This window comes from Phaenicophaeus curvirostris, chromosome 13, assembly GCF_032191515.1.
Source record: "Phaenicophaeus curvirostris isolate KB17595 chromosome 13, BPBGC_Pcur_1.0, whole genome shotgun sequence".
NCBI lineage: Eukaryota > Metazoa > Chordata > Aves > Cuculiformes > Cuculidae > Phaenicophaeus > Phaenicophaeus curvirostris.
Genome location: NC_091404.1, coordinates 2,490,045 through 2,559,487, shown reverse-complemented (window position 1 = coordinate 2,559,487; position 69,443 = coordinate 2,490,045). Strand labels below are relative to the sequence as shown.

The following is a 69,443-nucleotide window of genomic DNA, read 5'->3' as shown; positions in this document are numbered from 1 at the left end:
TGCCTCAGGCCCTGCTCGTCCTCAAATCCCCATCTGTCCCGGGCTAAACAGGAGCAGATCTCCTGGCCTTGATGGGATCGAGCCCTTGGTCACACTCTGCCTTACCCGAGGAACTCAAGTCTGAGAGTGGTGCTGGAGGCTTTTGATGGAGAGGGGCTTCTGAGCCAGAAAGACCTCACACAAGTCAGGAGTAGCAGATTATCTTGCCAGGATACCCGGGAAAATCTTCCCTTGAGGAACTCGCCGGCGTCTGTCCAGTCAGGGCAGCTCTGGCCCCAGTGTTGATTTAGGGCTGTTCCCTTGCGGTGAAACCCTGGCATCTGGGTCAGCCCACCAAGAGATTCTGTGTTGGATCCTGGGGCCTGAGGGGTTTTATTTGTTTTTATACACATAGAAAACGGTCACTTTTTTCTATTTTTATATGGTTTTGCATTTTCTATTCATGGGGAAATCTGGTGGGCTGTTCTTTTCCTGGTGTGCGTTGTCCTTTCAAGCGCGTGGTTTCCCGTTCCGATGGGGAAAGGCGATGATCGCTGCTGCCGCCCCTGCCCGTGCGGAGCTGGTGAAGCACCACGCTCTCCATCCTCCTGTGCGGCTGCTCCGCGTTCCATCCAGGGCAGGGCTGGAGCCCAGCCCCGCTCCACGGCCGAGACTCCCTGTGGCCACGCTGGGATGGCTCTGTGTTAACTCTGCTCTGTCACACTCTGTTGTTTCTGGGTTATAAGCTTTAATTTTAAGTTGAATTTATGGACTTTGGTGATTTCTCCCTGTTGGAATTGTTGCCCATGTCTTAAACCAAATCCCAAACTGAGGCTTTTCTGACCCCCTGGGCAGGAGATGCTGCTGGTTGGTGCCCGGCGATGCTCTCAGAACCAGTCACCAATTTCCCCTCTCCTCGGTGCTCCCTGGCTGGGCTGGAGCTCGGCTTTTGCCTTGCGCAGGCAGCATCGCTTGCTCCGTGCCTGAGCGTCGTTCATTCCAACAACCCTGGGCTCTGCTTGGGATCAGTGGGGCTTTTCTGCCTTCTTCTCTCCTGCCACTCTGGGCTTGAGCCTGGGGAGCTGCAGCCTTGTCCTGCCTGCGCTGCCGGCACCCCTGAAGCATTTTCCTGGATCAACACCCCCTTGAACTTTGGGCTCAGGAGCGCAGGGAGAGCTCATTGGTGTCTGGGACCCAATGGAAGTTGCTGTGTCTGCTCCTGCTTTTTGGTTTGATGTAGTTGGACAACGTGCTGCGTTGTTCGCCCGACTCCGGAGGAGCTGAGCCCCTGCAGATCTTGCAGCCCTGTGAGGGGCCGGAGGGCTGGAACAGGCTCTCTGCAGCCGGGCACGGGTGTGAACGGAGCCCACCAGAACCGTGTCTGGTGGGTGTGCGAAAGGCAAGTGGAATGCTGAAAAGCTGGAAGCCGACAGCCAAAAGGAAATGTTTCCCCTTCCCCACGGCGATCGCCACCCAACCTTTGGCTCCACACAGGTTTTTGTGTCTGTCCGTTAACCAGCTCTTCACGTCATGGTGCTTTCTTCTTCTACAGCTTTTCTTCCATGCGTTTCCCCCTCCCGGGAACGGGGTCTGGGTGGGCATCTCGCTCAGCAAACATTCCTGGGTGCTCGGCCCCAGTGCCCCTTCCCTCTGCCCTTGATGTCGCGTCTCCTGCTCTTCTCGCCGTGTCGGGTCAGCCCAGAGCTGCACGTGCATGACGCGAGAAACGAGAATGTAGAGAAGCCTCAGTCTTGAAGGCTAAGGGGGTTCTCCCTTGTCCCAGGTGGCCCCGTGCCTCCCCGTGGCCATCCGGCTGCGGAGCTGCTCTGCGGGCGCCCTGGGAGCAGAGGTGGCTCCTCCGGGGGCCTCAGCTTGTCTGAATGTCGGGGTTTCTCCTTTCTCTTTCTGGTCTCACTGGTCCTTTAAACTTCTTAATGTATTGATTGTGGTTTACAATGAATGTTCCATTCACTGAATTCTCATGAATAAACTTCAGATTTTTAGAGAACCTTGGACTTCACTTGGGGCTTGGGTTTCCCTCCTTATTTCATGCTTCATTTAATCTTTTCCCTTTCCCCTTGTAGAATTGTTTAGGTTTGAGAAGACCTTTAATATCATCAAGTCCAAACTGTTACCTAACACTGCCTAATCCACCACTAACCCATGTTCTTGAGCACCTCATCCATATGGACTTTACATCCCTCCAGAGATGGAAACTCCACCACTGCCCTTGGCAGCCTCTGCCAGCGCTCTTGTCAGTAAAGAAGTTCTTCCTAATCTAACGTAAACCTCCCCTGGTGCCCTGGAAAACACAAGGCTGTGTAGTTTCTCTTTATGCCTTTAGATTTCTTGGCGCAACTTCATCACTACCTATCTGAAAAATCCATAGTGGGTCACAACCTGAGGGCTGTACCGAGGCAGGAATTTTACTCTTCACATCTTTAACCCCGGCTCCAGGGATGCAGCAGAACTCCCTAAGGAGTGGGTCGGGTCAGCAGACTGGGCTCTGTTCCCCTTGGAAGCATCTCTCGTGACAGTGACCTGCCTTTCTTCTTTACAGAAGCAGTTTGTACACTGAGCATGGACTCGGTGACATCCCCGCTTTGATGAGCCATTGTCATCCTTGTTTCCACCAGCAGAGCCTTGTGTTGTTCCACACAGGCACCAGGGACGGTGGGGTGGTCACCGAGGAGGCGGGTGGGCTGTGTCACCATTCTCCTGTGTCCCTTCCGCCACCATGTTCAGCCAGGAGGAGAGAGGATGGGGAATCCTCCGTATCCTGTGTCCTGTTAGCCTGTCCCAGGGAAGGCCAGTGCATTTCCAGTCTTTTCCTCTCACCACACCCCAGTGCTCCTCATCCAGTCCCATCCCACGTCACCGAGCAGCTCCTTGACGTGGGGTCAGCTTCTCAGGGGCGCTTACTGCTCTGGCCTGTGGTCCGGCACTGAGAGGAGTGAGTTCCCGACGGAGCTGTGTTGGGGATGCTGTGGCCATCCATGTCCAAGCCTGGAGCACCTCCTGTACAAGGACAAGCTGAGAGAGTTGGGGTTGTTCAGCCTGGAGAAGAGAAGGCTGTGGGGAGACCTTAGAGCAGCTTCCAGTGCTGAAAGGGGCTCCAGGAAAGGTGGGGAGGGGCTCTGGATCAGGGAGGGCAGGGACAGGATGAGGGGGAACGGTTTTCAACTGCAAAGAGAGGAGATTGAGATGAGGTTTTGTTTTGCTGTGAGGGTGGGGAAGCCCTGGCCCAGGTTGCCCAGAGCAGGGGTGGCTGCCCCATCCCTGGAGGTGTTCAAGGCCAGGTTGGATGGGGCTTGGAGCCCCTGATCCAGTGGGAGGTGTCCCTGCCCGTGGCAGGGATGGAACTGGGTGGGCTTTGAGGTTCCTTCCTACCCAAACCACTCCATGATTCTTTGACTTCCAGTGGCATCTATGGAAGCAGGAAAACCAGTGGTGGTTTTGCCACTGCCCATCAGCTGCCGGCCTCACTGGTGGGCTCCTTGGGATGGCAGAAAAGGGGTTGAAAGGTTGGATTTCATTTGAGTTTTCCTTGTGCAATCACACAAGGGAATTTGCCAGCATTCGTATTTCACAGCATCCCTCTCCTGGGCTCTTTGCTTCTCCAGGATGTGTCTGCTCCGTGCTGTCTCCTGGAGCTTTGGGAGGGCCCTTGGGCACAGGCACGGGCTCATGGGCACCACTGAGAACAACATCTGCCCCCCGATGTCACCGACAAACAGCTTTTCCCTCTGGTGGCATTTAATGAACGGCCTCTCCAGCATTGCTGGGGGATGAGGTGCTCAGAGGTGCAGCTCGGGTGAGGAAGCGCGTGGTCTAATGTGGGATGGCACAGGCATGGAGGCAAGATGAGGTGTCTCTTCCCTGTGCACCGGGGTCTCTCAGAGAAACCCGTCTTTCTGCATTGCTCTGCTTCCCCCTCTTCCTCTGCCTCTTCAGTGCCCAGCCCAGGTGGTTTCGTTGCTGGATTTCAGAAGGGAAGCTGAAATGTGATTTGCTAGAATTCCCTAAGCCAAGTGGGAGTGAAGAGAAATGACTCGAGAGCGATGGGGATGCATCACCCCATGTTTGTACAGGGCGGGTGGGACCTCTGCTGCCATCAGGGCAGCTCCCAGCAAACCCAACGCTCCACAAATCTTCAGCTCTCCGAGAACCCACGACTCCCGGGGTGCAGCAAGGTAAGACTGGAGCAAGATGGGTGACACGCAGCAGGGTGAGACCCTGACTCTGGGCTCAGCTGTCTCCAGAGCAGCTCAAATGAAGCAGCTGCGGCAGACAGGACTTTTGCTCTGGCCGAACACTTGTATTTATGATGAGCCCATCTCTGTTTGCCAAGCGTTGGCTCTGGGGTGCTGCAGCGCTGCCCTGGCAGTGATGATGGGCATCTCCGTAAGGTGCTGGAAGCAGGAGCATCTTCCCACCCTGCCTGCTCCAAGCACCTCCTGAGAGCTCGCCTCCATCCTGGCTGCTTTACACATTCCTTGGGTCCCTCCCAAGGGTTCAAAAATCAGCAAAAGCTCAGGAGAAGAGTTCTGCTTCCCTTCCCTCTCTTCCTCAGGTTAAAATTGAATTTGTAAAGAGCCGTAATTATCTGTCATGCCTGACGAGCTGCTACATTAATGAGGCCAAAGCAGCTGTGGAGGGACCCCTGGCTGCATTGTGGATGTACTGGGGAGACTTTGTCCTTTATGACTCCATCCAGGCTGGAGGGAGGGACGAACCTCTGCAACAGGATTTGGGGTCTGTGAGGGTGTGTATTGCCTCTCCTCCTCCTCGCACCACCCAGCCCCCTTGGATGGGAGCATCATCTCAGAGAATTGTGACTTTTCTTATACCGCTTCACTCCAAGCTACCTCTGCTTTCCCTGACCTTCTGCCTCAGGTGACTTCCCCATTCCAAGCCTGAATCCTTCACTATTTTACTATTAGATGCAAACAGGCTCTATCATGGCCACTGATTTTGCTCATGGACCATCAGATGTAACTGATGATCACCAGCTACCAGGGAAATAAACCCATAACAGGCTTGCACAGCCACCAGCCACTCTCACCTCACCGTAGATGCCTGTAGCGGATGAAAAGATTCAGAGCTGGGGACGCAGCTCAACGATTATGTGGGTACCCTGGGCATACAGCAGCACAAGGAGCTCCTCAGGATCCAGCATCCCTGCAAACAAGGCCCTGCTGTAAAACCACGTTGGGAGGCAGCTGTCATCATGGAAATGTATTTCACACTTTGAAGTCATTCGTTTTTTACTCTTTTGCCTCCAAAACCCTGAAACAGCAGCATGGCTCCACAAAGGAAGACACGGGTATCCGGAGTAGGATCGCAGAATCATAGATTGTCCTGAGTTGGAAGGGACCAACAAGACTCATCGAGTCCAACTCCTGGCCCTGCACAGGACACCCCAACGTTCACACCGTGGGGCTGAGGGCCTTGGCCAGATGCTGCTGGAATATTGTCAGGCTCGGTGCCGTGACTGCTTCCCTGGGAGCTGTTCCAGGGCTCCACCACCCTCTGGGGGAAGAACCTTTTGCTGATGCCCAGCTTCACCCCCACCCAGCACATCTTCCTGCCATTCCCTCAGATCCTTTCCTTGGTGTCCAGAGAGAAGAGCTCAGCACCTGCTCCTCCTCCTCCCCTAGTGAGGAAGCTGCAGACCTCGATGAGGTCTCCCCTCAGTCTCCTCTTCTCCAGGCGGAACATACCACGTGCTTTCAGCTGCTCCTCACACGCTTCCCCTCTCAATCCTCCATCAACTTGCAGGTTTCCTCATGGCTCTCACTTCTTGTGAGCTTTCTCTTGACTGAGGGAGGGGTGAGACAAGCATGGCCTCAAGCTCCACCAGGGGAGATTTAGGCTGGACAATAGGAAAAAATTCGTCACAGAAAGGGTCATGGGGCACTGGCAGAGGCTGCCCAGGGAGGTGGTTGAGTCACCTTCCCTGGAGGGGTTTAAGGGACGGGTGGATGAGGAGCTAAGGGGCATGGTTTAGTGTTTGATAGGAATGGTTGGACTCGATGATCCAGTGGGTCTCTTCCAACCTGGTTATTCTATGATTCTATGATTCTATGAATTAGCAGCCAGCTCATTAATCAGTGCAGCTGTTGGGGATTTGTGCCCAGAAAGCTCTTTTGCCTCTGCTTCTGCTGCCCAGCCTGGCCCAGCACACTCGGCTGTGGTTCCATCTTTACCTCCCTCAGCCCTTGCTCCAGGCAGAACTCTCTGCTCTGGGCAGTGAAAGCTCAGCAAGTGCCAGTCGAGGTACAAAGCTGAGGTTGAGGTACAAATGTCTGGCAGAGGAGGGACCTGCGGCTCAGGGACCTCCTTAATGAGATTGGTGGCCTGGGAGAAACCCCTGCAGGCTGGCAAAGCCCTCGGTGACCCCTGAGGGCTGCAGAGATGGGGAAAATGGGATAGAAAATAACTTTTCACACCAGAAACTGGTAACAGTGAAGAGAAGCGGGGCTGGGTGCTTTGGGACAAAAGCAGGGAAGGAGCAGTTTGGTTGCTGTCACATCGAGCAGGGCTGCATTGCACCCCGAGCATCCTTGGCGTGGGGCAAACCCGCTCAGCGCATCTCTCACTCTGACCTGGCTGTTCCCCTGCACGGCCCAATCTGTAAAGGTGTTTGGAAGAGCCACTGGCAGAGCCTGGATCTGCTGCTGGGGAAAAGGTCCTGAGCCTCTGACCGACTCTTGATTCCCTCCAGAGATCCTGCGGCCGAGCTTTAGCATCATACGCGGCTCCTCTCCCACAGGAGTCTCTGCCAGCCGGGACGAGCATCTGCCTCTCTCCGGCTGCTCCCCGACATCCCGGGATAATCCCTGTTCTTCACTCCCACTGGGCTCAGCAGTTGGCTGCAGCAAAGCCTTCGCTTTTCTTTTAAATCCCCTTTCACCCCCAGCCCTCGCTGCCAGGTGGGGTACCCATGATGAGCCCAAACTCATTGGGTGAGGATTTAAAATGAGGGAAGAAGGGGAGTTGTTTGCATTCACTCTCCGTCAGTGCCTCTTAAGAGGTTGCCCTCATTTGGCATTCTCAGGCTTTCCTGGAAGCCCCATGAGATAAAGGGGGACGCGGTGCTGCTTGGCCGTGGGGCTGCGGGTGCTCCAAGGCAGCAGCTCCTGGCAGAGACCCACGAGTGACCCAGCGACGCTCCCCATCCCTCTCATCCCGAGGGGAACGCTGAGGTGGCCTTTGTGTCCCCTGTCCCTTGGTGGCAGAACCCATCTCCATCTTCTGTTCCACGTCAGGCGCTGCCAGCGCTTTGCTGGGAGCTGATTTAACTTCTTCCCAGTGCTCGTGGCCTCTTCCCCGTTCAGCTCAAGTGGAGCTTGTCACGCCCCATCCCACCGTGCCGGAACGGGGCCATGAGTGAGCAGTCGCAGCTGGTGGCTCCTGCTGGGCCAGCACGGCCGTGGATGGTCCCACATACCCATCCTGGGGACAGGGATGCTCCAGCCTTGCTGCAGCAGCCGGATTTGGGGGTTGTGGCATCACCACGGGGCTCTGGGTCCCCCTGTGTCTCAGCCCCGAGGTCCTGCTGCCATCTCCAGAGCGGCCACCGGCCCCGGGTGCCACTCGTGGCGGGGGCTCCTTGCTGGAGGCTTAGTTTTAATCCCTCTATTTTTAGTACGAGGCTGAAATCTGGTTTATGCTGGAGGGATTTGGGGAAAAAAAGAAGAGGTATTTTCTTTCTGGTGCATGAGCTGCTGCTGGAGGGGTTTTTTGGGGTGTGGTGGGGTATTTTTGTTGGATTTGACTGTTAGAAAGGAGGGGAATGCAAAGGGGGATTAAGCCAAAAGGAAAAGCAGCCAAGTGGATGTTCCAGACACTTTGGACATGGAAAACCCAGCAGCAGCAGCAGAAGCCAGACCAGCCTCCGTCCTCCTGCTCCCCAAAACCCACCCGCTGGAGCCGGGCAGACCTTCCCCAAGCAGGGGAGCCCCTGAACGGGGGTGGAGATGGGGTTTGGAGCCGCCAGAGCTGGGGAAGCAGCCAGAGAGCTCAGCTTTTGGGAACAAATTTTTGGTGAAGCGTCTGGAGCACAGAGGTTCTGGGAGTAGCTGTGGGACCTGGGGCTGTTCAGTCTGAGGGGAGATCTCAGAGCTCTCTGCAGCTCCCTGAAAAGAGGTTGAAGGGAGGTGGGGGTTGGCCTCTTCTCCCTGGTAACCAGTGACAGGACAAGGGAAATGGCCTGAAAATGCACCAGGGGAGATTTTAGGTTGGATATTAGGGAAAAATCTTTTATTGAAAGAGTGGTGAAGCTTTGGATGGAGTCTCCATCCTTGGGATGTAAAAGACGTGGTGCTCAGGGACATGAGTTAGTGGTGGATTTGCCACTGCTGGGTTTAGGGTTGGACTTGATGATGTTAAAGGTCTTACGCAACGTAAATGACTCTGTGATTCAACCTCTTCTGTTGTCCTGTCCCATCAAAAAAGCCACTTCATTTGCTAATAAACAAGACATGGGAAGAGAAAAGGAAACGTTCTCTAAAAATCTGAAGTTTATTCATGAGAATTCAGTGAACGGAACATTCATTTTAAACCACAATCAATACATTAAGAAGTTTAAAGGACCAGTGAGACCAGAAAGAGAAAGGAGAAACCCCGACATTCAGACAAGCTGAGGCCCCGGGAGGAGCCACCTCTGCTCCCAGGGCGCCCGCAGAGCAGCTCCGCAGCCGGATGGCCACGGGGCCACCTGGGACAAGGGAGAACCCCCTTAGCCTTTAAGACTGAGGCTTCTCTACATTCTCGTTTCTCGCGTCATGCACGTGCAGCTCTGGGCTGACCCGACACGGCGAGAAGAGCAGGAGACGTGACATCAAGGGCAGAGGGAAGGGGCACTGGGGCCGAGCACCCAGGAATGTTTGCTGAGGGAGATGCCCACCCAGACCCCGTTCCCGGGAGGGGGAAACGCATGGAAGAAAAGCTGTAGAAGAAGAAAGCACCGTGACGTGAAGAGCTGGTTAACGGACAGACACAAAAACCTGTGTGGAGCCAAAGGTTGGGTGGTGATCGCCGTGGGGAAGGGGAAACATTTCCTTTTGGCTGTCGGCTTCCAGCTTTTCAGCATTCCACTTGCCTTTCGCACACCCACCAGACACGGTTCTGGTGGGCTCCGTTCACACCCGTGCCCGGCTGCAGAGAGGCTGTTCCAGCCCTCCCGCCCCTCGAGGGCTGCAAGATCTGCAGGGGCTCAGCTCCTCTGGAGTCGGGCGAACAACGCAGCACGTTGTCCAACTACATCAAACCAAAAAGCAGGAGCAGACACGGCAACTTCCGTTGGGTCCCAGACACCAATGAGCTCTCCCTGCGCTCCTGAGCCCAAAGTTCAAGGGGGTGTTGATCCAGGAAAATGCTTCAGGGGTGCCGGCAGCGCAGGCAGGACAAGGCTGCAGCTCCCCAGGCTCAAGCCCAGAGTGGCAGGAGAGAAGAAGGCAGAAAAGCCCCGCTGATCCCAAGCAGAGCCCAGGGTTGTTGGAATGAACGACGCTCAGGCACGGAGCAAGCGATGCTGCCTGCGCAAGGCAAAAGCCGAGCTCCAGCCCGGCCAGGGAGCACCAACGAGAGGGGAAATTGGTGACTGGTTCCGAGAGCATCGCCGGGCACCAACCAGCAGCATCTCCTGCCCAGGGGGTCAGAAAAGCCTCGGTTTGGGATTTGGTTTAAGAGATGGGCAACAATTCCAACAGGGAAAAATCACCAATAAATTCAACTTAAAATTAAAGCTTATAACCCAGAAACAACAGAGTGTGACAGAGCAGAGTTAACACAGAGCCATCCCAGCATGGCCACAGGGAGCGGCTCAGCTGTGGAGTGGGGCTGGGCTCCAGCCCTGCCCTGGATGGAACGCGGAGCAGCCGCACAGGAGGATGGAGAGCGTGGTGCTTCACCAGCTCCGCACGGGCAGGGGCGGCAGCAGCGATCATCGCCTTTCCCCATCGGAACGGGAAACCACGCGCTTGAAAGGACAACGCACACGAGGAAAAGAACAGCCCACCAGATTTCCCCATGAATAGAAAATGCAAACCCATATAAAAATAGAAAAAAGTGACCGTTTTCTATGTGTATAAAAACAAATAAAACCCCTCGGGCCCCAGGATCCAACACAGAATCTCTTGGTGAGCTGACCCAGATGCCAGGGTTTCACCGCAAGGGAACAGCCCTAAATCAACACTGGGGCCAGAGCTGCCCTGACTGGACAGACGCCGGCGAGTTCCTCAAGGGAAGATTTTCCTGGGTATCCTGGCAAGATAATCTGCTACTCCTGACTTGTGTGAGGTCTTTCTGGCTCAGAAGCCCCTCTCCATCAAAAGCCTCCAGCACCACTCTCAGACTTGAGTTCCTCGGGTAAGGCAGAGTGTGACCAAGGGCTCGATCCCATCAAGGCCAGGAGATCTGCTCCTGTTTAGCCCAGGACAGACGGGGATTTGAGGACGAGCAGGGCCTGAGGCAGTGAAATCCAACCTCTCTGCGGCACGCTGGATTTACAGCTGGGTTGTGCACTGACCAGTCTGATTTCTTTGAGTTAATGGGGCAGAATGAGCCAATAACCCAGCACATCGTCTCCAAAACCGCTGTTAGAAAACTCATTTTGGACCAAGAGAGCCTTGCTTCAGTGAGTTCACATCGAATGAAGAGGAGATACCTTTGGTACCAAGTCAGATAACCCAGTCTCGGCTGCATCGCCATCACACATTCATGTCCAGGTTGCACTGAGGCTTTCCACGAGGAACCTGAACAGAACATTGTGCAAGCCCTGAACCCGACAGAGACTTTGGTGGCACATGGAAAAAGACTAATTAATAGGCAGTAATGAGCTGCTGCTCAGGCCGAGCACACTGAGACCACCCGTCCTCATGGCAGCGTCTCCGGTGCCGCCAGCAGCCGGTGCTTGTGGTTCATACGCTAGGAGAGCGGCGAGATGGGCCGTGCCGAGCAGTGACTCCATCCTCACTCTGAGCAGGAGGGGAGCCCATTCCAATTAGGCAACGTTCGTTAGCAGCCGCTCGCATGCTGCACCAACGAGGCCAGGGGATCCGTCGCTGGTGACCATGCTCACTGTGGGGATGTGGATGCGGATTGGCAGCGGCATCAAGAGCCGGATTTGTCCCACAGAATCCTCTCTGGTTACACGGAGCACCTGGAGAAATGAAAGATGGCTCGGCAGGGTCCTGCGGGAACTCCCTGCGGCAGCTCCCGTAGGAGAACACCGCAACACCAAGGTCTAAGCCCATGGACACAGGGACACGTCTGCTCCGGCCTCGGCTCTCCGGGCAGGACAGAAAAGAAAAAAACCTTGGACAAGCAGAGCTGGCTCTGCCATTCCCTGCTCCTTCACACACACAAGGACGGGGCAGCGAGGAGCCTCGGCTCAGGGGGAAACGATGGGACCTCGCTTTGCTTGGGGGGAAAAACAAACCAAAGCAGCTCCTGGTGCCAGTAAATCCAGCGATGCCGCGAGCTGCCGACGTGCCCAACCACAGCCACGTCCCTGCGAGAAAGCAGCAGAGGGGTCACTCGTCAGGGACAGGAGGCAGCTGGAAAAGCAGGATAGGGCTGGGCAGAGCAATTCCTGCCCCGCTCTTTGCTCAGGAGAGGGGAGAAAACTCTGCTCTCTCCAGCCCACGATGATTTCTTGTAAAGCCACAAACTCTGCTGCAGAGCAAGGCAGAAATGGGGCAATGCGGGACGAGGGGAAACCAAACTCCTCAGTAACGGAATGAAAAGCAGAACACGGAGCTGGGACAGGAGGAAGATGCAGCTCTGGAGGACACGGACAGGCAGCTTTGGTTTGGAGACAGTTGAGATCGCGGAGGATGTGGGAGAGTCTCAGGATCAACGGCCTGAGGAGATGTTTCCAAGACTGTCTCCGTACTTCAGACTCTCCTCCACGCTCCACCCAAGAGGGAAAAGAAATCCAAACCCTGCAGCAACCTCCAGCTTTTTTCTTCTCTCCAGTGAGGAGGAAGAAGTTGTGAAGCCTAATTTAGGCTGCGTTACACCCCACAGCCCATGAACAGAATACTTTCTGCTGTGAGTTTATGCAAAGAAAACACCTGTAAACAATTAAAACCAACCCAAACACAAGCTCCCTTTTAGGAGAGCGATGGCACCGCAACCTCGCAGCTCCAGGCGCCTCGCAAACCCAGCTTATCCCAAAGCCCTCGACTGTATTGCCATGGTGTGGGAGAGGTGAGGGATGAGGGACAGATATTGTGGAAGGATTCAGCCAGGAATTGTGCACCATGCAGACAGATCACGACCAAGAAGGGCTGACCCATTGCTCTTAACAGGGACACCAGGGCTGCGCTTCTGTCCAAGCAAGTTAAAGCTACACCTGGAAAATGCCTGCAGCCTCATAAAAGACCCCTGCTTTCCCGAGGGGCAAGGGAAAAGTACCATAAATAAAATTACCACAACATTCCCCATGCGGCTGACTCTGCTGTCCTCGCTCTGCCAAAACCCAGCACCCTTCCTCCCAGACTCCCCAAACCCAGGCCCGGATGGACGACATTCCCAGGGAGTCTGAACCAAAACCTGCTCCAAGAAGATGAAGAACAAACGGACTTTCCCTCGCCCAAACCGGCCATGCAGCCAAGGGCGCTCCCAGCTTGGACTCCAGCGGCAACGGGCGCGTCTGCCGCATGGTGGCTCAGGCTGGAAAACAAGGCAGAGCTTCAACATTAACGTATGAACCCTGGAGTCAGCTCCAAACCCCACCTGAGCATCCACAGCGGCCGGATCCCGTCCCACGGCTGCGGGAAAGGAGCTCACCCTGCTCAGCCCAGGTCTCAATCCCAGTCACTCGCACGTGGCTCGTTCGTGTTTCCTCTCCCCTCCCAGCACTTTCCAGCCCTTTCTGCTCCCTCCCCAAGCAGCTACTCAGCTCCGGTGACATTCACGGCAGGCACTGTGTGGCCGGGGAGGGCTCTGCCTTTCAGGGCGTCTCCGCAGCGCTCCGGGCTCTTGCCGGTGTCGGAGCTAACGCTGGGATGCTGCCGCACGCCCTGGGCGATGCCGATGGGGCGGCACTTGGCACGCTTCTCTGGGGAGGAAGCGAAACCGAAGCTCGGGGGCAGCTTGGGCTCCGGTTCTCCTGAGGGGAACACACGGGACACAGTCTTGGCGCTGCCTTCTCCGTGGAGCCGCGAGGAGCCGCCCGCCTCCCGGGAACAGCGTCCCTCGCTCTGCAGGGGCAAACTGCAGGGCCTGAGCGGGGGCCGCCCGTCCGAAGTCTCTCCAGCGATGCTGCAGGGAAGAGACGGGAGAGGGGACATGGTGCCCGGCTGCTCCAATGGCTCCCACGCGCTCTCCATCCCTGCGGATGCAGCCAAACCCCAGAGCTCACTTCCCCCGGCAGCCGTAGAGCCGTCGTGCTGGAGCTGCTGCGAGCCCGGCCAGCTCGAGCCACCTTCGGGAGCCACCAGCGCGGCCTCCTCCTTGCTCCGGCTCCTCCTCGCTCCGCACGAGTCCTTTCTGCCACCCTCCCGCTTCACCCAGAGCTGGCCGGGCTGAGGGCCGCTCCGGCCAACCTGCAAACCCGCCAGCTCGAACTCCAGGCTCTCGGTGTCGAGCGAGCGGCTCCTGCGGTCGAGGGAGAGCGGTGCTGGCCCGCAGGGGCTCAGCCCGTGCAGGCGCAGGTGTCGGGGCAGGCTGGCGACACCCCAGCTGCCGCTCGCGAAGGAGCCCGGCACCCACCCCGGGGACGCGGCCTCCTCACACTCCGCCAGCGACTCTTTGCGGACGAAGCCGTCGTCAAAGGCCTCAGCGATGTCCTCGCCGCCGTTCAGCTCGGGATGCTGCTCGCATTCCCCTTCCCCTTCCTGCTCCACATCGACCACATCAAAGGTGACCATGGTGGGGAGGGCAGGGAGGTTCTGGGTGAAGGAAGAGCCGGAGCCGGAGCTCCCCAGGCTTTCCGAGAGGCTGGAGAAGAGGGTCCCACTGCTGGTGAACTCCACCAGCGCCTGCGAGAAGCTCACCGCGTGCTCGGGCTCGCTGACCTCCAGGGGCTCTTGGGGGGCGTCCGCTCCGCCGCCGCGCTCCTGCTCCGCGAGTCTGTAGCCAGGGAACAGCCCCGCTTCGGCTGGGGCTGCGCCGCCCTGGAGGGAGCCCCCAAACAACCCACAGCCCGCGTCCGAATTGAACCCCACGCTCTCCTGCGGGAGCTCAATAAGGCAACTTCCTTGGGCTTTCTGGCTGCCGTAACAGGATTCTGGACACGGCGTCTGAGAGAAATCCCTCCACTCGGGATTTTCAGCTCGAGCTCCCAAACCCCCACTATTCACACCCCTGTGTGGGGCGTGCGAGCCCACCGGCTCCCCGCCAAGGCCGCTCTGGTTCTTGCCGACGCAGCTGCCTGCTCTGCTCTTACATTCAACCCACGGCTTCTCCCGGGGACACTTCTCCTGGCTGGGAACACCCAGGCGCTTCAGGACCGGCTCCCTCTGCAGCTCCCAGTACAGCAGCTCCTTCTGAATGGCCACCAGCCGCTCCTCCTCCGTCTCCATCACCCCTCGCTTCTGATCCAGCACCGGCACCAGCCTCTCCTCAGCAGGGAGGCACAAGTCCAAGAAGTAGCTGAAGATCTCTGGGCGCGAGACTTTGCTCTCAAACAGGGATTCCTCCCCGTGAGAGGGACTCAGGAGCGCATCGAACTCATAAAGTGCATCCCCGCTGTAGCTGTCTCTGGGCAGACGGTCCTTCTTCATCTCCCCGAGCCCGTCTCCGGCTTCGTCCTCCAGACCCGGCGTGGCGGAGTCGTAATACCCCTCGTCGCTGTTCGGGGCGGACTCCTGCTGGTCGCTCTGCGGCGTCAGGAGGTCCACGCCGTCCATCGCCTCCCCCACGTAGGGAAGGGCTCCTGCCTCGTGCGAGGCGTGGGACTCCAGACTGCTCCTCGACACCTGCGCTCCGTAGCTCCTGTCCCCGGCCGCTCTGCTGTCCCACGGCTGCGGGAGGAACTCCTCCGCCTCCTCCGGGACGGCCATCTCCTCGCCGCCGCCCTGGAAGGTGACCAGGCAGGAGCTCCGTTTAGCCGCATCGCGGCTGTGCTCCACAGAGAGGCTGCTCTCGGCGATGTCGGGCTCAGCGATGTCGTCTCCGCACCCTGTCAGGGAATCGAAGCTCTTCAGGGAGGCAACGTCTCCCAGGATGAGGTTCAGCAAGTCCCCAGAGTGAAGGCAGGTGGGGTCGGTGTCCAGGAAGTCTGGGTGAAAGGCCAGCAGCTGATTGCCGTGGTCAAACTCTGCACAGACAACAGTGTCAGCCTCCGATTTCATACCCGGATCGTCCCCCTGTCCTGCCATCACCTCCGTGTCTCCCTCGCAGCCGTCTCCATCAGCCGGCAGAGCGCCGGACTGGGCGGCCTCCCCGCAGTCGCCAGCGCTGCCCACCGAGCGCTCATCATCCACGCTCCCTGGGCCGGCACCAGGCAGAGGCGCAGCTCCCAGAACCCTTCCCTCCACGGCCCCTTCGCTCGCCAAGCCCACACCGGGGGCTTTGCCGGCCTCCTCCGAAGCCCCGTGCCACTCGGGGAGCTCTGCTTTCTCACCCTCGGCAGCCTTGCTCTTACGGTGACGCCGGATGCTGTTAAAAAACCCTCTCAGGCCTTTCTTGGCTCTGGGGCAGGAGGACTTCTCCCCGCTGGGCTTCTTCTCACAGCCCTCGATGCTCCCGGGCGGAGAGCTGTCCCGACGGCCCAAATCCAACTTGGTGCTGGGGGCCAAGGCCACGTGAGCGCTCTGGGAGCTCGGCAGAGGGCAAGGATGCGAGTCCCCGCTCCCCTCCAAAGGGCTTTCCGGCTGTCCCGCGGCGCCCTTGTCGCAGGCCGCAGCGCTGAGCCCATCGTGGGTCTGGCATTTGCTGAGGCCCTTCTTAGAGGCCGCTTTCCCCTGCCCTTTGCTCCGGCCCCCAAAGAAGCTGGGCAGCGTGCAGATGCTCCTCTTCCCTCCAAAGAGTTTGAGCGCCGTTTTCTTCAGCTTGCCGGGGGGCAGCTGAGGCTGCTGCGGCTCCGTGGCCCCCACGCAGGCGTCGCTCTCCTCCTGCCTCCGGGCGCTTCCCTCTCGCTGCCCGCGCTGCGCCCGGGGCCAGGCAGGATCCTCCGGGCTGCCCGGATCCATGGTGGCCCCAGCGGCTGCATCAGCTGGGAACGGCGGCTCCGGGAGCTGAGTCCTCTCGCGGGCGCAGAGATCGGAGCATCGCAGCGGATCTAAAGCAGAGAGAAAGGGGAGAGCGGTGAGGAGACAGCACGTGGTGCAGAGCCAGAGGCAGACGTGGTGCAAGGAGGGAGATTCATCGCCAGCCAGAGCTGCCAAAGCCTCCGACCACTCCCCCACCTGAAGCCAGGAACGAAAACGTCGCAAGGCTTATATTTACCCACATGCCAGGGCAGGAAACCCACGTGTCCCCATCCCCGCTGCCCCACGACAGGCAGCTCTGATCCTTCAGCCACCTGGCTCCAAGCTCTGCTCACTCCCAGCCGCTTCCAGCTCCCCCAGGCCCAGCACTGAGCTACAGGAGCATTTGGATGGAGAGCAAACGAGGACACAGCCTCACACCGAGCAGCACCCAGGGACAAAGCCCTTGGCTCCAGGGGGTTTCAAGAGATTTCACTTGTTTCTACCATCCCCTGTCCAGCGGGAAAGGATCGCATCAAATATATCCCCTGGGAACCTCCCTGACCAGATTATCTCAGGTTTTAAATCTGATCCTGGATCGGTGTCAGAACCAGCAGAACTAAACCAGCTACTTCTCTCCTGCAGAGGCCAGGGTGGAGAAAGTAAACGCAGTCAAAGCCGTATAGCGCAGCAGAGCCACAGTGCCTGAGGCCCCGCTCCGACTGCTGCGAGGCCACTGGACCCTTCCCGAGTGTTCAGCAAGAGATCCCCAATTAAAACACAGCCAAGTGACGGCTCCAGCTCCTGCCGCCTCTGGTGCTCAGCACCCAACTCAGAAACACAGCCAGAGCTCAGCCGGCTGGCAAACCTCCTTGCCACCAACCACCCCGGGCTTCTCCAGCTCCGCCTGGAGCCCTCAGTGCCTCCAAATCCAGGCTCTGCCAGGAGCCCTCGGTGCCTCCAAATCCAGGCTCTGCCAGGAACCCTCTGGAGCCCTCGGTGCCTCCAAATCCAGGGTCTGCCAGGAACCCTCTGGAGCCCTCGGTGCCCCCAGGTCTCTCTGGAGCAGCGCTGGCTTTCCCTGGAGCCTCTCTCCATAGACCTGGTTCAACAGGCCTGAAGGAAAACCAGAGGCGGGAGCCGCACTCACGGCCAGCGCAAAACCAGAGAGCGTGGAACAGAACCGGGATTTGGGGAGCCCCATCTGAGAAGCAGAACAAAGCCAGGATTTCAGGAGCCCCGTCAGATTGCTGTTTGGCTCCAGCTCTGCCCCCGCGCCAGCATCGCCCAGCACGGCCCTGGGCAGGCTGAGGCCGAGGGTGCTCGGAGGGGAAGATGCAGGAACCTCGCTGGGGGGGAACGGGAATGGGGGGAGTGGGATGAGGGGAAAGGGGAGGAGAGGGGAGAGGGGTGGGGGAGAGTGGAGAGAGGGGATAGGGGAGAGGAGAACAGGGTTAGGGGAGCGGGGAGCAGAGATGGTGGAGAGGAGAGAGAAGGAGAGGGGTTCGGGGAGAGAGGAGTGGGGAGAGCAGAGAGGGGAGCGCAGAGAGGGGAGCAGAGATGGTGGAGAGGAGAGAGAAGGAGAGGGGTTCGGGGAGAGAGGAGTGGGGAGAGCAGAGAGGGGAGCAGGGATGGGGGAGAGGAGAGAGGGGAGGAGAGCAGAGAGGAGATGGGGTAGAGGGGAGCAGGGAGAGGGGAGGGGAGGGGAGGAGGGAGAGGGAAGGGGAGAAGAGAGGAGAGAGGTGTGGGAAGAGGGCTGTGGGGAGGGGAATGAGGAAATGGGAAAGAGTGGACAGGGGAGAGGAGAGCAGGGATAGTGGGGAGCAGGGATGGTGGAGAGGAGAGAGGGGAGGAGAGGGGAGAGGTGATGGAGAAAGGGCGAGAGGAGAGGGGAGAAGAGGGGCAATAGCAGAGGAGTGTGGAGTGTGGCTGGGGGAGAGGGGAGGAGAGGGGAACAGGGATGGAGGAGAGGGGAGAGGGGAGGGAGTGGTGGGGAGAGGAAAGTGGGGAGAAGAGGGGAATGGGGAAATGGGAGAGAAGGGATGGGGGAGAGGAGAGCAGGGATGAGGGAGAAAGAAGAGGAGAAGGGAGGGGTGATGGAGAAAAGCGAGAGGACAAGGGAGAGGGACGTGGTGAGGAGAAGGACGAGCAGAGGGGAGTGTGGAGTGTGGCTGGGGGAGAGGGAAAGGGGGCAAAGAAAAGGCAACGAGAGGGGGGAGCGTGGGGAGGAGCGGGGAGAGAAGAGGGAGGGAGGAGAGAGATGAGGGAAGGCGAGGCCGGAGCGGGGGCCGAGGGGCGGGGGCCGGGGCGCTGTGGGGGCTCAGGCCGGGGCGGAGGCGCCGCGGGTCCCGCTCCCGCACTCACCGCTCGGGCCGGTCCCGGCGCGCGGGGCGGGGGGGGGGCGGGGCCGCCGTGACGTCACGCGGCGCGCGGTGACGCGAGGGGGCAGATCCCGTGACGTCACCGGGCGGGGGGGGGGCGCCCCGAGTGAGGGGAGGGGCTGGGCTGGACGGGACCTCAAAGCCCACCCAGTGCCACCCCGTGCCCTGGGCAGGGACAGTCCCACTGCATCAGGGGCTCCAAGCCCCATCCAACCTGGCCTTGAACCCCTCCAGGGATGGCTGGGCAACCTGGGCCAGGGCCTCCCCACCCTCACAGCGAAACATTTCTCCCTAAGATCTCATCTCAATCTCCCCTCTTCCAGCTTAAAACCGTTCCCCCTCATCCTGTCCCTGCCCTCCCTGATCCAGAGCCCCTCCCCAGCTTTCCTGCAGCCCCTTTCAGCACTGGAAGCTGCTCTAAGGTCTCCCCACAGCCTTCTCCAGGCTGAACAACCTCAACTCTTTCAGCCTGTCCTTGTCCAAGAGGTGCTCCAGCCCTCAGATCATCTCGGTGGCCTCCTCCAGGCTCATTCCAACAGCTCCAAGTCCTTATGTTGCAGACAAAATCCAGTCTGAACCTCCCCTGGCACGACTTGGGTTAGTTTCCTCTTCTCCCATCCCTTGTTCATTGAGAGAAGATACCAGCACCCACCTCACTCCAACCTCCTTCCCAGGAGCTGCAGAGAGGGATGAGATCCCCCCTCTCAGCCTCCTCCAGGCTAAACAGCCCCAGGTCCCTCAGCCGCTTCCACAACCCCTGTTCTCCAGCCCCTTCCCCAGCTCTGTTCCCTTCTCTGGACACGCTCCAGCCGCTGCACTGAGGGGCCCAAAACCGAACCCAGGATTCGAGGTGCAGCCTCACCAGCACCAAGTCCAGGGGGTCAATCCCTTCCCCGCTCCTGCTGGCCACTCAAGCCAGGATGCCATTGGCCTTCTTGGCCACCTGGGCCACTGCTGGCTCATGTTCCTTTTCCTCTGGGCAGCTTTCCAACCGCTCTTCCCCAAGCCTGGAGCTGCACAGGGTTGTATGGACCATCCCTTCACCAGTTCGTGTCAGCTGCTCTGGCTTTTCAGCTTTTGGTGAAAATTAACCTCTTCCCAACCAGAACCAGGACAAAGCAGCTGGCTGGAGTCACTTGTTTAGCATCATTCCTCCCAAAATAGGTTTTTTTAGTCCCTTCCCAAGCAGGGCACTGCCAGACCCATCATTGCCACCTCCAGCCCCTCAAGCCTGTGTGCTCCAGGTCAGAGAGGTTATTGTGGTGAGATGCCAGTGTGAAGCTGAGCATGAGCCAACCTCAGGCCCTTTGGGAGAACATCTGGTGCTGCTCTGCTAGACCAGGTACATTTCTTCTTGGTTTATAAAGCTCCAACAAACTTAAGCTTCCCAGCATGCTGCGGCATTCAGGTGGAACTCATCAAGTTTCTAGAACACAGCAGACCAGCATTTCCCCAGCAGAAGACAGCTCCAGAATTGCTACTGCGGATGTTGAGGGCATCCACCCTCCTGCTGCCCCAATTCCTTGTGCCTTCAACCCACACTCCAGACTTGGCTTGAAATTCCACAGCTGCAGCATTTCCCTGCCTCCCTTTCTAATGATGCCGGGTTCTTCTGCTTAAAGGATATTTCATGGAACAGGTCACAGTAGTAAATAATAAGAACAGTAACAATAGTTTTTATTAAAAAAACTCAACCTACTCAGTCACAAAAGACCCCTTGGACAAAACATGCAGCTGGTCACTGGGTCTTCTCCAGGCTGACCTGGAGAAGAGGAGACTGAGGGGAAACCTCCGTGCACTCTGCAGCTTCCTCACATGGGGAGGAGGAGGAGGAGCAGATGCTGAGCTCTTCTTTCTGGTGTCCCATGACAGGACCAAAGGAATGGCAGAGAGATGTGCCAGGGGAGGGTGAGTTTGGACATAAGGAAAATGTTCTTCTCCAGAGGGTGGTGGAGCCCTGAAACAGCTCCCAGGGAGGCAGTCACGGCGCTGAGCCTCACAATATTCCAGCAGTGTTTGGCCAAGTTCCTCAGCCCCACGGTGTGAATGTTGGGGTGTCCTGTGCAGGGACAGGAGTTGGACTCAATGATCCTTATGGGTCCCTTCCAACTCAGGACATTCTATGATTCACTTTTGAGGCAAATAAAATGATGCTTCTAGACAGGGCTGAGGTGAGGAGCTGAGAGCTGGGAAGTCTGGGGCCTCTGAGTCCTCATCCCAGCCCCTGTCAATGCTACTACCTGGGAGCACTGGGCTGTGCACTGGTGTGTGCTGGGGGTCAGAAGCTCGGTGCTGCAGCAGCGATGGCCGGGTCCAGCCTCCCTTCTGCCTTCTCTGGGCTGCCAAATGGAGGAGGCACTTCAAAACCTCTCTGGGAAAGAGGGTTTAGAAGCAGCAGAGGCTACACTGTGAGGGAAGCCTGCAGGCACAAAGCCTCGTCCTGCCTCCCTACTTTCCCATTCCTTAGGACGGGAGGAGGTAAAAGCAGCTTTTGCCCCTCTTCCTCTGCCTTCCACAACTTTTCTCTGCCCCTTCCCCAACCAGTATCAATGCAAGACGTAAAATCCTTCAGCAAAGAGCTTTTAAAGCCAAACCCACCTCAATCAGCTCCTGCTCTTCCATCACCCTGATGCAGAGCAGGAGCTAATCATAGAATCACCAGGTTGGAAAAGACCCACTGTATCATCGAGTCCAACCATAAGCTAAGGTCTCCTCTCTTTTCTTCCCCATTCCTCTTACCATCTTTACTGCTTTTTCGAGACGCTTCGTAAGCAAAAATTGCTTTGTGACCACAAATCCATGGCAGTTTCACACTGCACGGATGTCAGAGCGGCTTTTAATTCAAGTGCTTGACAGATGTCTGGGGCAGGCACCTCTGGTGGTGGGCTGGGCATCACGACTGGTGTCGGAGGTAGTTTTCCAGGACTAACGGGATCTCCAGCGTGCTGAGAGCTTGCGGGCAGCCAGCCTGTATCAGGAGGCGTCGCAGCGCCAGCCTGGACTGAGACATCAAGGACTTGGGATGAGCTGTGTAAAGAGAGGGAGGAAAAACGATGGTCACTATCAAGATAAACAGCCCCGCTCCCTTCCAGCTGGGTATTATCCTAAGCAAAGGGGCACGGATAGACCAAAACTAAATGTCTTTGCTAGGGCTGATTATAAAGCCACAAGCTTTGCAGCATGCATGTCACAGCATCTGGGAACGTAGGGATGAGATCTTCCACCGTCATCAGGAAATCAGTGCAGTTTTCCTGAACGGAGGCAGTACAGGAGAGCCAAAGTCGAACGGCAGAAAGGAGATGAAGAGCAGAAGAGGAGCCTTTAACCCAACAGATCTATATTGAGTGGGAAAAAAAGGCTGTGGAAATCATAGAATGGTTTGGGTTGGAAGGAACCTCAAAGCCCATCCAGTTCCACCCCTGCCATGGGCAGGGACACCTCCCACCGGATCAGGGGCTCCAAGCCCCATCCAAACTGGCCTTGAACCCCTCCAGGGATGGGGCAGCCACCACTGCTCTGGGCAACCTGGGCCAGGGCCTCCCTGCTCTCACAGCAAAACATCTCCCCTCTTGAAGCTGAAAACTATGCCCCCCTCATCCTATCGCTGCCCTTCCTGATCAAAAGCCCCTCCCCAGCTTTCCTGGAGCCCTTTTCAAAACTGGAAGCTGCTCTAAGGTCTCCTCAGAGACTTCTCTTCTACAGGCTGAACAACACCAACTCGCTCAGCCTGTCCTCATACAGGAGGTTCTCCAGCCCTTGGATCATCTCCATGGCCTCCTCTAGACTCGCCCCAACAGCTCCATGTCCTTGCTGTGCTGAGGACTCCAGAATTGGACACAGGGCTCCAGGTTTGGTCTCAGCAGAGCAGAGAGGCAGAATCCCCTCCCCCCCTGCTGGTCCCACTGCTTGGGATGCAGCCCAGGAAGGGATTGTACCCCTGGACTCGAAGCTGGTGAGGCCGCACCTCAAATCCTGGGTCAGTTTTGGACCCCTCACTTCAAGAAAGACATTGAGTAGCTAAAGCGTGTCCAGAGAAGGGAACAGAGCTGGGGAAGGGGCTAAACGAGGCTTATGGGAACAGCTGAGGGACCTGGGGCTGTTTAGCCTAGAGAAGGCTAAAGGGAGACCTCATTGCTCTCTGCAGCTCCTGGAAAGGGGGTTGGAACAAGGTGGATGTTGAGTGTCTTCTCCCAAGTAACAAGTGATGGGAAGAGAGAAAATGGCCTCAAGTTGCTCCAGGGGAAGCTTAGGTTGGATATCAGGGAAAATGTCTTTACTGACAGAGTGGTGAAGCCCTGGCAGAGGCTGCCCAGGGCAGTGGGGGAGTCTCTGTCCCTGGAGGGGCTCAAAACCTGTGTGGCTGTGGCACTTGGGGACAGGGTTTAGTAGGTATAATGGGGTTGGGATGACGGTTGGACTGGATGAGCTTAGAGGACTTTTCCAACCTCAACGCTTCTATGATTCTATGAATAAGCATTCAAACAGTACTAATACTGAAGATTTTAAGAACAGAAGGACCTGCACAGGTCTCGAGTGATGCTGCAAAGGGAGCCAAAGCTTGTGGGAAAGCCTGGGTAAGGCTTACGGGAATCAGCGGTAAAGGGAAGGGGAATTTGAAGCAACTTGCACCAAAACGAAAGAAATTAGTGCTTGTTTCCAGCCCTGGGGCCATCCATGCAGATTACCTCTTGCCTGCAGCAGCAGCTCCAGCCCCTTGCTGCGGGGTGTTGTCTCATCTACTGGGATGCTGGGCAAGTACACATTGGCTCCAAAGTCAATGAGCAGCTTGATGAACTCTCTCCTGCAGCCGTGCCTCAGGCAGGTCTCCAGCAGAGTCTTGGGCTCCTTGATCTGGGCAATCACTCTCTCCTCGGTGCAGTTGTAGTCGGGATCAGCACCGTAAAGCAACAGCATCTTAAAGCACTCGAGATGCCCGTACACAGCGGCCAGGTAGAGGGGACCAGAACAAGCCGCTGAGTTGGCAGCCCACTCAGGCAGCCTTGGTTGAACGTTAGTTTCCGCCCCGTGGTCCAGGAGCTGCTGCAGGATGTCCACATCCCCATCCCTGGCAGCGATGAGCAGCGGTGAGCAGTTGTTGTAGATGCTGCCGACTGGACTGGCCCCTGCATCCAGGAGGACCTTCACGCATTCCCGGTGGCCGTTGCTGACTGCCATGAAGAGCGGGGTTTGAGCCTTCACATCCAGGCTGTCCACCTCTGCCCCGTGGGCCAGGAGGACCTCCAAGCTCCTGAGGTGGCCCTTGGTGGCAGCCAAGCGCAGCGGGGTGCTGGGAACGCCCCAGCCACTCCTGCGGTTGATGAACCTCTTGTACCTGTCTTGGGACAAGAGGTTATCTAAGGTTTGGTAATCGTCCTCACATACCGCTTGGTTCAGCTCCTGGCTTTCTCCACTGTCTTCTTCATCTTCTCTGGGCTGGAGCATGGAGAACATTTTAGTGATGTCCATCAGGCTCATATTTTTTGCTCTGTCTCCCATGTACCACTTGCATCATAAATGGTAAAGCCAAAGAGCTATAGAACAAAAAAAACATCACCACCACAGGGTTAGAAACAGCCCCTAACACCAGCACTAGCGTGTCCTGGGTGACCACGAACTCTTGTGAGGACTCTGAATCCCACTGGGGGATGAAGCTACCCATCTTCCCAAACCCCTCTGAGGTCCCCGCATCCCACTGTTCCCTGGGGAGCTGTGGGGTGAAGAGCCCCTTGGGAAACAGCAGGAATCGACTCTGCTTTATATCAGCCAAGGTTTCTCTTGGAAGCCTCAGCAGCACTTGCACTTCCAAATATTTGGGGACCCCGGCAAACTCAGAGGAGCTTTAATTTAGGAGGCAGCATTGTGAGGTTTTTTACACCCTGTTACTTTTTAAAGGGATTTGATTCCAAACAGAAGATAAAGTGAATGTGAAGGTGGCTCGTTTGATAAAGGACTTCCAGCACCACTCTTCCCAAAACGACATCGGCATTTGAATGCAGTAAAACCTCTCCTCTCTCATGCCTGCTTGAGCCCAAGGAGAGCGGCTGCCAGAAGGGTCTGGGGTTTTTATAGCAGGGTATGAGGTGGTGGGAGGAAGGCAAGGGGCTGCCGAGCTGATTGTAGCAGAGCTGGGACTGAACCCCAAGGCGTTTGGTGCAGGATCCAGCCTCGCTGCCGCCAAGCAGCAGCAGGGGAGAGGAATGCGATGCCTTGGCCGGCACCTGGACAGCTGGGAAATGTCGCCTGCTGCAAAGGGCAGAGGAATTCCTCACCACCTCGCAGCCTTGTGGCTTCTCGGATCTTCTCGGGGAGAGGCAGCAGGGGCAGAGCTCAGTCTTTCCAAGTGGCTCCTCTGATCCTCCCTAGGAGGAAGCACGGGGCTGCACCAAGCAATTAGCATCTTTATGCAAATGAGCCTGGCGGTAACAAGGCAGTTGTGGGAGGCTTGTCCCATATCTGCCTGTGGTGAAGACGTGCAAGCTCAGAGGAATCCCCCGTGCAAGGCCAACCATGCGGCTTCACGTCTTGGTTAAGCAGAGCAAGATTGATGGCAGCAAGCGACGGCAAAGCTCTGCTGCCCTCCTACCAGTTACACTGACCCAGATAATTTATATAGGTGAAATGATAACATTGCCCTTATGTGTTAGACACGCTGACCATGAACTCTAGAGGTCTGGAATACCACCCACCCACAGGGCCAACTGGGTTATTTTTTCAGATCATGTTCAGAAAGAAGTCTGAGTTATATTCCCAAGGCAAATCAGAATCAGAGAACGGTTTGGGTTGGAAAGAATTTTAAAGAGCATCCAGTCCTAATCCCCCCAGACCCCAGCTGTATCATCTCCTGAACATGCAGATAAGTGTCTCCAAAAGGATGTGACTTTGACAGCATATGCACTCACGTGGAGATCTCACAGGGGTTCCTCAGTCAGAAGAGCCCAAACAAGACTTGTCACCTCTTGAGCTGAAGGAAGCTGTCTGTGCATCTGCAGAGACCCCAAAAAAGAGGTGATAAGCAGAGCTAAAGGTGACAGGGAACACACTCACACTTCTGCTCACCAAGCTACCTTCAGCTGCCCAACGCTGCTGGGGCATCACCGCGCGGCTACCTTACCTTTGGGAGGGAAGGGGTGCTCCCAGCCGGGGCAGGCGAGGCAGAAGCGTCCCACAGCAAGTTCTCCCTCGGTTTAAACACAAAAATAACAGCAGAGAAAGAGAGAGGATCTTGTTGTGTGGTGGACGGATGCCGGCTCTGCAACCAGAACGACGCAGGCTGTCAAGCTCACAGCTGAAATGCCACCGCGGGGAGAAGGGCCAGGGCGCTCAGACTAATTTTAGCCCCTGCAGGGTTTTATCTTACCACTTCCATTCTTGGGAAGTTCCCCTGGGTAAATATAGAGAGGGGCAGTGTGGTGGGGGAGGCCGGGACAGGTGCAGGAGGCTGCTTGACCCATCCAAGCAGACACAAAGCGTTTTCTACCCCATTTCCTTGCAGCAATCGTGGGATACCCGGCCGTTTGAGCCCCCTGACAGGGCAGCATGTTCTTATCTGGGCTGTGGCAACTCATCCAAATGAATTCCCTCCTAACCTCACCCGCAAACACCTTTTGCCACAGTCAGAGCCATAGAAATGACCATTCCCAACATCCAGCGTTGTTTAGTAGAGCCAAGAGGGACAAAAGGAGCTGGAGCTGCTCCCTGGGCTGCCCTCCTGCCTCAACCAGCTCAAAACTCCTTCTTATGTGGCTTCATAAAATCAAGCAGTGTGTTGCAAGGCAGAAAATTACCCCAGGGCAAAGAAACCAAGCGGGGAGAGGTGGTGGGACTGTCTTATCAAAAACTGTCAGCTCTTAAGTGCAATCGGATGGGATCCAGGTCCCTTGAAACCTTTGTGGTGGTAGAGCAGGTGCGGGCTGACAGCTCGTGGCAGCGCTATCAGCAGCTCTAGATAACGAGAGGGGAACCAAATTATCCCCCGGAACAATCTCCACTGACACAAGGAGTAAAATCAGGGGGCTCTGCAGGACATTTAGGATGTGCCCACTGGCCCCACCACGCTTCCAGTTCACAGACAGAGCGTGAAATGCATGGAGAGCAAGAAAATGTTCCATATTGATAGGTTTGAGGCTTTTGGCTTCCTCATATTCTACACTTTCAAAATTCGATCCAAAATAGATTGTTATGCTTCATAGAATACTAGAATTGTTTGATTGGAAAAGACCTTTGAGCTCATTGAGTTAAACTGTACCTGTCCACTGCTAAACCAGATCCCTGAGCACCTTGTCTATCTGTCTTTTAAACTTCTCCAGGTATGGAGACTCCACCACCTCCCTGGGCAGCCATTCCAGTGCCTGAGAACCCTTTCCATGAAGATATTTCCCCTCATATTCAGTCTAAACCTCCCTTGGCACCACTTGAGGACATTTCCTCTCATCCTCTCCCTTGTTACTTGGGAGAGGAGCCCAACACCTACCTCACTACAACCTCCTTTCAGGGAGCTGCAGAGAGCGATGAGGTCTCCCCTCAGCCTCCTCTAAAAGGTTGATTCCCTGAAGTCAACGCTAGGAATGGTGCTGTCACAGAATCATAGAATCACAGAACGGTTTGGGTTGGAAGGGACCTCAAAGCCCATCCAGTTCCACCCCCTCCATGGGCAGGGACACCTCCCACTGGATCAGGGGCTCCAAGCCCCATCCAACCTGGCCTTGAACACCTCCAGGGATGGGGCAGCCACCACTGCTCTGGGCAGCCTGGGCTTAGAGGAGAAATGCAGATGAACATTGGAGCAAAAGCTGGGAGTTCAGGGTTTCCTGAAGTGTTAAGGAGCTGCAAGCGCAGTGGGGATGCTGCAGGGAGAAAAGCCAAGGCTGTTGGGAAATCCCTTCAACAAAATGCAGAGCTAAAAGCAGTGATTAAAAATACAGTGTATTATAAAGGGAAAAAATGGGATACAGACAACAAAATGAATGCATTTTAGAAAATATGGAATGTAGGAAACTCTAAGGAAACTGAGAGATGAAAAGAAGATCATGACTGGAGAATTTCATGATGAACTACATATTCTTTTGTCATCACTGCTGTTATTTAGTTGTTAACCAAGAAAAGAAAGCATTGAAACCAGCCCAGCTCTTTGGTAAGGACGGGATGAAACCAAAGATGAATGAAGCAAAAGATCGTGACTGATCAATCCACCCTCAACTGGAAGAAGGCAAGATGTTAAATAGCATCCTGCACCAGTATTGAAATCACCAGATTCACATAAATGCCAAGTGGGCGCCCAAGGAGAGTGCAACCCATGTCAGAGGAGCTTCCCAACACTCCTAACTCCAGGAAAGGCTGAGGATTCAGAGAAATCCTTCAGCCTGAGCTCCAAGCACAAGTGGCTGCCCCCAAGCTGCTGGTGGACCTGTAACATGCTCCAGGCAAAGGAGCTCCTGTAACAGCTCTCCATGAACTGGGGAAGAGTTAAAGGGCAGGGGTGTGTTCAGTCACAGAATGTGCTGAGTTGGAAGGGACCCACAAGGACCGTCCAGTCCAACTCCTGTCCCTGCACAGGACACCCCAACACTCACACCGTGGGGCTGAGGGCCTTGGCCAAATGCTGCTGCAATATTGTCAGGCTCAGTGCCGTGACTGCTTCCCTGGGAGCTGTTCCAGGGCTCCACCACCCTCTGGGGGAAAAACTTATTCCTAATGTCCAACCTCACCCTCCCCTGGCACATCTTCCTGCCATTCCCTTGGGTCCTGTCATTGGTGGTCACAGAAAAGAGCTCAGCGCCTGCTCCTCCTCCTCCCCTGGTGAGGAGCACGATGAGGTCTCTCCTCAGTCTCCTCTTCTCCAGGCTGAATAGACCCAGTGACTTCAACTCCTCCTCACACTCTTCCCCTCTAAACACTTCCCCAACTCCGTCGCCTCCTCTGGACACTCTCCAGCAGCTTTAGATCCTTTTTATCCTGTGGTGCCCAGAACTGCACCCAGTGCTCGAGGAGAGGCCGCCCCAGTGCGGAGCAGAGCGGGACAAGCAGTGCTACAGACTAGGAGAAGTCTGGCTGGAAAGCTGCCTGGAGGAGAAGGACCTGGGGGTGTTGGTTGACAGCGACTGAACATGAGCCAGCAGTGGCCCAGGTGGCCAAGAAGGCCAATGGCATCTTGGCTTGGATCAGAAACGGCGTGGCCAGCAGGTCCAGGGAGGTTCTTCTCCCTCTGGACTCAGCACTGGTGAGACCGCTCCTCGAATCCTGTGTTCAGTTCTGGGCCCCTCACCACAAGAAGGATGTTGAGGCTCTGAAGCGAGTCCAGAGAAGAGCAACAAAGCTGGGGAAGGGGCTGGAGAACAAGAGGAGCAGCTGAGAGAGCTGGGGGTGTTTAGCCTGGAGAAGAGGAGGCTGAGGGGAGACCTCATTGCTCTCTCCAACTACCTGAAAGGAGGTTGTGGACAGGAGGGAGCTGGGCTCTTCTCCCAGGGGACAGGACGAGAGGGAATGGCCTCAAGCTCCACCAGGGGAGGTTCAGACTGGACATTAGGAAAAAATTTATCATAGGAAGGGCCATTGGGCACTGGCAGAGGCTGCCCAGGGAGAGGGTTGAGTCCCCTTCCCTGGAGGGGTTTAAGGCACGGGTGGACGAGGCACTGAGGGACATGGTTTAGTGTTTGATAGGAATGGTTGGACTCAATGATCCGGTGGGTCTCTTCCACCCTGGTGATTCTGTGATTCTATGATTCTCCTAGCTGGCGCTGCCGTGCTGGATACACCCCAGGACACGGTTGCCCTCTTAGCTGCCAGTGTTCATCCACCATTGGGTCATAGAATCATAGAATCATGTCCTGCTTGCCGTCCACCAGAACCCTCCGAGCCTTCCTGCGAGGCTGCTCTCCAGCCACACGCCCCCCACTCTGTGGGGATATTAAACACCACTCGAGAAAGTTTTGCGAAGGTTAATCCTGTCCAACCAAGTTCTTTCCATTAAAGAGATTAGAGTGATTAACACAGCTGAAAAGAGGTAATGAGCTTTCTGATTTAACAGCGCTAAGCATTCTGATTTGAAAGTTTAAGACTAAACAGCACCAAATAAATCATTTTGAAGGGATTAAGGATTAACTAACAGTCCTCGAGGTCAGAAACGAAGTTATTGTGCGGGGCTGCTTCTGCCTCCTGGCTTGGAACTGCAGACCCCTGCCAGCCCGCAGCAGAGCCTCTGAACTCGGGACTTGCTCTTCATACCCATCAAAACACCAGCTCCCAGGGCCCCTTCTTGGGCACCGCACCATTTAACAGGGGTGTTAACACACACAACGTGCAGTTAGAAATAAAGGAGCAACCCAGCAACTGTTTCTTCTCCCCTATGAGCTGTAACTCCTTGAGGAATGTTGGCAGCAGAGCCCCAGAAGTTCAGTGACGCTGGAAGGTGGCTCCGTTTCCACCACCTTCCAGAAGCCCCTTTCCATTTGGACCCAAGGAGGTAAACTGATGGGAGACAGTGATCATTAAGGACCTGAAGTTGAGAACCCGAAGTCAACATGTTCGGGTTGGAAAGGACTTCAAAGCCCATCCAGTTCCAACCCCTGCCATGGGCAGGGACACCTCCCAATGGATCAGGGGCTCCAAGCCCCATCCAACCTGGCCTTGAACCCCTCCAGGGATGGGGCAGCCACCCCTGCTCTGGGTAACCTGGGCCGGGGCCTCCCCACCCTCACACCAAAACATTTCTTCCCAAGATCTCATCTCAATCTCCCCTCTTGCAGCTGAAAAACATTCCCTCTCATCCTCTCCCTGCCCTCCCTGATCCAGAGCCCCTCCCCAGCTTTCCTGGAGCCCCTTTCAGCACTGGAAGCTGCTCTAAGGTCTCCCCACAGCCTTCTCTTCTCCAGGCTGAACAACCCCAACTCTCTCAGCCTGTCCTCGTACAGGAGGTGCTCCAGCCCTTGGATCATCTCTGTGGCCTCCTCTGGACTCACTCCACCAGCTCCATGCCCTACCCGTGCTGAGGACTCCAGAACTGGACTCAGGGCTCAGCGGAACAGAGTAGGACACTGAGATTTAATGCAGCTTCATTTGAATGATTACTTCAGGGTTTTCAAAAGCTGCCAAGTAGTGCAGCACCTGGCAGCGCCTCGGACACCGGCAAGGACACCTCACTTCCACGCAGTGAAAGAAGGGAAGCAGCACCACCCTCGCTTTTAGAGATGTTCAGTAAAGAGCTTTTGATGGCCTTATGAGGAGCAGCTGAGAGAGCTGGGGGTGTTTAGCCTGGAGAAGAGGAGGCTGAGGGGAGACCTCATTGCTCCCTACAACTACCTGAAAGGAGGTTGCGGAGAGGAGGGAGCTGGGCTCTTCTCCCAAGTGACAGGGGACAGGACAAGAGGGAATGGCCTCAAGCTCCACCAGGGGAGGTTCAGGCTGGACATTAGGAAAAAATTTTCACAGAAAGGGTCATTGGGCACTGGCAGAGGCTGCCCAGGGAGGTGGTTGAGTCACCTTCCCTGGAGGGGTTTAAGGGACGGGTGGACGAGGTGCTAAGGGGCATGGGCTAGTGATGGATGGGAATGGTTGGACTCGATGATCTGGTGGGTCTCTTCCAACCTGGTGATTCTATGATTCAAAGTCTGAAGTTTTCCTGTGAGTCTAATTCACAATAAACAGCCCAGTCACCACCTTAAAAAGGCTGGTATTTATTTTTGTTGTGAATAAAAATCAAAATGTAACACAAGTGAAACTCCATGGGACAAACACATTTGGAGAATAAAGACACAGTGCTCTCTCCACATGGAACAGTTTGTTTGCAGCAGGGCATTAACCAAGACGACGCGCGCGTCACAGCCATCGCAGCACATTCAGGAACACGGGATTTCATCTCCCACAGCTTTACACAACGGTCCCTCTGTGGTCACACGGACAAACACAGTGAGTGACAGAAACAAAGACACTGACGTTTTCCAGCTGAGTAGCACACGCCAGGGGTTAGGAATGTTCCTACAGGGATCAGACAGGAGAAGTGCGCTCGATTACAGAGGATGGGATCCAGTGCTACACGTTATTCCAGTAGTTACTGCTACATTAAATACAGACACACAGATACACAATACAAGAAGAGATCAGGTCGGCCAGGTGAGCCTCCCCTCTGTGCAGTGCTTCCATCGTTCCAAAAGGATGCAGCGTTGGACCCAAAACTACCTGCTCGAACAAATGACACCAACGGCGACTGGCTCCGAGCTGGCTGCTCTTAGTGCTAACAAGGCTTCTGAAAACATCACTGGGTTCCAGACGTTCCTCAACTAATTAATCAAGTGCTGTGCATCAATTAAAACAAAACAACTACAGTCAGAAGAGACTCTTTGCCCCGGGGCGTGGGCAGTGCCTGTGTTCGGTTTGTAAACAAGGAATAACTCTGGTAGGTCCTTCAAAAAGGAGCCCAGCGCTCAAGGCAAAGCAGCAGGGAAGGGGAGGAGAGTGGAACAGCAAAGACATCATGAATTCTCCCGGTCACTCTGAACATCCATCACTATGTAGTAGTGCCAGGAAATGATCCCTTTGGAGGAACAACTGCCAGGTACGGACACTACCTGGAGACCAGTCCTGCCAGTAAGGGAACTGAGGCAAGTCTGGCACAAAAGCTCTTCTGAAGGCTTTTGCCTGCAGATGCTGGAGCTTTGCTGATGCCAGGGTGCCTCCTGAGTGCCCAGGAGGGCTCACCATCTCCAGACCCCACAGAAACAACAGGCTTGGGGCACCTCACCAACACGGAGACTTCCACCTACAGCCCAACAAGGCCCAGCTCAAGGTAGAGACCCTGCAAAGCTCTGCGCACCTTCAGCTCCCAGCAGCTCTCACCAGGGTTGAAGCTTTCTGAAGCAAAGCTGCCCCCTCCCCCTCAGTCTGGGCAGCCTTACAGACCTGTGAGCACCCAGGGAACAGGCAGATTTTCCTTCGAAGCCCTTAAATGAAAGGCTTTCCTTAGGAGCAGGAACTGAAGATGAAGCTAGGTGTATTTTACACCTTTGGGATTTAACAAACTGCTTTTTCTCTCCCATGAAAGATGGTCAACTGAGAGCCACATCTACAGGCAAACCAATCACTCCCTTTTTTCCCCTTAAAGCCAACAGCACCAAATGGATTTTCTCTACCGCAGGCAACAACTGCAAAACAAAATAAAATTTCAAAACCCAGCACTGAGAAGCTCACATTAAGACGTCTCAGCCAAGAAATAAAGCTACACAAGTCCCTCTTCTCCTTCAAAGCAGCAGCTCCAGCGCAGAACATGACAGGCACTTGTCCCCAGCAATGCTTCGCCTGCCTGCAGCGAGACACCAGCTACAGGCAGGAAACCAGAATGTTTGGACAAAGCAAGGAAGAGCTTCATGCAAACAGAGCCCACCTGCAGCAAACAGGATCCCTCTTCCCTCCTAGTTCTCCCAGTCGGAGGAATCCTACTGGAAAGCAGCAAGTTGCATTGTTCCCTTTACAGCTCCAAGTACAAAACAGCATTCGTGACCTCACAAGGTAAGGATGCTCCACAAAGAATCAATAACTGTTCACCCGCACAGGGCTCTCACCAGCAGGCTCCTATCTCACAGCTTTTAGGTTTCCTTTAACACCTCGAGGGAACATGGAATTGAGTTCCTCTCTGTACGGAGAGACCACAAGCACCACGAGGCCCTGGGAATCCCAGCTGCTCAGAGAGCCAAGGACACGCTGCGCTGCTCTCAACAGCTTCATGTCTTTGGTCTCCAAACACCCAGGAGTTCCCGTCAGAACTAACCAGCTTCTTGCCGAGCTGTTTCCAAACAAATCATCTCATGGAAAGCCTGGAATCTTTGCCAGCTCCAAAAATTCACAGCACCACCATGATGATTTTTAATGTGTTTTGGGCTTTGACCAAGTCTGAGTACGTTAAATCCAAGAGGTTTAAAGCCACAGACCACTTCCCTTTCCGTTTTGGCTTGGTTTGCATTTCAGAGCATGGGGTCACCCGCTGGTTTGCTCCCGACGTCAGAAGCAGTGAGGGTCACCACCAGCTCACTGATCCTTTCAGTGTGGGACGGGATCTGCTCACAGTCCTGCGAGCCTGTAGGAATATCAGAGTTGAGAAGGGTCTGTGGAGACATCAGTATCGCGCTTTAGGGATAAGCAGAGGTTATCACACTCTTTTCAGGGTAGGCCGTGGCAATCCAAAATGTGTAAACACTCACAGAAACACTCGCAACATGATTTTATGCCATGATTAACCAGCAGCATGGCTAAACCCTTCAGCAGGCAGCCAAAACTCCCTATGATTCTGCATCTCTAATGGAGGACACATTGAAAGAACTGATGGCATCAGGAAAAACTGGTCCCGCAAAGTGCCTGTCCTGGTCCTCTTCACCATTTTAGAGCTCTATCTATGCAGACTCTCCCACCACCCAGGAGGAACAGACAGGGGTGATCTCTTGGTCCATATGAAACCGGACACTCCGGGTTGATCTCTCGCTCCGTATGGAACAGGTTCTGAGCTGCAGAGTGCACACAGGAATCCAGAGCTTCCACACTACAGAGGCAAAGTGAAACCATCTCCCCAGCCCCCTCCAGTGGGAATCCACAGCAGAGTCCAAACCCTGGGGATCAAGAGCAGCTGGATTAAGACTTGGGGTGCAATCTCTTCACTTGAGGAGTATGTGGGCAGCCAACTTCAAAGGCTGGTGGACCGTTTAACTCCATGTTTGGAGCTCAGCAGATCTCTCTTATGGAGTACAGACACTCAACCGCAGAGACTGATCTTGTTATTAAGAAAAAATGCATTCAGAAATGTGCATCCTTCAAAAAACATACAGCCATTGCGTGACACTCTGGTTTTGAAATGAACCCACACAACAATTTTCCAACATCTTCTGATTCAATATTTTGTGTTTAGTTTCCAAATCCATCGCACATTGCAGTTCTCACTCCCACCTTGAAAACAACTATTTTTTAGAAGCATTACTCGCTTTAAGACTAATAAACCTGCAACTTCAAAACAAGTTTCTCTTTGCCATTCCAGGCGTTGAAGAAACTCTGTGTTCTCAAGTGTTGCCCTTTCTATTTGGGCTTTCTGATAGGCTTAATCAAACACAGATTTTCTTACCCGAAGCAAGATGTTCAGGGCAGGTTTATTTTTTTTCTCTTTTCTACATTATTTTGCACACTGAAACAAACGGGTGTTTCACTGTGGGCTCGATGCAGATGAACGATGGCTGCTGCACTTTATGATGCTGTAACAGAATTTTTCTGCCTTTTATCAAGGAATGGGAGGGCCAACTTCGGAAATAGATTCAGTTTGTATCAAAACTTTACAAAAACTGATTTTAGGACCTCGTGGCAGGACCCAATTCCAAAAACATGATCCAGAAGAAAGCAGAAAAGCATCTGGAGTTCAGCTGAACAAAGGGACTCCATGCAGTTCAGCAGATCTACAGAAACTTGTCCAGAACAAGCACTGGGACAACTTTTCTGGCCGTCTATGTAGCTGGGGAGATAAGCTCTTGTTTCTTCACAAAGCTTCTGTGTAAATGGAGTATACGTGCCTGGTTTAAACCTACAGCTTTGAACCGGTGTGTCCAGCAGAGATCACTGCGGTTTGAAGAAACCCAGCAGCTACCGAGGCCTGGAGTGAGTCCGAGTGGAGCAACAGCCACAAGCCAGGATGTCCACGTCTCGTCCGTAAGGGGTCACATCTCGGTTTACGTTTGCTCACCAGCTTCACAAACACGACAGAGTTCATTGCCATGAGACACAGAGAGAACACCTACGGTCCATGTCACTTGAACATCCAAGACAACATTCACCACAGCCACTCAGCACGTGATGTGAGGAATCATTTCAGGCCCTGTGAATGCACCTCAGCTGTTAATACTGCCTCATCGATGGCTGCGAGGAAAGCACATCAATTCCAGCTTAGAACAAAGAATTCCTCTTTTGCTTCAATTTAACCAAGATCATAAAACAAGAGAGAAAAGTTCCATATAAACCTTTTCCTCTCTCCTGCAGTCAATAATTCATGCTACAGGCCGTCATCAGGGCTTGCTGCACTCCCACAATCAGTAAGCAACATCTGTAAAAGCTTCTACTTTGAAAAGTCTGCTTGGAAAGAAGTGACTGAACTCGGGAGATCGGCAAAGACCCTGGAGAAGACAGCAGCGGATAAAAAACCTGGTTTAAAAATACAAAGAAGACCAGACACTACACTGTGCACTACGATAATAAAAACAGCACAGCGGGCAGCCGGACATCCAAACAGTCTCCATGGAAAGGCACCGGGGTTGGCTTTGTTTAACACAAATGCATAGGAAACACAAATGAATCCGTTCTGCCACGAGGTGAGGGTCCATGCAGAGATTCATCCACAGCTGAAAGGGGTTTGTTATTATTTTAAGACAAACTGAAAGCCGTTATGTTTTTAAGACGACCTTGCAGCGCCACTGGAAATGAACGGATCACACCTTTCCTGCTCCCACTACACACACCGCACAACCGCCAAGCCCCACGTTAATCAGCCAAGGTTTCTTTCCGCTTGAAGTACCGGTACCCGCAGTCACAAACCTGGTGCACTCGGTGTGTTTGCACTGAGCAGTGAGGTTGAACTGCCTCATGGCAACCGTCTGGGCAGCGCTGTGCACACCTTCATCGCTTCTGCTGCAGAACAATGCGAACCGAGCACAGCTCCCTGCGCACGCAGGGACTCACGCGCAGCCGTAAATGGTTCGGGGGTCCCCAGCCTCACGGGGCACGGCTCCCGTGCGCCCCACCACCACGGGCGCCTGGCTCACTGAATGCTCTGCTCGGAGCTGGTCAGTGCTGAGCCTTCCCGTCCTGAGCATCGGGGTCTAAAACGCCGATGGTGGCATTCAGATCGCAGAGGTGCTGGTGTTGAGACAGGTTCTCCTTGTGCTTTTGGTCCACAGCTGATACAACATCTCCATCCCCTGCGGCGGCGCCGTTGCTCAGCACAGGAGGTGGCTCCCCTTCATAATCCTGAGGAGTGTTGAGCACTGGGGTCTTTGCAGCACTTCCGGCTTTGGAGAAGGAGCAGGATTCACCAGGCAAGGGACCATCAAGGAAAGGGAGTTTCTAAACAAATAAAAAGACATCAGAAACATTAATAGAAGCTGCTACGTCGGAGATAACACAAAACCCAACCGCTGACACTATAGTCCTGTGCCAGTGCCTCTCTCTCAGCTCTGTAACCAAGCATCACATCCAAGGGCACAGATTCTTACCTGACTAAGACGAACAGAGGAGCTGCTGAGGGTCCTCGGGCTGTTTATTCTGGAGAAGAGGAGGCTGAGGGTTCCTCACTCTCAGCAGCTCCCAGAAAGGAGGTTGGAGCGGAGGCAGCACTCCAAAATAACTCTTCTCCCAAATAACAAGTGATAGAACTAGAGGAAATGGCCTCAAGTCGCACCAGCGGAGGTTTACATTGGATATTGGGAAAAATTTCTTCACCAAAAGGGTTCTCAGGCACTGAACGGCTGCCCAGTGCATTCCCTCCTGGGATCACGCCCACCTCAGCCTCCTGGTGAGACAGCCTTGAGCTGTGAAGAGCTGCTCAGGAGGGGCCATAACCTTGGTAGGCTATCAAAACACTTTTCTGGCCACCAAAACACAGCACAGTGCCAGGAAGGTTGCTGCGGAGAACACAAACTCCATACCAGCCAGACCCAATCCACATGGAAACACAAATTGCAGCACCTCAAAAGCTAACAGGACCATTGACTTTTCATAGAATCACTGAATGGTTTGGGCTGGAAGGGACACAAAGCCCATCCAGTTCCACCCCCTGCCACAAGCAGGGACACCTCCCTGCTGGATCAGGGGGCTCAAAGCCCCATCCAACCTGGCCTTGAACATCTCCAAGGAGAGGACATTTCTCTGTCTTTGATCTTGCACTATCGACATCTTCATAGAAGACACAGTGCTGGGGAATCTGATCTGAACTGACCAAACCATGACATGTGTCGCCATTTACTTTCTCACTCTGGGTTGCAGGAGAGATACTGGTTATTCTGGACACAAGATCTCTGCCCTCCAACACCACAGAACACAGGCAGTGAATGTGCAAGATTCCTGTCCGGTTTTAGTAAAGGACTTCAGATCTGTGACAGTTGCTTTCAGAGGATAATTCAGCCTCCGTGATCCAGTCACACTTTGGCCGTTACATCAAACCAACCTCAGTAACTCAACTGTTTTAATACCTGGTTGATGATCCCTGTTTCCAGTGTGGATTTTGAATAAGAAGGAAGGAGAGAAAAACTTGGGGGCAAGCTGGAAACAAGAATATTTCTGTATATTCATATTATCTGGAGGAGGAGAAGCAGGCCCACTCCTTTCTTCTCTCCCTCTCCCTTCAAGTTTGCTGTGAGTGGAGCTGAAGCCCAGATGTTCCATTATCATCATCTTAGTTTAGAGAATAAGAACACCATGAACCTGTGACAGAGCTTGACCACACACAGCCTGTCCTCAGCAGCTGCGAGTTTGGGGCAATTAAACTTATAATATAGTGATGTCATTTGCTCAGCTCTGCCCAGCACGTTGAAACAACTGTTCGGTGCCAGTGTTCAGCCCCAGATATATTTCCCAAAACCAGCATGTGATTTGAAATGTCAAGATTCAGGACTCACGTTTTCCAGTTCGGATGCGTTGTCCTCCAGTTTCACCTTCTGACTCATGCAGCTCAGCAGCCGGTCCAAAACGCACTGTTTGGGGTGCATCCCTTTGTCAAAGCGATTGTACATCCCACACCAAAACCTCAAGAGCAGGACAAGAAAAGAGAATTCAGTGACCAATTTGTATTTGTAAACCAGATTCTGTTTAAGCAAAAAAAATCCAACAAAATTAGATCAGTAACTTGATTTTAAAAACTCTAACAAGGGCACCTCCCACTGGATCAGGGGCTCCAAGCCCCATCCAACCTGGCCTTGAACACCTCCAGGGATGGGGCAGCCACCACTGCTCTGGGCAACCTGGGCCAGGGCCTCCCCACCCTCATTGTGAGGAATTTCTTCATTATATCTAATCTAAATCTTCCCCTTCCGATTTAAAGTCATTCCCCCCCATCCTATCACTATATGCCCTCGTAAATATTCCCTCCCCAGCTTTCCTAGAGCCTCTTTCAGTATTGGAAGGCTGCTCTAAGTTCTCTGCGCAGTCTTCCCTTCTCCAGGCTGAACAATCCCAGCTCTCTGAGCCTGTCCTCGTCCAAGAAGTGCTCCAGCCCTCACATCACCTCGGTGGCCTCCTCTGGACTCACTCTAAGAGTTCTGTATCCTTCTTAATGTGGGGATTCCAGAACTGGACACAGGACTCCAGGTGAGGTGTCAGGAGAGTGGAGCAGAAGGGCAGAATCCCCTCCCTCGCCCTGCTGGCCACACGACTTTTGATGCAGCCCACACTGCCCTCCTTCCCCTACTTACTGGAAACTGAAAGGTAGCGTGTTTGGTTGAAGCTCTTTGTAAGCCATAAATCCTTTGTACAAAGGGTTTCTCAAGTCCTGCTTCTTCTGTAAGAGGAAAGGCCAGAGAGAATGGGTCTTCTCAAAGATTCTGTCAATGACAAATAAGAGCTAATCACTAAAAAATAAGGAATCAAGTGGCTTAATAACACACCTGTTCTGAGTTGGATTGGATTAAGGGAGCCAAGAATTATTTTTACACAGTATCTGATTAATTTCATAAACAAGATACATTGCTGAGGAATGTATAATCATTTAAAATAGATACTATCTAGGCCAAAGTAGCTGCAAGTTACCATCAGGGTCCAGATTACAACACCCAGATGTGATTAATTTGGAATCCTTTTTACACTATAGAACACAAGCATCGATCAAGACAACAATCAGGAAGAATGGGACTAGCAGGAGCAGGGAAGGGATCGTCCCCATGGATTTGGTGCTGGTGACGCCATGCCTTGAATCCCGGGTTCGGTTTTGGGCCCCTTGGTGCAAGAAAGACCTTGAGGGGCTGGAGCGCGTCCAGAGAAGGTAACGGAGCTGGGGAAGGGGCTGGAGAACAGGGGTTCTGGGAATGGCTGAGGGACCTGGGGCTGATCAGTCTGGAGATGAGAAGGCTGAGGGGAGACCTCACCGCTCACTGCAGCTCCTGGAAAGGAGGTTGGAGCGAGGCGGGGTTGGTCTATTCTTCCTGGTAGCCACTGACAGGACAAGGGGAAATGGCCTCAAGATGTGCCAGGGGAGGTTTATGTTGGATATCAGGAGGAATTTCTTTTCTCAAAGGGTTGTTGAGCATTGGAAGAGGCTTCCCAGGGAGGTGGCTGAGTCTCCATCCCTGGAGGGGTTTAAAAGACAAGCAGATGCTGTACTTGGGGACATGGTCTAATGGCAGACTTAGCAGGGCTGGATTGATGGTTGGACTTGATCATCTTAAAGACCTTTTCTAACAAAAAATATTCTATGATTCTATCAACACCACCCTCTGCCAATCTGACACTGAAAACACAAACAAACAACCCGCCCTTTTCCTGACAATTTAAGTGGCTCCTACACTGTTGGCTCTGGAAAATGTCATCAACTCACTTCAGATCCTCACGCTCCTTATGACAAGTCCCAAGGAAGTTTCCGAACTGGCAGGAGTAGACATGGTCATGGATTTCAAGAAGGAAACGCTCGTTAAACTCAAAGGAGCAGGGGAACTGCTGCATGAGCTGCCAGACACATTCGATGAACTGAGTGAAGACAGGGGACACTTCTTTGGGGTCACCGTTCAAATGGCCACACCTAGAGAGATGCAAACAGAACAGGATTAAATCCTGTGTCAAACAACAACAAAAAGAATTCACAGAATTACAGAATGGTTTGGGTTGGAAAGGGCTTTAAAACCCTTCCAGTTCCACATCCCTGCCATGGGCAGGGAGACCTCCCACTGGATCAGAGTGATCAAAGTCCCTTCCCACCTGGCCTTGAACACCTCCAGGGATGGGGCAACCACCACTACTGCCCAAATCTTCTCTGTCCTGCATTCCCATATGGATTTGTCATGGAAACACACAGTATTGGTTTCAGAGCCAAGCCTTTCCTGTGGCACTGCCCCCTGGAAAACGCGCTGCTCTTACCTGTGTGAGAACTTGTGGCCCATGGCAATCCACTCCTTTTCTATCAGGACCTTCAGGTTCAAAACAGAGGTTGACAAAAGAGTGTTACTTTGTTTAGAGAAAGCAAAATGAAGCCTTTAACATTAAACTCCAACAGGCTGACAACCCACGCCACTTGCTGACCTGGTTGTTTTATCCCTGGAAGCCAATGGAAGCAGTGATTTATAGGTGAGAGTTACCCAGAGCTGCCAATACGAAGTCGCTGCTAGAGCCGAAGTTATTCCAAGAAGGTCCACTACTATTTTGAGGGAGTTTCCATGTCGTTAAAATCTTAACACAGAAACACAGTGAGCTAAAGGAATGAATGGCTTAGTGTTACGCTGGGCACTATGTAGTTCAGAAAAGAATACTGTGTATTTGGCAAAATACATCAGCAATCAGAACACACACACAGAGGAACCTGAGAAGTTCAGCTGTGTAAGTCAGAGCTCAGGATGAAATCACAGCTATAAGGCTATTGCTCTTTTCAACACAACACCTGTGCTGAATGTAAGAAAACAACAAGGAAGCAGGTTTTTCCCTCAAAACCACAGACTCATAGAATCATTCGGTTGTAAAAGTGCAACTACACCTGTCCACGACTGAACCAGATCCACATCTACCCAGCTTTTAAATGCCTCCAGGGATGGGGACTCCACCACTGCCCTGGGCAGCCTCTACCAGGGCCTCAGAACCTTTTCAGGGAAGGAATTTTCCCTATTATCCAATCTAACCCTCCCACAGTACAACTTGAGGCTGTTCCCTCTTGTCTGATCACTTGTTACTTGGGAGAAGAGTCCAGCACCCACCTCTCCAAAACCCCCTTTCCGGGAGCTGCAGAGAGCAATGAGGTCTCCCCTCAGCCTCCTCTTCTCCAGGCTAAACACCCCCAGGTCCCTCAGCTGCTCCCACAACCCCTCTTCCCCAGCCCTTTCTTCTGCTCCGTTCCTTCCTCTGGACACGCTCCAGCCTCTCAAGGTCTTTCCTGCATTGAGGGTCCCAAAACTGAACCCAGGATTTGAGGTGCAGCCTCACCAGGGCCGAGTCTAAGGGGCAGAATACCTTTCCTGCTCCTGCTGGCCACCCCATGGCTGTTCCAAGCCAGGATGTCATTGGCCTCCTTGGCCACCTGGACCGCTGCTGGTTCATGTTCAGCCACTGTTCACCTGCACTCTCGGGACCATCTCTGCCAGGCAGCTTTTTTTCTTTAATAAGGCCTGGAGCACTGCATGGGGTTGTTGTGTCCAACCGCAGGACCTAGCACTTGGCCTTGTTGAACCTCATCCCGTTGGTCACAGCCCATGGATCCAGATGGTCCAGACCAAGGCATGGAGTGACAGGACAACAAGCAATGGCTTTAACTGGGAAGAGGTGGGAAAGATTTAAATTAGACATTAGGAAGAAAACTTCATGATGAGGGTGGAGAGGCCTTGGCCCAGGTTGCCCAGGGAAGCGGTGGCTGCCCCGTCCCTGGAGGTGTTCAAGGCCAGGTTGGATGGGGCTTGGAGCCCCTGATCCAGTGGGAGGTGTCCCTGCAACTGGATGGGCTTTGAGGTCCCTTCCAACTCAAATCATTCTATGATTCTACAAGAGACAGCCTGTTGTAGAGGCAAATGGCCAAATTCACATGTAATGGATTTAAAAAAAGTCTTAAATGATGCAAAGGTTTTATGGGATGTACAAGACATACGCTGCCCTGTGCACCAGAACAAACGCATCCCATTTTAAATCCTAGCAGATAAGACACCACTGCTTCAAACTGTCTTAAAAGAGAAGCTGCTTCACCACTTGTTTGTCAGCTGCTGATAGTCACACCCTTTGCTCACTCCTCTCCTAATGAAATGTCTCAGTGTGTCTCATGGACATTCATGGAAACAAAGATCTAGGAATCCAAATCAAGTGCTGCCGTTTTGTGTCTGTGCTGTTCAGAGCAATTAAAGCCTGTTTATAGAATCCAAAGTGGTTTTACACAAGTCATCTACTGTTTGTTCCAGGCAATGGCCTGAAACATTCAATTATGGCACTTCAAATCCACGAAGCACTTTCAATTGTTGAATTTCCAACATTTGCATTCTTACCATGAAGCCTTTCAAAGTCCTGTAAAAGGGATCCAAGAGGAGGCTGGCCAGGGAGCAAACCTGCGCCGTGCGATCCCACCCATCGGAGCAGTGCACCAACACGCTGGCTTTTTCATCTTTCACAGCCTGTAAAGGAGAGACCAGACAGAGCAGTTCAGCAGCTTTCGAAGTCTGTTACTGTAATGAAGTGCTGTTCCTCCATTTGCATTTACCCAAGCAACCTAAAACCCAAGGGCAAAGTCATAGAATCGTGGAACTGTCTGGACTGGAAGGGACCTTCAAGCCCATCCAGTTCTACCCCTGCCATGGGCAGGGACACCTCCCACTAGATCAGGGGACTCAAAGCCCCATCCAACCTGGCCTTGAACCCCTCCAGGGATGCAGCAGCCACCACGGCTCTGGGCAACCTGCGCCAGGGCCTCCCCACCCTCACAGCAAAACATTTCATCCTAATGTCTATTCTAAATCTTCCCCCCTTCCCATTTAAAGCCACTGCCCCTCATTCTATCACTCCAGACCCTTGTAAAAAGCCCCTCCCCAGCTTTCCTGGAGCCCCTTTCAGCACTGGAAGCTGCTCTAAGGTCTCCCCACAATTTTCTCTTCCCCCAGACTGAACAACCCTAACTGTCTCAGCCTGTCCTCATAGCAGGGGCGCTCCAGCCCTTGGATCATCTTCATTGGCCTCCTCTGGACTGTTCCAACACTCCCATATTCATCACTGATGTCCCTGAGTCAATTCTCATCTGGAACATGGAAATGCCCTGAGTCTGGACACACGGCGATCAACCCACAGGAACAAAATGCCTTGGGAGCACTATGGACAGTCAAGGAACAAAGACTCTCTGATCTCAACGTGCTCAGTCTTCTAAAAGGCTATGAATTCTCATCCTTGTCCTCTGAGGAAAACACTGGTGGATGAGTAAAGAATAATAACTGGACACACGAGGCTAGGGACTGCTCAAGAAAAATTAGAAGAGCTCATCCCAACTTCGTCCCATATGGATCATCTTCCTACCTTTGCATGGGTGATGGAAGAGACAGACAAAAGGGCTTCTTCCTTGCTACATGGGACAATTTGAAGACAGCAAAGGCAACATTTATAGAAGGTCACTCCTCTCACCACGTGCTGCCTGCGTGCCCTTCACTGTTCCTGAGGAGCCACTGCATAGGGCCTTTGCTCCTTTGGCCTGACCCGAAAAGGCATGAGCTCTGCAGAAGTTCAGACTGTGCTAAATAACCAAAATGCATCCCTGCATCACACAGAACCAGTAGAAAACGAACTGATCTAAAGGGCCCCTCATTTAAAGCAGAGGAGTTTAATAACTGACAAGCATAGGGTTACGAGCTGTTTGCACTACTAAAACAGACATCACAGAGACATTTATAAAAGACAGTTATCCACGTCTTGTGATTTTATTTGTCTCAGGTGAGTTCTAATAAAGGTAGCCACTTGTTACAGGACAACCTCTCCACCCCTATGGCATTCCATCCTGCCACAGAACACGTAGGTAACCCACAGGATGTTTTCCACCTGCAGGTTTGGATTTGAGAGCTGAGGTTCAGCCCAAATAGCAGTTGCTTCCCATTTCCTCTCCAGAGACCACACCACAGCCTTGGAGCAGCCCCGACCAGGCAAGGACGTGTTTGTTACTTCACCTGCACGTTGCATACAGTTTTACCTTGGCAAGAAAAACACCTGCATCCATCACAGCCTTGATGTGCCGTAACCAGCCCGAGTTCTCCAGCCCAGTGAGGAAATCGCTCATCGAGGGGGACTTTATCTCACACACTGAGAACAGAAAGGAATTAGCTGACACTCTGTTAACAGCAGCCCTTTCTTTTCCCCACCTCCTCATAATCTCCTCAGGGCAACAGAGGTGAGCAGATCTTAAAATCCACTTTTGAAGTGTCAGTAGCAATACCCTTCTAAAGGACACAAACTTCTGATTTCATACTTAATACACAAACCAGGAATATTTAGCTATGAGAGAACTTGTGGATCTGAAAATCTCCTCCTCCTCCTCTTTCTGAAAGCAGTAACTCATCGTTTCAGCTGACTTTTGTCCAACAAAGAAAGTGTCAATGATCTGTCCCTGCATTGTAAACGGCCATCACACACCTCATGACTGCAGACACGAGGTCACCACTGCAAAGGCCTGAAGAAAGGAGAGCTCTAATTCAGAGAGAGATACAATATCTGACCTCAAAGGCAACTTGGACATCATACTGAAACCCAGCACAGAAAAAACTTTCAGTTCATAGAATAGAATTGTTTGTGTTGGAAGGGACCTTAAAGATCATCATAGTTCATAACTACCAGCCAGAGAGCTTCTATGACTGTTCAAGAAGAATATGAGAGTTAACAAGTGTTTATTCTCCCTCCCACAAAATAAGCCTGCTAGGAAAAGGCAGCTGAGGACTTGTACTTGGTGACCAAGTCCCAAACGGCCTCATTTTTCTCCCAGGTGACCACAGACCCTGCAGTGCAACCTGACCAGTCGATGGGGAGCATCAATTATTCACCTATTTTGAAGCAAGATGACCATTATGCCTGTTGCTAAAATAGTCAAGTCATCTTCTGAGTGACAGCACTTGTATTACACTCCAGCAAAACAATCAGAATGATCAGCAGCAGCTACTCTGCCCCATCCCGCAGTCTTTGCCAGCACAAGGATGGCAGAGGACATTGCTTCGATCCCAGCTCCACCAGCAACTGTAGTGGAACCTCTTCTAAAAGACATGAGGGAAAACACGCACTCAGTTCCCCTCTTATCTCCGCAGCTCCATATCTCTTCTGCTTTGCTTCACATTTTTCCCTATGATCGTAAACTCACAAAGTTGTTTAAAGAACCTGAGCTATTCTGCATTTTAATACATTTGAATGTATAGTCTAGTGAGAGGTGTCCCTCCCATGGCAGGGGTTAGAACTTGATGGGCTTTAAGGTCCCTTCTGACCCAAACCATCTGGCAATTCTACGATAAAATTTAATACATTTTAATGCATTAAAAACAAATTCAGTTAAAGAAATTGGAAAGAAATGAAAAATAAGAACGATGTACGCATGAGGTTATAGTCTCTGGACAACCATACCATAATTTTATTTGAAATCAGAAATTCTAACACTGAAGTACTCCAAAAGGAACACAGCAAACCCCAGAGAAGGATTTCCTCCACAGCCCGTGTGAACGTTCCTTCAACAGCTCATGAAGTAATCATGAGATAATCTTAATGGTAAAACACGGTATTCCTCTCATCTTTTCATCTGGCCCATTTCAGCAACTGACAGTTTTTGTAACTAACATGATTAAGGAATGTTAGTACTGCTAGTTGATAATTTCGAACCACTAGAGAACAAAGCACAGTGATAGGTGAAATGTCTAGCAGGAAAGCATTTTAACATCAATACTTTCATAGAATCATGGAATGGTTTACGTCGGAAGGGACTTCGAAGCCCATTCACAGTTCCAGCACCCTGCTACGGGAAGGGACACCTCCCACTGGATCAGGGGTTCCAAGCCCCATCCAACCTGGCCTTGAACACCTCCAAGGATGGAGCAGCCACAACTTCCCTGGGAAACGTGGGCCAGGGCCTCCCCACCCTCACACCAAAACATTCCTCTCTAAGATCTCATCTCAATCTCTCCTCTTTCAGCTGGAAACCATTCCCCTTCATCCTATCCCTGCCCTCCCTGATCCAGAGCCCCTCCCCAGCTTTCCTGGAGCCCCTTTCAGTACTGGAAGCTGCTCTAAGGTCTCCCCACGGCCTTCTCTTCTCCAGGCTGAACAACCCCAACTCTCTCAGCCTGTCCTCGTAGAGGAGGTTCTCCAGCCCTCGGATCATCTCCATGGCCTACTCTGGCCTCGCTCCAACAGCTCCATGTCCTCCCTGTGCTGAAGACTCCAGAACCGGACGCAGGGCTCCAGGTTTGGTCTCACCAGAGCAGAGCAGAGGGACAGAATCCACCTCCTCACCCTGCTGGTCCCACTGCTCGGGATGCAGCCCAGGACGTGGTTGGTTTCTGGGCTGCAAGCACTCATCGTTGGCTTATGCTGAGCTTCTCATCGAGTGACACCCCCACATCAATACTTCCAGCCACTGCTGTGCAGTAAAGAGTAAACTGACTTCCCTTACCTGCTGCCATCACACCAACCCTGTCCACACGTACTCGTGCTTGGATTTACATATCTCACACAAAGTTCTGTTTGAGAGTACCCAAGGGTAATGAAGGGTGGCCACTTTTGTGGACTATACCTACCTTCCAGGAGTTTCTGCAGGCTGTTCCGCATCACATGGATGTTTTCTATGCCAATAAATTTAAAGCAAATATTATCATAATTATCTTCATTCTCATAGCCCTTCCCAGCAGCTCGGTTGGCCATGGCATTTAACTGTTGAATTCCAGGGAACAGAAATGGGATAGAAGAGAAAAAAAAAGACAATTACAACCAACAATACACAAAAATAAGTGTTTTGCAAGTCCGTTTCTTAAAGCCTCTGAGAAAACACACTAAACAAAGCTATGACTCAGCTGTAAGACCCCACTGCCCAGACAAGACTTCCAGCTGTTCCACTGCAATTACACCAGTGTCTCCAGGCCATCATATGCAGACAGTCAAAGAATCATAGAATCGTTATGGTTGGACAAGACCTCTCAGCTCATCCAGTCCAACCGTCAGCCCCACCCCACCGTGCCAGTCCTGAAGTGCCAGGGTTTTTGATCCCCTCCAGTGATGGAGACTCCCCGACTGCCCTGGAGCCTCTGCCAGGGCTTCACCACTCTGTCAGTGAAGACATTTTCCCCAATACCCAACCTAAACATCCCCTGACACAATGTGAGGCCATAAGAGAATCAAGACGACCCTAGATAGAATTCCTTAGGGTAGGCAGTACCAAAACCCTGCTCTATTTCAGAACACTGCTGCCACTAAAGCTGGTAGAGACAGAGTTCTGCACTTGAGAATCAACAAGTCTGTACAGCTCTAGGCTTGGGGAAGTGTGGCTGGAAAGCTGCCTGGTGGAAAAGGCCCTGAGAATGCTGCTTGACCCCGGTGGCCAAGCTTGGCTCAGCCATGGGGTGGCCAGCAGGAGCAGGGAAGGCATCGTCCCCCTGGACTTGGCACTGGTTAGGCCACACTTCGAATCCTGGGTTCGGTTTTGGGCCCCTCAGTGCAGGAAAGACCTTGAAGGGCTGGAGCGTGTCCAGACAAGGGAACAAAGCTGGGGAAGGGGCTGGAGAAGAAGTGTTACAAGAGGCAGCTGAGGGCCCTAGGGTTGTTTAGCCTGGAGAAAAGGAGGCTGAGGGGAGACCTCATCACTTTCTGTAACGCCCTGAAAGGAGACTGCGGTGGGTGTCAGTCTCTTCTCCCAAGTGCCAGGCAATGGGATGAGAGGGAATGGCCTCAAGTTGCACCAGGGGAGGCTCAGATTGGATATGAGGGAAAATTTCTTCCCCTAAAGGGTTCTCAGCTACTGGAACACTAAGGACCCAGGTCTCTGAGGGAAAACGCTTCACTGTCTCAGCCTGGTTGGAGGCTGCCAGTTGCTCCTTAACACAAACCTCGTCCCAGAGCACTTGGCAGCACAGGTGCTCTTGGCAGCACTGAACAGTTTGGTTCCCTACAAGCATTTGTCACTCCGAGACACTGACCCAGGAGCCTGACACCCAATTCCAGACTGACACAACTTAATCTAACGCAGCATAACAAAGGGTTAGCAAGGCTGTGAAAGACTGAACTGGAAACAGCATTTCTCATTCAGAAGCGAGCTTTAAAAGGAGCCACAAACCCCATGAAGGTACCTTTGGCCTTGTGTCTACAACATACATGAAGGGGCTCCCAGGGTTGGCTTCTCTGATGGCCTGCAGCATCTGTTCATCCTCCAGACAGCGTGCGCTGAAGCCGGAGAGAGGCTGGCTACAGCGGCATATGGCAGCCTGCAACACACAACAGCTCACAGCTCTGCTCCCAGGCAGTCCCTCCCACACGGCCCCAAAACCCACATTTGTTTGGTCTCTATTTCACTAGAAAATTGCCATTTAAATGGACATACAGAAATACTACTGGAGCATTCCTCAAAGCTGGAGGTAGGGGAAGTAAGGAGCCCTGCTGCCCCTTTCATTGCTGCGTTCTCAACCCCGCTGCGCTCTGCCTAACGATCAGCATCCCCAGGCTCAGCATTTCTCATGTTTTCTACTTGCTTCCTATTGTCCAAACTGTTCTTTAGCACAGCTCTGCTTATCAGCCGTTACGGCTCCACACCCAGAACTGCACCGAGCATGCAGCCAGGACTCCATAAAGCTACCCAGGTCAAGGCACACTTCCGCAGGAAAACAACAATCTGAGTGTGACAGCAGTTTCCTGACATCTGCATCCAAAACTGCTGAGATGGCACAGTTAAAAATTACATTCTGGTCCGCAGTGGAAAAAAAAACCAACCAAAACCCAAGACCTTCACTTGTTCTGAGCTCATGAGGATTTATTTCAGGGTGGTTCCTCCTCTTCAAGGCTAAGAAAATCCAGCTGAGTTAATGTGTGTCTTGTTAAAAGATTACTCAGTGTAGCTAAACCGTAAATTAAAAAAAAACCACATAAGAAGGCTTTGCTGAAAGCTGATAAATAAACAAATTCCAGACAGGAAGCTTGGGAAGTTTGCTTTTGTGCACAGCTGTGGATGCATCCCAAATATACGTCTCTCACCAGCTTATTCTGTGACTCAGAACAAGCCAATATTTAAGCTGTTCAGAGAAGCACAAATCTCAAATATGAAGTTCATACTCTCTAATCTCATTTTTTGCTTTTACTACAAAAGAACTGGACAAGAGGGGGACCCTTCTTCCCTACAAAGACAAGCAGACAACGAACAACTAACGTTGGTTTCTTTATATAAGTAGGAAAGCACCGGAATCCGCCCTCTGCTTCTGAACTTTGAACTTCCGATCACCACTGCCTTAGTCGCAGCTCTTGGCACCACTATTTCTGGAGGATATGTGTTGCAAACCTAAGGGAGAAGAAAGAAAAATCCAGATATGACTACTGAGCAATTAAAAAATCATTAAAAAAATCATGTTTAGCTTATGATCTTGCATTTATAAACAACAGGAATGGATTGTTTGCCATTGTGTATCCAATGCAGCCCCCATCTGACATTTCAAGCCATTAAGATGCATTTAGGAACAGAATCATAGAATCACTAGGTTGGAAAGGACCCACTGGATCATCAAGTCCAACCGTTCCTATCAATCACTAAACAATGCAAAATACAATGATGTGGTGAAGGAAACAATCAGTTTTGCAGCTGAAGCTAAAACCCCAGGCTGGACAGTACACATTCCATGTTAAAAAGAAGTTCTTTAAGTCTAAACTTCGATGAAAGTTTCTGATCTGAAATTAAGAACAACCATATTTAAGATGTTTCCTTTAAATGTTCAAATTGAAATGAGCTTGCAGAACTCAAGTGGCATCTGAGACCAGTTTTAGCCTTTCTCCTCAAAGAAAGGTCAGGCTTTTTAGCACATATTTCACAGATAAGCTGTTCTCCAAGTCAAGCTTTACTTGAGGCTTTACAGTTGCAAACCCTGAGGGAAGTATAAAGCACTGGCACTGGAAAGCAGCAGCATGGAAAGCTTCCAAGTGGTTCATGATTTTAGCTGCCCACGTTTAGATACCCTCATAAACTGACGGAAAAGGCATTTCATACCTTCTACCCCAACTCAGGTACCCAACCATAGAGCCAGTTAAATCACCAGTCACTGCTGACAGGGCAGGCCTCTATTTCTTCAACCCAAAGGACAGAAACTGGTGGAGAGCAGGAGAAGGGATTCTAAACTGAACCGCCTTCCTCAGAGCTGCTGGGTCTTTCAGACAGAAAGGTCTGAGACAACATCAGAAGAAATACAAAGGAGTCTGAAAAAAGGCTTTTATTGAATGTTGCTTGGATCCAATTTGGCCTTGCAGGGGAGAGCGAAGAAAATAGCAGCTGCCAGTTAGAATTGAAATGACCAAGTGCCCTTATTTAGCAGCAGCACCAAGCAAGCAAGGAGAAAAAAAAGTCTGTTTTCCATTACTGTTTTCCTTCCCTCATCCCCTTCCCTTCTGCCTCATTCCCCACCACACCAAACTGCTGCCACCAATTCCTCTCATACACATCTGCCACCAGCCTCGTGGGACAGGGTTTGTAAACACCAGCAGCAGCTAAGGGCACCTCAGGTTTTGAGTAATAGATGGTTTGATGTTTCTCTTGGAAAATAAGTGTCTGGTACTTTCCAGGGGGGTCAAAGCAAAGCAAGGTGTGTCCAGAGAAGGGCAATGAAGCTGGTGAAGGGGCTGGAGAACAAGTCTTATGAGGAGCAGCTGAGGGACCTGGGGTTGTTCAGCTTAGAGAAGATAGAGGACAGACCTCATCCCTGTCTATAACTACCTGAAAGAAGGTTGTAGAGCGCTGGGTGTTGCTCTCTTCACCCAAGTGACAGGCGACAGGACAAGAGGGAATGGCCTCAAGCTGCACCAGGGGAGGTTTAGATTGGACATCAGGAAAAACTTCTTAAGGGAAAGGGTTCTCAAGCACCATCTTAAGGCACCATCCCTGGAGGGGTTTAAAGGACAGGTAGATGAAGTGCTCTGGGATATTATTCAGTAGTGGACAGGTATGGTTGGACTTGATGATCTCAAAGGTCTTTTCCAACCTATGAATTCTATGACTTCACAGCTCTGTTCTGTTCTCTCACAGCATCATTATCCACAACTTCACATCAAGACAATACTGCTTCAATCAAAACCAACTGAGCTCACTTTTCCCCAGTGGCACCGCTTACGCAGTGGTGGAAGGACTGTGGGAAGTCATTAGTAGCAAACAGGAGATAATGCAGTAAAATAAATGGCTACTTTGGGCAAAAATTACCTCATAGTCTTTATTGACATCCGTTATTTCCCAATAGTCATTTGGTATTCCCATGCGCTGGTAATCTACTTTTAAATCGATCAGCTTCCATCCAATCTCCCGGTTCTCTTTAGACATTTTAGGGTTATAAGAGAAAGCATAAAGTTCTTCAGCTTTCACTGGGAAGAGGAAAGACAAAAATTAACTGGTTAGAGAGAGATTCAGAGACACGTGGAGAGGGTGAAACATCTCCTGGAAGGCCATCTCTTGGATGCAGGCCAGTGAGCTGCGGGTCTAGCACAGCTGAAACAAGGACTGCAAGAAATTATCCAGTCAGGAAAGATCAGGAGACTTTGAAATCATTAGCTAGAGAAGCCAAAGGGCTCTGCCACTGCGCTGTGTACTCGGCTGTACGATAATAGCTGTTTGCCTCACACTTCTGCCTCCTCAAAGAACAGGAGCAAGAAGTTTTCTTTTGTCACTTTATGTACTCTACACAAACTTAAGACTGATTCTCACTCCTGAAAGAGAAAAAATAATTAAGCACTACATAGAAAAGTGCAGATATTTAATATTTCTCAATCTCACAGTCTCAGTTTTTTGCTCAAGAGCAGCACTGAGGACCATACCAGAATGCTCAGGCTTTTCCAACACCCCATTCCCACATGCAGGCAGATACAAAATGGCCTCAAGTTGCACCAGGGGAGATTTAAGTTGGATATTAGGAGGAATTTCTTTACTGAAAGGGTTGTCGAGCATTGGAAGAGGCTGCTCAGGGAGGTGGTTGAGTCCCCATCCCTGGAGGGTTTTAAAAGACAAGTAGATGTCATACTTGGGGACATGGCCTCATGGTGGGCTTAACAGGGCTTGACTGGTGGTTGCAGTTGATGATTTTAAAGGTGTTTTCCAACAAAAAATGTTCTGCGATTCAAAGCAGTAACTTTTCCCAAACAAATTATTTCCTACTGAATTCACTTCAACAGGCATGTCAGACAAGATTTACATTGTCAGAATTATTCCAGAAACGAAAACATACTAAAATATGTTATTTCCTCTGAAGAGTTCATAGAACAGCTCCTACACACCTGTAAGTTCATCGTTCAACAGAGAATTCTGAGCTGCATGGAAAACTCAATAAATGTCTCGAATATTCCTGCCAGTCCAACAAAGGCTTCAGGCTGCATCTAAGAAACAGCAGTTTCTTCCTCCCTCCATCTCTACCACCCCAGCCCCTCTCCCTCTTTGTAAAATGCAAATCCAACCACTAACTCATTCAGCTGATTCCAGCAAGTGCTCCTGAGACAGCATGAAGCCTGCTGGAAGCCGATAAAGCAGCTGAGTTACCAGGCAGGTAACCCACAGCTGTCCATCACATGAGGGCAAACCGCCAATAACTACATCCTCCGCCAAAAATACATGGAGGAATCTTACACACAGAGACTTCAGAAGAACAAAAGAGAACTGTTAAACCCCTAAACAGAACAGAAGAGAGAGCTACAGCACATCACACAAATAATCCCAAGACAAAAGAGATGGAACCCCTGCAGGGACATTTCCCATGTTGCGAGACACTATTAGAAGTCTCTAATTTTCAAAACAGGAATAACAGTGACAACCTTTAAACAACACATCAGACGCTTTCCAGGGACAGCATCGGAATTAGAACTTCAAAACAAAGAAGCCTCCAAAGCTCAAGGCGCAAGGGAGAGCTGGGAATAGACACTAGCCTTAACCATGGTTTGGGTAAGAAGAGACCTTAAAGCCCATCCAGTCCAACCCCCTGCCATGGGCAGGGACACCTCCCACTGGATCAGGGGCTCCAAGCCCCATTCAACCTGCCCTTGAACACCTCCAGGGATGGGGCAGCCACCCCTGCTCTGGGCAACCTGGGCCAGGGCCTCCTCAACCTCACAGCAAACCATTTCTTCCTAAGATCTCATCTCAATCTCCCCTCTTGCAGCTCAAAACCGTTCCCCTTCATCCTCTCCCTGCCCATCCTGATTGAGAGCCCCTCCTCAGCTTTCTTGTAGACCCTTTCAGGACTGGAAGCTGCTCTAAGGTTTCCTCAGAGCCTTCGCTTCTCCAGGCTGAACAACCCCAACTCTCTGAGCCTGTTCTCGTATGGGAGGTTCTCCAGTCCTCGGATCAGCTTTGTGGACTCCTCTGGACTCGCTCTAATTCCTCATATCAGTAAAAAAAACCCAACAATACCCAGCATAAACCATTCCTGGTCTGCTATTTCTCTTCAAGCCCTGTGCACTGGCCAGCACGCAGCAGACCTTCACTATCAATTCCCTTCCCTTAGACCACTGACAACTTCAAAACACAATTACGAATGGCAGCCTTGCAAAAACACTGAGCCCCAAATGCTGGGTCACCGAAGGAGCACCCCAAAACCAGAAGCTGCCATACACGGAAGCCAGGCAGGAAACTTGGTGGAATGCTGCCCTGCAAGAAGAACAAGGAGCCTGAAGATCCATTCATGACAAACTGAAAACGGAATCCCGAAGAGACCACAGGCTTTGCAGGATATGTTGCTCACTCTCTTTAAGAATGACTCCAAATCAGGGCAGCCAAGGTGAAGCGCAGGGTTTCACAACTGAAAGAAGACGAACACTGGAGAGTAGCCTAAACGTGCCATTGGGAAACATACGTAAGATGCCGATGTTTAAAGCTTTATTTGTGGGGTTCCAGAATTCTGTGAACTTCGGGATCCACAGGAAAGGGCAGAACTACACATACGGCCAGTGGCCAAGTCACAGAAAGGACTGACAATGGCCAGAGAGGGGATGCGAGGCTCAGCATGTGTGCTACAACAAAACATCTGAGATGCCAGATAAAGCCTCTGTCCAGCAAATGAGTTTTGCTCAGGTCTTTCAGAAGCTCCTGATGGGAGACCACATCGGTCCCACTGCCAGGAAAGATGTTTAGTTTGGAAGCAAACAGCCCTGCCCACAGGGCAGCACTCTGCTCGCAGAGCCAACCCCCACAGATCGTCTCTGGTGGTGGAAACTGATTCTGATTTCACATCCTCCCCACCTACACTGACAGCGCAAACCCAGCAGCCAAGCTCAGGAGCCTCCCAGCTTAAAGCGTTCCAGTGATTTGCAAAACAGACTCTCCTCCTCAATACCTGGCTGGGAAAGCTTGAGCAATGAGGTATAGACATCGTGGCAATCCCGTTCCTGGCCGATGACAAAGTGGGCCACGTGGAAGTTCTTGCAGTGGATGAGGAGAGGATACCCTGCTGTGGTCAGGGGCAACTTCTCTACAGCCGCTATGTGGTGATGCAGGATCTGAAACACAGGACACAAACACCATTTTCCAAATGCTGCTGAGAAGGCTGCAATACTATCAGCTGTTTGTGCTTTCTGTATATAATCAGCAGCAGAAAACAAGCTTATTTGTGGTATTTATCAAACAAATGTCAAACACCCAGACTGCACACCTCAAGGCTGGGTAATGGAAAGCAAGATTGAAAAAAACACAGATGTATTTAAATTATTTTTAGAGACTGATGTGCTGTCATGTTTCCCTGGTTCACTTTGCTTTCCCTCCACCCCCATATGCAACATATTCTGCACCAGAGGAGTTTTAGACAGGATATCAGGGAACAATTATTTCCTGACAGAGTGGTGAAGTCCTGGCAGAGGTTGCCAAGGGCGGTCAGGGACTCTCCATCCCTGGAGGGGTTCAAAAATCATGCAGACACGGCACTTCAGGACACAGTTTAGTGGGCTCGGTGGTATTGGACTGATGGTTGGACTGGATGAGCTTAGAGGTTTCTTCCAACCTCAGTGATGCTGTAATTCCTATTTTACTTAAGAATTAATAAAAGATGCTAATTTCAGTGGTAATTTTGCATTTCTAAAAGCTGTAAATTCAGTGTGGTGGCTTGGGATATCAAGTTGAGGTAGGAAACTAGAAAGGTTTTCTATCTTCCTGGACTAACAGTAATTCAGTGAGCGAGCTCCATCGAGTCACATTACTGTGGGGTTCATGTCCCCCCGCAACAGCTGTTTCTGTTAAGCACATGGTATCAAAACACTATAAAAGACTACTACAAATTTGCTATTCATAAACCTGTTCATTTTGGGTAAGAGATACAAAGTAATTCTTAGATTTGCATTCAAACAGACTCCAGGCATCCCAACATACCCATATTTCCTTCCTGACTTCAGCAGAAGCATCGACATAGATGAGGTGGGTCGCTGTCAAGTATAATGTCCCATTTGCTGCCTTCCTATTTGCATAGCGATCCAGTAATTTCACATTTTCAACCTGCAGCGCAAAAAAAAAAGAAGAGGCAAACGTTAATTTAACTTTGATGGAGGAAGTATCTAAGCACCTGCTGAACCACGACCATGTGACTGCTGATGTACAATTCAGGAAGGCAAAAATGTGAGAATTGAAGTCACTCCTGTATCCCTAACTCAGCTTTACACTATAAGTTTGGATTATTTCTCCAGCAGTTAAAGTCAAAAAGGTTAAGCAAACAGCCAATGTTTAGGACCACAGTGAATAACAGGATTACTGGACTTGTAGCCAAGGAGATCACAATTTATTAGTCTGCAAGGCTGCAGAAATAATAAGATAAAGAACTGCGAAAGGAAAGACTTATCACGTTCAGTGCAACAATAGAATCACAGAACAGTTTGGGTTGGAAGAGACCTTCAAGCCCATCCAGTCCCACCCCCTGCCATGGGCAGGGACACCTCCCACTGCGTCAGGGGCTCCAAGACCCATCCAGCCTGGCCTTGAACCCCTCCAGGGATGGGGCAGCCACCACTGCTCTGGGCACCCTGGGCCAGGGCCTCCCCACCCTCACACCAAAACATTTCTCCCTAAGATCTCATCTCAATCTACTCTCTTCTTGCAGCTCAAAACTGTTCCCCTCATCCTGTCCCTGCACTCAGTGATCCAGAGCTCTTCCCCAGCTTCCCTGGAGCCCCTTTCAGCACTGGAAGCTGCTCTAAGGTCTCCCCACAGCCTTCTCTTCTCCAGGCTGAACAACCCCAACTCTCTCAGCCTGGCCTCATACAGGAGGTTCTCCAGCCCTTGGATCATCTCCATGGCCTCCTCTGGACTCTCTCCAACAGCTCCATGTCCTTCCTGTGCTGAGGACTCCAGAACTGGACACAGGGCTCCAGGTTTGGTCTCACCAGAGTGGAGCAGAGGGGCAGAATCCCCTTCCTCCCTGCTGGTCCCACTGCTCAGGATGCAGTCCAGGACACAGCTGGCTTTTCTTTTTTCAATCCAAGTGACATTGTGACAGGAACAACCCTCTTCACTCTGACTTCCAACTGCGTAGTCACTATGAAAAAGCATTTGCAACTACTTCTTGTGACACACTTCCCAGGCACATAAGCGCCTTTCATAAATAACATGAAGCTAATTAATAAGAACAGTTTTTAAAAACATTAGCACAGACATAATAAAATATTAATATTAAGCTATTTTACATTGTTTGATCGATTTTCTCCTGGCCTATTTCCTTTTAAAGGAATGCAGGAGGATTTTTTTCCTGCATCATTAAGAAAAAAAAAATAGGGGAAAACAATTGGAAGGACAACAAAAACGAACAGCTTAACAGTAGATGATAAATTAATTCTGAGTATGGACTATGTAAGCGTCCGTACAGGGGCACTGGGCTGAGATAAACCATGGAAAACAGCAGCAAAGGAATTTAAAGAGCAGAGCCCTCAGCTGTACGTCTTCCTGGAGTGTCCTGGTTTTCAGCACATGTAATTATTATATGGAATATTGCCCTTTTTCAGATCACTAGAGACAAGGAGGCCCCACAGAGCACCACAGGAAACACTAGGAAGCAGCATCCCCAAACTGAGAGTCTAGAAAACAAAAGCAACCTTCATGGTATCATTAAATAAACAAACAGAGCACGGGGGCAGGGAGGTGCCTGAAGTAAACACAGGGGTTTTGGCTGTCATGGGGACAGGATTCCCAGAGCTTTGGGCTTCATGTTATTGAACTAGAAATAAGTTCACTTGAACAAATCATGCTTTGATTCACTTGAGGGGCCCTCCACACCTTCCTAAATTAAACTTTACACAAGATGCCCCTGAATCACCCTTCACTCAGCACCATGGAATTGTTATGGTTGGAAGAACCCTGTCAGCTCTCTCAGTCCAACCACCAGCCCAACTCCACCGTGGCTGCTAAACCATGTCCCCAAGTGCCACAGCCACATGGGTTTTGAACCCTTCCAAGGATGGAGACTCTGACACTGCCCTGGGCAGCCTCTGACACGGCTTCACTATTTTTATGGTGAAGAAGTTTTCCCAAACACTCAAACTAAACCTCCCCTGGAGCAACTTGAGGCCATTCCCTCTCATTTTATCACTCGTTCCTTGGGAGAAGAGCCCAGCACCCACCTCATTACAACCTCCTCTCTGGGAGCTGCAAAGAGCGATGAGGTCTCCCCTCAGCCTCCTCCAGGATAAACAGCCCCAGCTCCCTCAGCTGCTCCCACAACTCCTGTTCTCCAGTCCCTTCCCCAGCTCTGTTCCCTTCTCCAATTGTGCTCCAGCCTCGTCACTCAACCCCCTCCCTGGGCAGCCTCTGCCACTGCCCAATGACCTTTTCCATGAAATATTTTTTCCTAATGTTCAGCCTGAACCTCCCCTGGTGGAGCTTGAGGCCATTCCCTCTCGTCCTGTCCCCTGTCACTTGGGAGAAGAGCCCAGCTCCCTCCTCTCCACAACCTCCTTTCAGGTAGTTGGAGAGAGCAATGAGGTCTCCCCTCAGCCTCCTCTTCTCCAGGCTAAACACCCCCAGCTCTCTCAGCCGCTCCTCAGAAGGCCTGTTCTCCAGCCCCCTCACCAGGTCCCTTTTCCCCGGGGCGGCTTCCCAGCCGCTCTTCCCCGAGCGCAGGACCCGGCACTGAGCCGTGTCGAGCCCCGTCCCGTCGGTCGCAGCCCCCGGGCCCCCCCGGCAGGACGGCCCCTACCTTGGGGGTGACGATGTGCTCCATGGCGGCCGCTCCCGCCGCCGCCCCCGGTCTCGGCCCCGGCCCTCGCCGCCATCCGCGCCGGCCCCGCCCGCCTCGCGAGACCCGCCAGCGCAGCCGCGGGCATGCGCCGCCGTGTTTAGTGACGCCGTCGCCGCCATCTTTGCTGAGGGCTAGCCGGTATATGGAGTACGGGCTGGCCGCCATCTTTGGTGAGGGCGCGCCGCTATGTCGGCCAAGGGCGGGCCGCCATCTTTGTGAGGGCAGGCGGCTTATATCGGTCAATGGGGGGTGCGGGTCGCCGCCATCTTTGATGAGGGCACGCTGCTCCCCGGGATGACGGCAAAGCGCCGCCATCTTTGGTGCGGGCGGGGCTCCCGGAGACCGGGCAGGCGGAGCTCCTTTGATTTGGGTTAAAATACGCGTTTTTTACAGACCCCGAGTGCCGCGGATGTGGCTCTTAAACCCCCCAGGGGTGGAGCCTCCCCTGATGGATTTCCCGCTTCCACTCGTGTATGAATTTTCTCAGAAATCTTATGCTGGAGCACCTCCCACACGAGGCCAGGCTGAGGGGGTTGGGGTTGTTCAGCCTGGGGAAGAGAAGGCTGTGGGGAGACCTTAGAGCAGCTTCCAGTGCTGAAAGGGGCTCCAGGAAAGCTGCAGAGGGGCTCTTGATCAGGGAGGGCAGGGACAGGACGAAGGGGAGCGGTTTTCAGCCAAAACGGGAGATTGAGATGAGATCTTAGGAAGAAATGTTTTGCTGTGAGGGAGGGGAGGCCCTGGCCCAGGCTGCCCAGAGCAGTGGTGGCTGCCCCATCCCTGGAGGGGTTCAAGGCCAGGTTGGATGGGGCTTGGAGCCCCGATCCAGTGGGAGGTGTCCCTGCCCATGACGGGTGGGACTGGATGGGCTTTGAGGTCCCTTCCAACCCAACCCACTCTGTGATTCCATGAATCAAACCCAAGCAGAGCAGGTACTTCATAAGGACCTGACGGGTGCTCTTTCTCCAGTGTAAGATGTGATGTAACCACGCAGAATACCAGCGATCTCCTGTGTTGGTGTGTGTATTACTGAGTCCAAAGAGTGTATAAACACCAATAATGTATATATACCAACATGTTTCAGAGTCTTGAACCCTCTGTTCCAGCACACAAAGGCTGACCCAGTCAAGCTTGTCAGCAGCAGCAAATTCATTCCTAACTATTTCTCTTTGATGAAATGGAGTTGTTCTTTTTCTGCGACAGGACTCAATCCACAGTGACAAAGGGAGGATTATCTGCCTCTCAGCAAGCTATTGAAACCCATCAGAGTGAAGTCGGATGTGGGTTTAGGGAAGCTATTGAAAACATGCCAAGAACTGAATAATAGGGCTGGTACTTGAATGCAGTATGATATTAGGAAGTTAGCAGCATCCAGAGAACTGAGCTGGTGTTTGGCAAATGACAGAAAGGGATAGAATTTAGGACTGGAGCCAAATTCAAGCTTTGCTTGGCTGCAGACAGTATCTCCTCTGGGGTTTTCTGCTGCCATACTTAGAAAATTGTTTTTTCCCATTTGTAAGGAAGCTCAGATTTCAGAATCGGTGTCTGCACTCTGTATGCAGCATCTTTTCAGTGAGAAAATGAGCCAGACCTTTCTCTGAGACCCAGTGTTTATGCAAGGGTAAACAGAGGGGCTTTTGGAGATAGCTTCTCATTAGACATCAAATTAGGGAGGGATGTTGACCTACAGGTGCTTGGAGATGAGAAGTACAACATAAGCCAGTAATGTGTGCTCACAGCCCAGAAACCAACCATGTCCTGGGCTGCATCCAGAGCAGTGGGATCCGCAGGGAGGAAGGGAATTCTGCCCCTCTGCTCTGTTCTGGTGAGACTCCACCTGGAGCCCTGAGTCCAGTTCTGGAGTCCTCAGCCCAGGAAGGACATGGAGCTGTTGGAATGAGTCCAGAGGAGGCCACAAAAATGATCAAATGCCTGGAACACCTCCTTTATGAAGAAAGGCTGAGAGAGTTGGGGTTGTTTACCTTGGAGAAAACTCCTAGGAGACTTTATTGCAGCCTTTCAGTATTGAAAGGGGGCTTAGAAGAAAGACGGGAAAAAACTTTTTAATAGGGTTTGTAGCAATAGGACAAGGGGTAATCGTTTTAAACTAAAAGAACAGAGGTTTAGGTTAGACATTAGGAAGATATTTTTTACACTGAGAGTAGGCAGACCCTGGCCCAGGTTGCCCAGAGCACTTCCTCATCCCTGGAGGTGTTCAAGGCCAGGTTGGATGGGACCTTGAGCAGCCTGATCCAGTGGGAGGTGTCCCTGCCCATAGCAGGGGCTGGAATCGAATGGGCTTTGAGGTCCCTTCCAACCCACATCATTCTATGATTCTATGTCCCTGGGGAAAAAATACTTGAGGATTCTTCTGTGTGGTCTCTGCAAGCGCCTCCTTCAGCATCCCATGCCCATTTGTGGATTTGAGTCTGTTGTTTCATTACAGTTCTATTCACCTTATGGGTGCTTCGTTTCCCACTGTAACAAAAAGAAGTTGAGGCTGCACTTTACTTTTTCCTTCCAAGTGGCTGCATAAATTTGCCCTTCTTAAAAAAGTGACTGATTATTTTGTTGTGCGATCCTGTGCTCATCCAGTCAACAGGACAGAATTGAGTCATCCCACCGCCAGGGAAATCACCCTGGGGAACAAGGATGAACAATGGCAGGTTATTTGTCTCCAGCGATGTGTGGAGAGCTTCAGTCTACTGAGTGACAGCAAGTGACTTTGTACTTAGACATTCCAAGTGTAATACAGTCTGGTGAAGTCCTGGGTGGTTTTATGTATGGGGACAATGGCAAAATTCAAGGGAAAGCAAAGGGAATATACATGGTTTTCCTTCTGTCTCTAAGGACAGCCAAGTCCTAGCTTCTTCCAGTTGTGCTCCCTGATTTTTCTGAAGTCAGTTACCCACGAGCCATGTTTGCCTGTTCCGGTATGCACTGTTTCTGAGTTGCAGCATGCTTCGTTAGGTTGCATTTCCAAGAAATATCATCCCAGAACTTCTGTGCCATCACTGCTCCCTGCTGACAAGGGCAAAATGACTTCCAGAAACAAGCTGGAAAAAACAACAGAAAAGGGTGAAGAGGTAGGGAGGGAAATAACGATCTTAGCAACTGCAGTCTCCCCATGGCTGGGCATGGCGATGGCTCCAGTCCTCTCTCTGCTCCTTGCTCGCCTTTACCTAGAGCTGCCTGGGAATTTGCAGACACCAGTACCAGCCCACGTAGGGAAGTCCAGCACTGGGAGGATCCTCACATCCATCCATACCAATTACCACCACACTTGGTCCATGTGGCCTGGCCAGTCGTGTTCCGACAGTCCCAGGGGAATCATAGAATCACAGAATCACCAGGCTGGAAGAGACCCACTGGATCATCGAGTCCAACCATTCCCATCCATCGCTAAACCATGCCGCTCAGCACCTTGTCCACCTGTCCCTTAAACCCCTCCAGGGAAGGTGACTCAATCCCCTCCCTGCGCAGCCTGTTCCCATGCCCAGTGACCCTTTCCGTGAAAAATTTTTTCCTAATGTCCAGTCTGAACCTCCCCTGGCGGAGCCATTCCCTCTCGTCCTGTCCCCTGTCACCTGGGAGAAGAGCCCAGCTCCCTCCTCTCCACAACCTCCTTTCAGGGAGTTGGAGAGAGCAATGAGGTCTCCCCTCAGCCTCCTCTTCTCCAGGCTAAACACCCCCAGCTCTCTCAGCCGTTCCTCATAAGGCCTGTTCTCCAGCCCCTTCACCAGCTTCGTTGCTCTTCTCTGGACTCGCTCCAGAGCCTCAACATCCTTCTTGTGGTGAGGGGCCCAGAACTGAACACAGGATTTGAGGAGCGGTCTCCCCAATGCCGAGTACAGAGGGAGAAGAACCTCCCTGGACCTGCTGGCCACACCGTTTCTGATCCAAGTCAAGATGCCATTGGCCTTCTTGGCCACCTGGGCCACTGCTGGCTCATGTTCAATCGGCTGTTAACCAACACCCCCAGGTCTTTCTCCTCTACTGGTTGGTTTTATTCTTGTGCACCTACAGCCATAGGAAACCTTACAGCCAAGCACATCACTTTGTAATCTGCTGTGTCTTGTTGTCCCTAAAGAAAGCATTCTTAATTTTGAGGCTTGTGCCGGGAACAGAGACTCTTCAAAGTCATCTCTTTAACTGGAGTGTTGCAATATTGCTTTAACTGAAGAGAAGTGGAAGAAGCAGTGATGAACGGTGTATCCCACCCATCTCTCAACCAGCCTGTTGGACAATACTGTCCGATGACCCAGTTCTGCCTAGTGCAACTGGACATCTGTTTAAGCTAGTGTGTGGGCAGAGGAAGTATGAATGCTTCTCTACAGTGGAAAAATAATATGGGGTTGTCTAACAAAGCATTTCAAGGACAAACTAAAAGCAAACTTGACAGAAAACAATTTGTCCAGCAACTCTTTGTGCTCTTATCTATACTTGTCCACTACTAAACCATCTCTGAGTACCTCATCCGCCCATCTTTTAAACCCCTCCAGGGATGGGAACTCCACCACCTCCCTGGTCAACCTGAGCTTGTATTTCATTTCCCTGCTCCATCTCAGCTCAGTCAATTCTCCACAAGATTTAAATCAAAAACAGAGATGCAGCAAAGCAGAAATAAAATGACCTTTCAGCCCATGGATGAAGATTTTAACCGGAGAACAAAGCAAAGTTGTGGAAAAATCCAATGAAGTTGCTTTTTAGGCTGATAAAAAGCAGTTTTGACTTTGTTTGGATTTCAGGATTGGTGTCGTACGGCTGGTCTGCAACGATTTGGAATTCAGGCTAAACTGCAGAGCTGCACATGAATTTGCTGCTGGTTTTTTGCTCATCGATTATTTTGCACTATATCTGAGATCAGTCAGGAAGGAAAGGAAGACTTTGGAGCAGGAGACTAAAGTAACACATGACAGAGCTGTGCAATGTTTTCCTGTCTGTGGGATTTTGGTCTCTTATCTCTGACGCCAGCTGGGGAGAATGAAAGACTTCCCTTGGCAGCAGAAGAAAATGAACACATCACTTATTAAGAAGCACTGGCCAAGCTGAAGGAGGTTCAGAGGTTCACCATGGGTTTGTCTGTGATTAAGTATCCAGAAACACCAACAACTCTTTGAGCAATCAGAACCCTGTGGTAACAGGTGGGGCAGGGAGGACACCCTGTTTCTCCAGCATTTTCTCTTGTTCCGTGGGCATGGGAGGACACTGAAATGTGGTTACTTCTGCTTCTCTTCCTTCTGTTTTCATGGCCGTGGAGCATGAAACAGTAAGAATAATAAATTATCTGAACTTTTCTAAATCTCTAGAGAGGCCGCGGTCTGGTGAGGGCAGCAGTTTGGTTCACTGTTCGTCGTCTTCACATATTCTCCTTGCCTAAATTCCAAACCCCTCATTTTACTCTACATGCCACCACTTGCACTTCCCAGCTGCCTTCTCTCCCCAGTCCATCCACACTGTGCAGAACTCATTGGTTTGTGTTCCTGGGGCTGTTGGCAGGACGCTGGAGATCACCAGGGTGAAGTTCATCCTGTGTGTAACTTCGACTGAAATGGAGAGAATGGCATCAGGAAAAGACCTGATCGCTGCTGTATCACACAATTCTGTATCCTGTTGAGTTCTGCTTTTATTGCAGTCCAGGTGGCAGAGCTGGAGTTTGAAACTGAAGGAACAACCCCATCCCTGGAGGGGTTCAAGGCCAGGTTGGATGAGGCTTGGAGCAACCCAATCCAGTGGGAGGTGTCCCCCACCTCCCATTGCAGAGGTGGAACTGGATGGGCTTTGAGGTCCCTTCCAACCTAAACCTTTCCGTGATGTTATGATTGAACTTCACAGGGATTGCTCTCACATTATTCTGGGACAAAGCCCTTTAGGGAGAAGGGTCTGCAGCCCGTCTTTACTCCAGGGCTTTTCCTTGCTCCTCAAGGCACAGTTTCTTGGATTACAGTCTGAGACTTCCATACCAGTCACTGCAGGCTGCCCCTCTGCTGTGGTGGGATGAGTCTTGCCAGCAGAATCACAAAACCCAGGAGTAAACTGAGGGATTGTGCTAGGTGGTCGCCAGCCCACAAGCCAGTGAGGATACAGCCAGCTCCACGGCGAGTATATGAGCGGCATGTGGCCACCTGCAAGGTCACAGTGGCGATAGGGGACTGATGTCAGAGAAGTTTCCTCTCAAGTGTCAGAGGAACTGCAGAACTGCCAGGTAGGTCACATCTTGTAGAATCATAGAACACTTTGAGTGGGAAGGGACCTTAAAGATCATCTAGTTCCAACCCCCTGCCATGGGCAGGGCCACCTCCCACTGGATCAGGTTGCTCCAAGCCCCATCCAACCTGATCTTGAACACCTCCAGGGATGGGGCAGCCACCACTGCTCTGGGCAGCCTGGGTCAGGGCCTCCCCTCTCTCACCTTGTGCCTGCAGAATGTCAAGTGTCAAGAGAAAGATCGCAAGAGGCATCAGAGAATTTTCAAGAAAGAAATGTCACCCAAGGGGATATGAAGAATGTCTTTTGTACCTCATTTACCTTCTACAAACCTCACGTTATCTGCCCAGAGATGCAGACACAATATCTTCTGTAAACATCCTGGCCTCTGCTCAGGGATGCAATCACTGAGGCTTAAGAAAATTATAAACTCAGTAGTTTATCGACTCAAGGTTGAAAATGTGTGTTGAAACAAGGAAAGATAGGGAGGATTCATGATTGTTTAAGGATTACCTGAAAGACGTCCTTATCCTAACTAAGGATTTGGAAAGGAAATAAGCAGTTCGGTGTTAAAGTAGACTTGTCTAATGGATATCTGTAGTAGGTAGGTATAACAGCTGGATTAGCCAGATACGATTTTAAGCATCAGGTTTGTATCAATAGGCCTTTGCTGGTTTTGTGGAAGATCTTCCACCCAGCACTCAGCACAGAATAAAAGCAGTGTCTCCTCTCTAAACAAAATAATTTGTTTCAGGGTTTTTTTACTGATTTCAGATACCAGAATCAAATTGTAATCAGAAAGTGCAATGAAGACTTACAGAGAGAAACAGCAGAATGAATCTTGCAATGGATGTGTCAATCGCTGTGTCATTTAATCCAAATCCATTGCCTGCAGTCTAAGTACAGCACTGGGATGGACCTGTCCTTTATCCCTGTAGGTGAGCTGGGTTTTTGAAAGGATCGCCTCTTTGCTCGTCTGCGTGTCTATCTGCCTTTCTCTGGGACTTCTGGAATCTGGTAGCACGTCCCTCTACACATGGCATCGCCTCTCTCCTATAGAAATGTAAAAAAGGAGAGTGATTTAGAAAGGTGCCTACCTTATCCCACCTTCTTTTCTTAATATAACTATAAAGGATGTGTTCTTGCATTAAATGATTCAGTCATTTTCTTGTCTTTATTTTCAGTGTTTTAAGTGATCTTAGGAGCAGCACTGCCAGACGTTCAACACATTGTTATGGTTATCACTTTGACAGATAAAACCTTATTCTGTCTGCTTACCCTTCTCTTTGAGTCATTCCTAGTCATTTCTTCTCTTTCTTATCAAGAATAAGTTTTTCCTTTATTTTTGGCATCTTTACAGCCTTTTCCTCAACCAGTTTCCATAATCTTCATAAGTAGTCTTCACCTTTTCTACCATCTCCAATTGCTACAGAATCACAGAATGGTTTGGGTTGGAAGGAACCTCAAAGCCCATCAAGTTCCAATCCTCTGCTAAGGGCAGGGACACCTCCCACTGGATCAGGGGCTCCAAGCCCCATCCAACCTGGCCTTGAACACCTCCAGGGATGGGGCAGCCACCACTGCTCTGGGCAACCTGGGCCAGGGCCTCTCTGCCCTCACAGCAAAACATTTCTCCCTAAGATCTCATCTCAATCTCCCTTTTTTCAGCTGAAAACTGTTCAGCCCTCCCTGATCCAGAGCCCCTCCCCAGTTTCCCTGGAGCCCCTTTCAGGACTGGAAGCTCCTCTAAAGTCTCCCTGCAGCCTTCTCTTCTCCAGGCTGAACAACCCCAACTCTCTCAGCCTGTCCTTGTACAGGAGGTGCTCCAGACCTTGGATCATGGATCATCTCCATGGCTGCCTGTGGCCTTGCTCCAACAGCTCCATGTCCTTCCTGTGCTGAGGACTCCAGCGACAGGGTTCCTGGTGAGGCCTCACAAGAGAGGAGTAGAGGGGCAGAATGCCCTCCCTCAACCTACCAACACAGATTCTCAACCCCTGTCAGTCCACAGAAATCCTCCAGCTGGTTACAGCTCCACTGATAAGGCTATGGGGTTTCTGCACTACCCATTGCCCTTTTCAAGTGGAGGTTCAGCAGGTTCAACCCCTCGCTAAGCTCCTCCTCAAGGGCAGGTGCTGCTGGGCTGACACCCTGCACAGCCACAACTGCAGTTTGTCACTGTTTACCCACAGTCCTGCTGGTTCATTTCACATCTCCTCACGTGGAAGGTCGCACATGAAGACTATCAGCAACTCAGGGCAGAAACCAGCTCCATACTCTCTTACACAGCACCTTGCATGATTTCCATGACTGGCAGTGGCATAGCACATACAGCAACCCAACAGATGCCTGGCAGGACTTAATCCTGACCTTGCTCTGATGAACCCAAAGTCCTGCAAAGACCTTGAGTGATGCTTATGATTCAAGCTGTCTGGATACTTCTCAGTGACCCGACTTCAGATACAAACACCGAGCCTTTGACAGCGATCTTCCATACTTAGCGAGAAAATGCCCACTGCAGAAAGATTCAACAGAAAATAATGAGCTTGAGGAGGCAGATATTCATCCAATTCAGAGCTGTAGAATTTAAGAGCAGATTTTTCTGTGAGATTTGCAGCATTTCAGGCTTCTAATACTTTAAACTATGAAGCATCTGCAGCTCAAGAAGGAAAGAAAAACCTACTTCTAACTACAAAAAAAACCCCAAACTTATCCCGACTTGTTTGAGCTCCACATGCATTGTGATTTGAGTGGCAGTGACAGAGTGAATCTTCCTGCCTTTGATTCTTAGGTTCTATCTGCAAGAGCAGAGCTCCTGCTGCTCCTGCTGACTACAGTGAGGCTCCCAGGACTGGTCCCCTCTTGACAATCAGGGTGATTGTGTATGAACAATCAAGAGCATTCAGGCTGATTCAAAGAATGCACCTCAGTAAATCACCATCTCAGCAAGGTCTGCCATGCTCCTTCCCAGTAACCCCTCAGCACCATCATCAGAAGTTTGTTTTTCGGGTTTGGAGCCCTCAGACTGTCCAGCCTTGTGCTGCCATCAGGAGGGGCTCAGTCTGGAGGGAAGAGTGCAGCAGGGAACACACGGACACCTCATTTCCTCCCTCAAAAATCTGTAGGTGCAAGATGATCTGAGGGCTGGAGCACCTCCTGTACAAGGACAGGCTGAGGGAGTTGGGGTTGTTCAGCCTGGAGAAGAGAAGGCTGCAGGGAGACCTTAGAGCAGCTTCCAATGCTGGAAGGGGCTCCAGGAAACCTGCAGAGGGGCTCTTAACCAGGGAGTGCAGGGACAGGACTTCCTGAGAAAAGAAATCAGCACCTCCTCCTCCCCTGGTGAGGAAGCTGTGGACCACAATGAGGTCTCCCCTCAGTCTCGTCCAGGCTGAACAAACCCAGTGAGTTCAGCTGTGCCTGGCTATCTGTCATGGAATATTGGTATAATTCCTCCTGGGCAGCTTTTGCTCAAGAGCCTCACTCATGAGATGCAAAGAACTGCGTCACTGCATGACTTCTCATTGCACCTCCCTGTATTTTATTTAAAGCCAGTCCTGGCCCGTGCCTGCACCCAGGACGTGGCTGACAGACCCAGCATCAGGACAGGATCTGACCATCAGCCCGCAGGATCCTGTTAGCCGAGGGGCGTTAATTCTTCCCATGTTTCTTGTTCTATATCAAACAGTCACTTGGCATTAAGAAATGGCATGAATATAGAATCATAGAATAGTTCAGCTTGGAAAGGACCTTAAGCATCTAGTTCCAACCTCCCACTGGATCAGGCTGCCCAAGGCACATCCAGCCTGGCCTTGAATGCCTCCAGGCATGGAGCAGCCACAACTTCCCTGGGCAACCTGTTCCAGGGCCTCACCATTCTCATTGTGAAGAAATCCCTCCTTCTGTCTAGTCTAAACCTGCCCCTCTCCAGTTTATACCTATTGCCCCTCATCCTATCACTCCAAGCCCTTCTACAGCTTTCTTGTAGCCCCTTCCAGTACTGGAAGCTCCTCTAAAGTCTCTCTGAAGCCTTCTCTTCTCCAGGCTGACCAACCCCAACTCTACCAGCCTGTCCTTGTACGGGAACTGCTCCAGCCCTCAGATTGTCTTTGTAGCCTCCTCTGGACCCATTCCAACAGCCCCATCTCCTTCTGATGTTGAGGATTCCAGAACTGGACACAATACTCCAGACGTTATATATAGTCCAACCTTCAACATCAGGGGAGCCTGTCACCCACCGATGCTGAGCAGTGGTGCTGTGGGGACAACAAAGCAGCTGCAAACTAGGACTTCACCAGTGCCTGCTTACTGCTCACAGCAACAGGGATTTTAATCATCTTGCTGCCTACATAAAATTCATGAGGGGGAACATACCTTCTCCTAAATAAGAGAAACAACCCTCACATGGAAGAAAAAGCCTTCTTTCTACGGGCTATTTCCATGGCAACTTGTAAACTCAAAGCTCAAGCTGTCTTGACTGCAGGGATACTCAAAAAGAGGTAACAAGATTGTTTGTTGCTGTTAATAATGGGAAGCCATCATAGCTGTCCTCTCGTGCAAAAAGGCCTGAACTGCTTTGGATTAAAACTTCCCCAAAGCTGGCACGGAACAAGTATGAAAAATTGCACCCTGGTAGGTGAAAGACTAAGAAAGCTGAAAGCACCTGAACATAAGGGATTTGGATA

The 69,443-nt window shown here is 51.8% G+C and overlaps 4 protein-coding genes across 5 annotated transcripts in view; 1 reads left to right on the top strand and 3 right to left on the bottom strand.

Annotated features, from left to right (window-relative positions):
* LOC138726341 (APC membrane recruitment protein 1-like) overlaps positions 1 to 1,987 on the top strand; it is a 17,486-nt gene extending 15,499 nt beyond the window's left edge. Inside the window, exon 3 of the mRNA XM_069868025.1 lies at positions 1 to 1,987. This exon is cut by the window's left edge and continues 695 nt beyond it. The gene's annotated coding sequence lies outside the window, so the exon portion shown is untranslated.
* Positions 1,988 to 12,633: 10,646 nt separating this feature from the next.
* AMER1 (APC membrane recruitment protein 1) lies at positions 12,634 to 16,210 on the bottom strand. Its single transcript, XM_069867795.1, has one exon. It carries the CDS (start codon positions 16,125 to 16,127, stop codon positions 12,885 to 12,887), a length of 3,243 nt encoding a protein of 1,080 aa, XP_069723896.1. The 5' UTR covers positions 16,128 to 16,210; the 3' UTR covers positions 12,634 to 12,884.
* Positions 16,211 to 21,211: 5,001 nt separating this feature from the next.
* On the bottom strand, positions 21,212 to 25,636 carry ASB12 (ankyrin repeat and SOCS box containing 12). 2 transcript variants are annotated; one of them, XM_069867465.1, is made up of 4 exons: positions 25,617 to 25,636; positions 25,405 to 25,488; positions 23,191 to 24,036; positions 21,212 to 21,532 (listed from the first exon to the last, which is right to left on the bottom strand). In XM_069867465.1, exons 3-4 carry the CDS (start codon positions 23,999 to 24,001, stop codon positions 21,399 to 21,401), a joined length of 945 nt encoding a protein of 314 aa, XP_069723566.1. In that variant the 5' UTR covers positions 24,002 to 24,036; positions 25,405 to 25,488; positions 25,617 to 25,636; the 3' UTR covers positions 21,212 to 21,398. The 2 variants fall into 2 exon arrangements, with proteins under 2 accessions (XP_069723566.1, XP_069723567.1); XM_069867466.1 differs by having other exon boundaries at positions 25,401 to 25,488; positions 25,617 to 25,634.
* A 5,534-nt stretch (positions 25,637 to 31,170) lies between these two features.
* Positions 31,171 to 58,596, bottom strand: MTMR8 (myotubularin related protein 8). Its single transcript, XM_069867843.1, has 14 exons — positions 58,516 to 58,596; positions 55,707 to 55,829; positions 54,682 to 54,844; positions 51,570 to 51,727; positions 49,542 to 49,670; positions 48,472 to 48,606; positions 46,930 to 47,062; positions 44,352 to 44,461; positions 42,673 to 42,798; positions 40,577 to 40,626; positions 40,041 to 40,241; positions 38,923 to 39,051; positions 38,131 to 38,257; positions 31,171 to 36,580 (listed from the first exon to the last, which is right to left on the bottom strand). The coding sequence occupies exons 1-14, from the start codon at positions 58,537 to 58,539 to the stop codon at positions 36,302 to 36,304; spliced, it is 1,887 nt and encodes a 628-aa protein (XP_069723944.1). The 5' UTR covers positions 58,540 to 58,596; the 3' UTR covers positions 31,171 to 36,301.
* Between the last annotated feature and the right edge of the window lie 10,847 nt (positions 58,597 to 69,443).

Excerpts from the sequence above, each read along its gene's own strand:
- AMER1 (XM_069867795.1), bottom strand. The coding sequence starts at position 16,127 with ATGGATCCGGGCAGCCCGGAGGATCCTGCCTGGCCCCGGGCGCAGCGC.
- ASB12 (XM_069867465.1), bottom strand. The coding sequence starts at position 24,001 with ATGGGAGACAGAGCAAAAAATATGAGCCTGATGGACATCACTAAAATG. Across the intron at positions 21,533-23,190 it reads GCTGCTGCTGCAGGCAAGAG|CTCATCCCAAGTCCTTGATG; the intron begins GTAATCTGCATG and ends CTCTTTACACAG.
- MTMR8 (XM_069867843.1), bottom strand. The coding sequence starts at position 58,539 with ATGGAGCACATCGTCACCCCCAAG. Across the intron at positions 47,063-48,471 it reads TTGTAGACACAAGGCCAAAG|TTAAATGCCATGGCCAACCG; the intron begins GTACCTTCATGG and ends GGAATTCAACAG. Across the intron at positions 44,462-46,929 it reads CCTGCAGAAACTCCTGGAAG|TGTGTGAGATAAAGTCCCCC; the intron begins GTAGGTATAGTC and ends TTCTGTTCTCAG.